Consider the following 66,958-nt stretch of genomic DNA (forward strand, 5'->3'; position numbering starts at 1 on the left):
TCTCCTCTTTGAGTTGATGTTTGATATGATGTAAGATAAATTTTTGTTTTCTTTCTTCCCTGTGCAGATATTGAGTGTCCTCAGCACCATCTGTTAAAGAGACTAACTATCCTTTATTCATTCTGTATTATTGGCCCCATTCTCAAAGATGATTGTGCAGTGAATGTCTGGGCTTATCCTTGTTCTCTTTTCTGTGCATTGGTCTATATGTTGCTTTCTATTTCAGTAAAACAGTGTTTTAATTATTGTATTTTGTAATTTATTTGATTCTATCTTTTTGGCATTTGTTAAAATTAGCTATACATAACAGTATAATGCATTGACACAGCATACATAAATGGAGTATAACTTCACATTTTTTCTTTTTGTACATGATGCAGAATTACACCAGTCATGTAATTGCATAAGCATGCAGGGTAATAATATCTGATCCATTTCATGATCCTTCAAAACCGCATACCTCTTTCCCTCCCTTACTAACCTCTCTATAAATCAAAGTGTATTTATTCTTCCCTAGTGCCTTCCATTGTGAATTAGCATCTGCACATCAGATAAAATATTAAGCCTTTGAAATTTTGATATTGGTTTATTTAGCTTAGAATGGTATTCTCAAGTTATATATGCCAGCAAGTGGCATAATTTTATTATTTCTAGGGTTGAGTAATATTCCATACACACACACACACACACACACACACACACAACACACACACAAACACACAAACATACAGCCACACAGGCTAATCTATCTGTGTGTGTCTGTATGTTTGTGTGTGTGTGTGTGTGTGTGTGTGTGTGTGTGTGTATATATATATATATATATATATATATATATATATATATCTTATATATAAATGTTATATTATTTATATTATATATAACATTTTATTTATTCATTTATATGTTGAAGGATACCTAGGTTGGTTCCGTAGCTTAGCTATTGTGAATTGACCTATTGTACATTGATATGGCACAAGCAATGTATGAGTGTACCTTTGCCTCCCACATTCTCATGAACAATATTATTGCTTGTATTCTTGATAATTGCCATTATGACTGCAGTGAAATAAAATATTGAAATAGCTTTTATTTGCATTTTTCTAATTGCTAAAGATGATGGTCTTTTTAATGTGTTTGTTGATCAATTGTATTTCTTCTTTTGTGAAGTGTCTTTTCAGTTCCTTCATCCATTTGTTGATGGGTTATGTCTCTTTTTTTTGGCAATAAGTTTGTTGAGTTCTTTATATGTCTTGGAGATTTCTGCTCTATTTGATGTGTTTGTGCTAAGGATTTATTCTCCCATTCTGTAGGCTCTCTCTTCATGTTATAGATTGATTCCTTTGCAGAGAATAAGCTTCTTAGTTTGAATCCATCCCATTTTTTGATTCCTAATTTTACTGTTTGTGTTTTAGGAGTCTTGTTCAAGAAGTCAGGTCCTAAGCTAACAGGATGAGGATGTGGACAATTTTTTTTGTTAGGGTCTCCATTCTCATGTCTAAATCTTTTATCTACTTTGAGTTGATTTTTGAGCACAGTGAGATATAGAAGTTTAATTTCATCTTTCTACATATGGATTTCCAGTTTTCCCAGCACCAACTGTTGAAGAGGCTTTCTTTTCTCCAATTTATGTTTTTTTTCACCTTTGTCTAGTATGGATTGGTCTATATGTCTTTTGGTACTTTTTTTTCTTTTTTTTACTATGTCTCTGTAGTATAGTTTAAGGTCTAGTATCGTGATGCCTACTGATTCACTCATTTTGTTGAGAATTGCTTTGGCTATTGTGGCTCTCCTATTTTTTTCAAATGAATTTCATGATTGATTTTTATAGTTTTATGAAGAATGTCATTGGGAGATTAAAAGGAATTGCATTGAATCTCTATAACTATTTTGTTAGTATCACCATTTTGACTATGATCATTCTGCCTATACAAGAGTATGTAACATCTTTACATTTTCTCAGATCTTCAATTTCTATCTTTAGTGTTCTGTGGTATTCATTGTAGAGGTATTTCACCTCTTTTTTAGTTTGATTCCCAAGTATTTTATTTTATTCTTTCTTTTTCTTTTTGAGGCCATTGTTAATGGGGTGGTTTTCCTAATTTGTTTTTACATTGGATTCATTGCTTCATTGCCGCAGTCCGGCTGCAGCAAACTAGCTGGGGGGGGGGGGGGGGGTGACGAACAACTTGTGTACATTGATACAGCAGGAATGGGAGCTTTTTACTGTAGGACAGGAGCGGTATTTATACATTCCACACAGCTTGTCTTATTAGCATAAACTAGATACAGCAGTCAACCAATAAGGAATCTCCACGCTTAATGGCTTGCTTTTGTTACTTCACAAACCACTTCCTCTGGCATTTTGCCAGGGGCCATCCAGACTTGTTTACAGACTCTAGCATTTCTCTGGCAAAATGCCAGGTGCCATCCTGACTTGTTTACAGACTCGAACACTTCATTATAAAAATTCATTTGGTTTCTGAGTGTTTATTTCATGTTATACTATTTTACTAAATTTATTAGTCAAGAAAGTTTTCAGGTGAATTTTTTTGGATTTTCTAAATATAGAAGCATGTCATTAGCAAATAGTGATAGTTTGATTTCCTATTTTTCTATTCATTATCTTTAATTCTTTCTTCTAATTGTTTTGGATAGAGCTTCAAGGATGATGTTGAATAAAATGGCAAAAAAAGGCATCTTTTTGCTTTTTTTCAATTTTAGAGGGAATTATTTAATTTTTTCTCCCTTAATAATGATGTTTCTTAGGAGCCCCCCACAGAAGGGCCAGGCACAGAGCCCACTGGCAGGGTGGGCCCAGGACTGACTGGGCAGGGGAGGGGGTGGGAGACCCCAGGACAAAGGCCCTGGCCACCCTCCCCCAGCGGAGCCAGCCTTCTGTGCAACAGAGGGTGGAAACACTTTTCTATGGTGATGAGGCACTGAGAAGCCTGGGCAATAGCGTCAGTGGCAGTGGCAGCAACTTTGTGTCCCTGGCCCACTTGTCCCTGAGGCGCCAAGATGGGCAGCAGGCAGCGTGGTGAAGAATGATGCCCTGAAGCTGAGCCTGAGGGAACAGGTGCCAGCAGAGCCAACTCTGCCCCCCCATCTGCAAACTGCACACACAACAGGTGCCCCCTGACAGCCTGCTCTCCAGCCCTACCTGAGGCTGCTGAAGCTCCCCTCTCCTGAGCTGAGTGCCTCATCATCCAGACCAATGGGCTGGTTACCACTACACCGAGGAGCACACAGTTCTTCTACCCCAAGATGTTGGCCAACGAGAAGCAGGAGTTCACCGAGGACTTTGTCAAGGCCCTGGAGGATTTGGAAAAGCAGCACCAGCTTGGCGAGTGTGCAGCCCCACTGCTGCTGCTGCTGCTGCAGCCTCCGCAGGAGGACCCTCTGTCAGGCATCAGGCGCCATACCCTCACCCCCCAGCTGACATCGGTCTTCAGGAACCTGAGCAGCTACAGGGGTGGGGCCGGGGGTGCTGCAAATGTCCCCTTCACCTCCAATTCCGTTCCCTTCTCCCTGTCACTGCCGCCCCCCCCCCCCCCCCCGCGCACTGGGGCTGCCATGCCTAGCTGTGCTCAAGGATGAGCCACAGAAGGTGCCCGACTTGCCAAGCTTCAGCGAGAGCCTGCGGATATCGCTCATCGACATGGACACATAGTAACACATCCAGGCTGAGCGCAATCGGCTGCTCAACCGCATTGCAGCCTCCAAGTGCCCCAAGGGCAAACTGGAGCATCTCTCCCTGGAGGAGAAAGTGAAGAGGTCAAGAGCCAGAACACGACCTGGCGTCCACCAGGAGCCTGCTGACTGAGCAGGTGGTGCAGCTCAAGCAGAACGTCCTCAGCCATGTCAACAGTGGCTGCCAGCTGCTGCCCCGGCATCAGGTGCCCTTGTACAGAGCCCAAGCACTGGGTGCATGCGCGGCCCCCCTCCTTGAGGGGCGGGCTCACAAGGGGAGGGAGATGGCCTGAGTGCCCTGGACTTGGGAGGGTGCAACCCTGGCGACCACCTCCCCGAGGGTGCCCAGGACTCGGAGAGGGCCCAGTCCCCAGGGATCCCCATGGGTGCCCTGGGCTTGACAAGCTGGACCCCCTGCTCCTTTAGGGGGGTGGAGTCCATGACCTCCACCCACCCCATCCCCCGCCTCTTTTCCCTGCGCTGCTGCCAGGTGTTGCACAAACCCGCAGGTTGCCCCTTCCTACACACCACTGCGGAAGGGGTCTCTATGGGGCACAGCCTCCAGGCTGCCTTTTCTTTTTCTGTTTTGCTTTTGGGAAAGAGAAGAACAGAGTGTTAGATTCTGCACCACTTATGTTTCTATTCGTGAACAAATGGTTGTGTGTCCCTGTGTGTTTCCTTGTGTTTTTTTTTAAAGAAATGGGAAAAAGAAAAAAAAAATATTAAGCCTTTTCCTTGCTCTCACTACCCACTTTTGTCCTTCCAACACCCCTCCTCCCTGCCCTTTTTGTTCTTTGTTTTTGTTTTGCTAGGAGTCCACATTCCTGTTTGTAAACCTTTGTTCCCTGTTTTCTGTTTTCAGTAAAGTCTCCTTACTCCAAAAAGAAGAAGAAGGAAGAGGAGGAGGAGGAGGAAGAGGAGGAGGAGGAGGAGGAGGAGGAGGAGGAGGAGGAGGAGGAGGAGGAGGAGGAGGAGAATATTGTCCATGTGTTTACCATAGATAGCTTTTATAGTATTAAGACATATTTCTATTATACATAGTTTTCTAGTGTTTTGACTATGTATTTAGTCAAATGTTTTTTTTCTGCATTTATTGAGATATTTTTTTTATTCTTGTCTTTACATCTATTTAATTAAAAATATGTTTATTGATTTCTATGTATTGAACCAACCCTGCATCTCTGGGACAAAGCCCACTGATCATGTTGTACTATCTTTTTAATATGATTTTGTATGCTGTTTGCCATAATTTTATTGAGAATTATGACATCTCTGTTCATCAGGAATACTGGTCTGAAATGTTCTTTCTTTGATGTGTCTTTGTCTGGTTTTTGCATCAGGTTGATATCAGTTTCATAGAATGAGGTTAGAAGGTCTTTAATATTTTCTATTTCATAAAATAATTTTAGAAGAATTGGTGTTCATTCTTTTTTCAACTTCTTGTAGAACTGGGCTGAGAATTCCTCTGATCCTGGGTTTTTCTTAGTTGTTAGGCTTGTGATAATCCCTGGCTTGTGAGAATTAATGTAATATACTCAAGACTTTATACTTTAGAGGAGAAATGCCTACTCTAACATTAGCCTGCTTTAGCAAATGTTAGTCCTCAAATAACAATATTTTTGAACATTTTTTGTTTTCCCCAGAAGAAGACTGACATCTCCAAGACTCCTTTCTTTAAACATGTATGTGAAAATGTGTGTGTGTGTGTGTGTGTGTGTGTATCCAATGTTTTGTGATCACTTGGTAAAACTGCATTAAATAACACAGCCATCACATCAATTTGGGTACTTTACTCAAGCGTTTTAGCCCACATCTTAAATTTTTGATCCATACAACAGTTTTAGCTATAATTTCTATCAGAGTCTCTACATGGAAATATGAAATAATGAGATAAAATATTTTAACACTCTAACTCTCCAATATTATAAAATTTATTTCTAATTGAATTTAATGTTATCCATACTTCACATAATTCTCCTGAAATAAATATAAAAACTTTGAAATAAACAAAACACAAGTATATCATTCAAGGGAAGTGACAAAGACTGCATGAGAGCAGGATGAAGATTATAAAATATTTCTGAATTAAAATCTAAGTTCCATGAAAAGTTGAATCAATATTTTTATGTTTGTGTATTGAGATAATTACTACACTAAGACATTTAGGTGTTTGTAGAGTAGGAGGATATAAGATACTATGGCAGTGTTAAGAAATAGGGAAATAAGAGGAGCTCTATCATGAACATCATGTTGAATTTTGCTGAAAACCCAAATGTGAAGCCTAGGGATGTTTTGTAGAAAGCAACAAAGTTAAGCAAATAGATCATCAGTTTTCTTGCTTCTGAGTACAGTCTAGAAGGTAATAGTTTACACACATATTTGTAACAAATTCAATAAAATGCTTCATTTCAAGGGAAACTAATAAACCAGGATGTGGTTGAAGGAACTATCAAGTTCAACTTGTTCAACTGTCTTTAACACATCTATAACCGAGAAGAAAAAATGACTATTTTCCATGAATAAACTCAGTAATAACAAAAAGTTTTCTCAGATAAATGGCTACACTTTGAAAAATGTTGCAATATTCATTAACTCTGGTTCTGCTTACAGAATAGTCTCACAGTTCCTGAAAGACTCATGGTTACAAAGAAATATATATCAAGGGCTTATAGTCTTCTTCTTCAAAAAAATTCATTTTTTTCCAAGATTTAGCCATCCTGACATCAATGTGTGGATTCAGATATTTGGGGCAACGCTGTACTCTGATGATCCGGTTACCTTTTTCTTTTAAAATTACAAAAATTTCTGTAGAAAATGTTTACTTTACCCAAACGCCCAAAGTGTCATTCTTTGAAAGAATTTAAATTGTCTTTGAAGAGCATTTTTTCTTGAAAGTTTTCAATGAACAAAATCATCCTTTGATATTTGGGTGAAAAATCAGTGAAAATTCCTTTGAAAGTTTGAATACTTCTCAGAAAAAGATAAAATACCTTTCTCTAAATTATTATAAACTGCTCTTATTACAGAAAAGTCAGTAATGTAATAGAAAATAATTTGGTATTTATTGATGTTGTCTTTTTTTTTTTTTTGGTTGTTTGTTTTTGGTTGTGTTCCTCGCAAAACAATGTAAGACCTCTCATTAGACCCTGGACGTGTATGGCTTGTTGTATAAGAAAATAAATTAAACAAACAATCAAACAAAAAAAAAAACTAATGTTTTATGTGAGTGTGTATACTTTTAAAATATATTTTTCAGGTTTTTCAACTAAAACCAATTCAGAGTAATGACACCTAATATAAATGGATATGCCTCCCATAGAGCTTTATTTTCCAAATGACTAGTTTGTGAGAAGTAAATATGAAGAGTGAACTGAGACATCTTCTCTTAGAAAGAAATCAAGGAATGAATGGAGAGTGAGAGATAAGATGGAAATAACCGATAAAATGAGGAAAGAAGAAAATAGAGAAGAGAGAAAGGAAAAAAAGACATTTGACTTTTTTTTTTTTTTCATTTGGGAATGAAGACAGGTTAAACAACTTCTTCCTGAGGGAGCCAGTTTTCCTTCCAATTACTCCCTTTCCATTATAGTCCATCTTCTCATTCTCTCACACTCATCATGTTGAATATATAGCAGATATACATTGTGATTATGAACTAATCTGTGCTTGAAGATAATTTCTTCAGCCACTGTACAGTCCAGCTTAGCCATGGGCAGGTAGTTTAAGAACTGTGAAAAAAAAAGAACTGTGGTTGCCAATCATGCAGGATTTTCTTTTTCCCATTCTAGGAACCAAAATGAGAACCTCTTTTCTGTTAACCTTAGCTGAGAATGTAAGCGAAGGTCCTGACTGGCCCTGATTATGTCCAACTCTACTAAATATTGTTGTGAGCGTAATGGAACTTGATCTGGACAGAAATGACTCAAAGTCCCTGTTATCTGTTTGGGGTAGGTTAGTGTTAGTAACTACCAAAGCTCAGAAATGCAAGATCTACCCGAAAAGGGTTAATTTATTAAAAAATGAAGAAAGAATATGGAGCTCTCAGTATTACCAAATGCCTACTATTTATCAGATCAATTGGACTGTGTTTCTCAGTAATATCACCCACAATTTATCTGGCCTTTAATGTGTATCAGCACACCTCTTTACTTGGACTATCTTTATTTATTTCAACCACAGATTTGTTGAGTAAGAAAAAGAAAGTACTCTCATTTTATAGGTAGCATATTGGAAGTGAGGTAGACTTAAAAAATCTCAGATAATTTTCACATGAATATGAGTGTAGTAAAATAAGTTTAGAACATCTTTTCCTTAGTATTCGAAGAATTACTACCTATGTAGCAGAGTGATGAATAACCATTTTTTATTGATGTAAAAGCATCTTTTGAATGTAAGGTACTAGTTTATTCACTAAGGACTTATGTTCACTGTTCTCTAAAAAGATAATGAAAATTGTAAAAATAGAAAAAAAAAGAAAGAAAAATAAGGTTGTTGGAAATTATTTATTCTTAGTACAAGTTTTATTATTGAGGACCAGTCCTAGGGCTGTGCATGTTTGAGGCAAGGAAAATCAGCAAACCTTCTCTGATTGTTTTAATGAACATACTTTATTTTAAGAAGAGTTTTAGATTTACAGGAAAATGAAGCACATAGTAAGTACCTTGATATGATACGCCTTCCCTTATTTAGAGTTTTCACTACTTTTTTCTTTGTATATGACTGAGAAATATTTGATATACGCAAAAAATCAAAATATTTTGCCAATAGTTTTGGTATTAAGTAATTATTAATGGCAATGAATAGTTTAATTATTTATTAAAACACTAATTTTACAGTTTTTAAAGCATTGACAAAGAATAATGTCAATTTTCTTCATGATGGTGTCTTACAGAGTATATTCACCACACCAGAAGTCCCTGTTCTTCACCTCTTTAGCATCTTGTACTCTCCCTGATTTCTTGGCAATGTTTAACATTTTTAATGTTTTGACTTTTACATAATGTCACAAATATGGCATTTCAGACAATATATTCTTTCTGGCAAATATAAATTTATGATGCCTACATTATTTTTATGTTTGATAGTAAATTTCATTTTTTTTAAGTTTTGAATGACCCTCCAGTGTATGGATGTATCAAAGTGTTTACATTAATAACAGGTAAATAGCTACTAAAGTCTCTCTTAGCTGCTTCCTGTTTTAGGCAATCATGAATGAAGAAGCTGTGGACATTTGTATGTGGGTTTTGTGTGGACTTAGTTTTTAATTCCATTGAAATAACACAGAGAAATACAATTAGTGAACCATATTAAGTGCATATTGTAATTTTAAGAAGCTACCAAACTGTCTTCCACAGTGGCTGTCCAATTTTGTGATCCCAACAGCAGTGTACGAGAGTTCTTCTTGTTCCACATCTTTGCCAGCTCTTGATATTGTGAGGTTTGAAATTTTGTAAATTTTTATAGGTTGTTTAATTTGTAATTTATTAATGACATATAATATTCAGTATTTTTTTCTATGCTTTCCAAATATATAGTTTGTTTTCTGAGGAATATATTTATTTCTTTCATTCAAATGTAAAACCATTGTATTAGGGTAATACCAAAATACAATAAAATATACATATATAATTCATATTTTGTCATGTTTGGACATACCTATTTACCAATATAACAGTGACCACAATCAAGTTTTTTACATTGAGAGTTTATGCATATGTTTCTTGGTGCCCTGTTGTAATTTCTACCTCTTGTTTTAATTTCTCCTCCTCCTACAGTGGGGGGGGGGTGGCAAACCAAACCAAAGCAAAACAAACAAAAAAAAAAAAAAAAAAAAAAAACATGGACTTGTATTGTGATACATGATACAGTAAATTGTAAATCACACAAATTAATTGTGAGAGCCTTAGTCTGCATAGATGGTGACCTTGGGACAATCAGTCATCCCTCAAACTTAGTGTACTCATCTGTAAGATTAGACTCAAGATAATGGAAAGATAAGGACAAAGTAAAAAATGAATGTCTGACACAGAGAAAGCTATTGAATTCTGTTATCCAGTGTTACCATCCAAGCTTTAGTCTCGTGATGCAGAGTACATGTGAGTGACTACAACTCCATAGTTTCTTTCTTTTTATTATATTTTATTTGTTATTTTTAAATATTAATAATGATAGGAAATATTTTGGAATATTATGCATACAGTGAGTATAACTCATTGTAGTCAGAATTCTATATTTGTGATTCTACATCATGCAGTTACTCTGGTCATCTGTTCAAATACAAAGATAAGAAAGTTATGTCCAAACACATAGTTCATTTCTGTAACCTCTGGCTATAATTGTATAGACTTCAGTGTTTTCACATTTTTTTTTCTTATTGGTGTTATTGAGGTTTAATTCTCATAAGAGTGCCCATCAAAAAATTAATTAAGTATTGACATTTACAATTTTGTGGTAAAATTACCACAATTACCTTGTTTTAAACATTTTAATAACTGATTTAATTAATTTAATCTGTTAATCAGCCACTTAAATGCCTTCCAAGTCCCTGGCAACAAACTCTCCTTCCTAACTCTATGATTTTCTAATTTTGGATATTTAATATAAATGTAATTATCTCTCACCCGTACAATCAATAACTGATTCCTACATGGATGGAATAAGAAAGAATCTGCTAATGTGCCCCTTTGGATGACATCCTAGGAAGAGACCTTTGTGGTAACCACATGGAGCTATGCACTTGAAGGAACTAACAGTCCATTTTGGGTTCAATGTGCCTTGGTCTCTGGCCAATCTAGATGGACATGTGCTTGGTCAAGTAGCAAATAGGGTGTCATATTGCAGAGGTTACTGTACAGTCTGGTAACTCCTTCCATGTTAGTCACAGACTTACTAAATGACCCAGCAATCCTACTCTAAGTGTACACCCAAGAGAAAAAAAGGTATATGAGTATTCACAGCAGCATTATTCAAATAGCCAAAAAGTACAAGTGATTCAGTCAACTAACAATACAGATTAATAAATATGGCATTTCCATCTAATGGAATGTTGTTCTGCAATAGAAAGAAATGGAATACTGATGACATGCTATTATATGAATAAACCTTGAAAATATTAGGCCAACTCAAAGAAGCCAGTCATAAAAATGACAGGGTCTCACTTAAGGCTCTGATTTTATCCTTGATGAAGGAAGAGCCACTAGGTACTTTGTCCCAAGTGCAGACAGCCACACACCTCTCCAGGCACAGTTAGAGAAAGGTTCACTGAAAAGTTCTAAGGTGAAGCCAGGTTTCTCAGCATGCTTTGCATGGTTCCTCCCCCAAGTTCCCTGATGTCACAATTCCTTTCAACACCTATTCTTCTAGTAGATCCTCCAGACAGAAGGCAGCATCTTCCAGGATAGTTCTTGTCATGCCATGTCATTGCCCTGCCCAAACTTCTCCATTCCTGCCTTTCTCTGGACCTCACCAGAGAGCCACTTTCAAGGTTGCTCAGGGCAGAGCTCAATGCTCTAAGGAAGCAGGCCCTACAGCCTCTAGGAGGTGCTCTTCTTAGAGTCATGGGCTAATGGAAGAGAGGGGACTCAGGAAAAAGTGCATCATGTAATTTATATCACAGAATTTTCCTATGGGTATGTAAAGTATATACATATTTTGAATAGAGGTTTACATGTCCCAAATGAAGGTGTCATTTCTTATTTTCAGAAATCTGTCACTTTAAAAAAACTCTAATAGAAGGCCACATTTGTCATATTTATGACCTTCATTCAGTTGTATGTTGAAAACAAAAGTTGTATGTTTTCCTCTGACCCAATATTAATATTGCTAATGGCATAATGACTTATTCAACCAAAATTTCAGGCAAGGATTTATGAACAGCCTGTCATCACCAACTAAACCCTCCCAAATGAATCCTCAAATGAACACCTCACCAGGATGGATATCCCAGCATGTGGCACCATCTAATATATGTATTGAAGTTGAGTCACCTGCCATCCTCACTGAGAACTCACCTCTCTGTTCTTTTAGACTCACTGCTCCTTCACTGGAACCCCTCAGTTGTTTGTTTTCCATTTTAAACACTGTATTGTGGTTAAAATAGACATGACATAAAGTTTTACATGTTAAGCATTTTTAAAAAAATATTATTTAGTTGTAGATGCACATAATAACTTTATTTTTCTATATGCAGTGCTGAGGATTGAACCCAGGACCTTGAATGTTCTAGGTGAGTGCTCTATCACTGAGTCACAACCTCAGCCCTCAATTTTTTTTAAACGTAATTATTTTCCTCAATATAAATACTCTCAGGTCCATAGCATATTTGAGAAATATTGCTATCCCTGAATATATGAATTTAATTCATTTCAGCAAAATTCTACCATATACATTTCCTCTATTTTAGAAGAGTAGATGGTGGCCAAGTGCTAGGAAATACTTCTTCAGGCCTTTGGTAAAACCACTATAGAATCAAGGAATCCCTGTAATGAATAGAGTATTTGAAAATAATTCAGGCCTAATTGTTATTGGTTATCTATTTTGGGCTTGTATTTATTTTATAATGTAGATATCCTCATTATATTTTTAGATTATTATTAGTGGTTATTAGAACATAATCATGGACTGGGGTTGTGGCTCAGTGGCAGAGCTCCTGCCTTGCATGTGTGAGGCACTGGGTTTGATTCTGTATCCTACATATAAATAAACGAGTAAAGCAAAGGTCAATCAACAACTTTAAAAAGTCATAAATAAAACGCTTAATCATATACCTATTAGTTTCATTCACTTGTACTATATTTATCCACATTAGTCATGTAAAAAAAGACTATTTCTTTAATTATGACAGCGTGAATATCAGGAGGAGTATTCCTCTTTAGTTGTGGAAATTTTGATTTTTACAATAACAGCCCAATTATTTAGGTAAAGTACATGTAAACATGTACTGTATATATTACTTTTTTTTGATTTAATGCTTCCTTATTTTTTCCATAAATTGCCGAATTTTAATATTGTTTTATTTTATTTTACTGTCATTTTTTAGAGCTGTAAACAATGTTGGAACCTGATTCACTAAATGCTGTCATATTTAAAAGGGCCCTTCCGGTTTTTATTCTGAAGCTATAATTTTTTATAGGACTGTATCATGGTATTTAGGCATTTCAGTACTGTTTTCAACATGAAATTATATTATTTTCGGTTTCTTGATGTAAAACATGAACTATACTAGCAACTATTCTCCTACAGTAGTTAGGGCAGAAGTAGTTCTTGATTAATATCAGTGGGGAATAGTCAGCCCATTTTATAGAAACTTTGGATGTAGACTGCCATCCACTTATTTAGAGCGAGTAATGTTTTATGCTGGAAAGTAAAAATTATTTATAGGATTGATTTAACAACCAATGTTACTTTTGAGAGAAAACAGATTAGATTTATTGAACTTGTAGAGTTTCTTTTTCAAGGCCCAACTTTTTCCTCATTTAAATTAATTGTGGGATCAAGTATCATTGAAAGTCTTCACTGGCCATCAATTGTGATAAAGCTACTGTTTATATTTAAGAAGAAAGTTATATTACTGTATTTATTTTAGACTTAAATATATAATCTTCACAAAAAACTGAAGAACATATTTATACTTGAAAAAAAGCTTTAACCACTAATTCTTAATTAGGGTATTTTTAATAAATGTTCTTTCTTGGTCTCTATCAAGGAAGCATTGTTCAAAGTGTCACCTCTGGACTGGTGCAGTTTTGGAAATTATTACTTATTTGAAATGATATAGAAATTGAACTTAAGAACTTCAAACATGTTATAGTAGTTTAGCACAGTCATTTTATGCTTATTGAATCTAACAATAACAAAATTTTGAGTTATGTCTTTGTTTCTTTATTTCAGTGTCCTAATAATTTATTTGCATTTTACAAAACTCTCCCTGGGAACAAAACAAAGACTAGAACACTCCCCATATCAGCATCATGTGTATGAAATAAAGAAGATGTAAGAAAAAACAGGGACAGGGTGAACTTAAATTATGGTTTTCAACTCCTATAAGTTTTCTGAGAATTGTAATTTTTTTCTGTATTCAAAATCTCCTATTTCCATGACATGTTTAATTGTGTTTCCTGGCTTACTCTTAATATGCTCTAGTTATAACTTTTTTTAATGGAAAAAGTAGCAGATTTTTATTATCATTATCAATGCCAAACAAGACTTTAAATCAATTAAAATCTTTCATTAAGCATAAAATTACTTTCACATTTGCTACAATCACAGTAAATAGGTTCTTTGTATAAAGGGACAGTCTTTGGAATTTAAAATCTCCCCAACTGAAAGATTACATATTTAAAACTCTGTCTGTTGCTCATATAATAGTGGATTACTCAAATTAAATGTTATACTCTCTTAAATAAGATAAAATGGAAATAATTCACTCATAAGATTTATAAACCATCTTTATTTATAAAATACTATCCTCAGAATTATAATCTCATCAAGCTTCAATTGAAGCAAAATTATAATCACTTAAATAAAAGCACTTACATAAACTAAAAATGAGAACTATATTACTTTTGAAGGCAGATAAAAAATTATTGTCAAGTTTCCTGTTGTACTTCTGAATGTTCAGTAGCAGAATCTTTTGAAGGTGGAATCCACCCTGAAGGGAACTCACTTCTACTTTCAGAATGCAGGGGAGAGAGGAAATCCAGCTCTGGCTGTAGATAATGAAGAAAACATCATGGTCCCATTGAGAATGGACGGGGTGGTGGCCTTGGTTGGAAAATATTCTTGAGATGCTCCATACATGTTTTCTGAAGGAGGTGGAAGAAAAAAGGTCCTCTTCTCATGAACTTACTCCTTGGATCCATTGGAAACAATGGATGTTTGATATGAGGGAAAGGTAAGAAAGCAAAGCCAGAGTCAGTTGCTTGGATTCCAGCAGGGAGAGATGAATCAGTTTCATTGGAATCACCAAGATCAACTTGGTATCCTTTCTACTGGCTTTCATTTCTGAAGATGAGGCCCATTCAATTAATCCAAGGGCAGCATATTGGAACTTCTGACTTCTGCTTATCAAGATGGTCTACTACCATAATTAGAATAACATCCATCTTGCCTTTGTAGAGGAAGATGTGGCTGGTGGCAGGATCATTATCCTATGGGCCTGTTCCCATGGAGGTGCCAGGGGCCCAGCACCAGAAGGTGCTCTCTGAAGATCACTTCACAAATCACAGCTTGATTCTCTTTTTAAACTGCTGATAAGATGGTCCAGAGGATTCTCTGGGCCCTTTGGCCTCTTTCTCCTCCCAATGGCACCAAAGGTGAGAGTATGAGTGGACCCTTCTTTTCCGAATGAGAAGGTCTTATTTCACATGAAGTTTGACTCAATGGTGAGGAACTATTTGGGGAATTCTGCTGGCAAAGACTGAATATGAAACATCAAGCACAGAAGGATATTTTTCCACAAGTTTAAATTTGAAATCCATTTCAGTTTATTTTTGTCTATTGAGAGCATTTTGTTTCCTTAAATCATTGAGGTATCTTTCAGCATTCTGAGCTGCCAACACATTATCATGTGCTTTTTTTCTCATAGTAAATAAAGTGTGCCTGATAAGAACAAATGGTTCTCGCCCCGCTCGGTGCCGAGCGCCTGAAGGCGGTGTCCGACCGGGGACGCGGAGGGCGGCCGGGCAGGTGGGGCGCCGCCCGAAGGGCCGGGCGGAGAGCTGGGCTGCAGGCGCCGCCGCCGCGCTGCCCGCGCCGCCCCGCAGCCCGCCGCGGGAGGAGCGGGTGACCGCCGGCCCGCGGCGTGCGTCTGGCTGAGCGGGGCGGGCGCGCCGGGACCACCCAGCGATGCTGCCGCCGCCGGTGTAGCGAGCGCCCGAGCGCGCTGCGGAGAAAGAAATGAACACGCCCACGAATGCTAGATGCCTGTGAGCTCCCTCGGCGGCACTGGAAAGGCAGAGTGGAGGCCTCCGAGTACCGGCTCCTTGCCCTTGGTCTTGGCGCTGCCCCTGCTGCTCACGGTCCACCATGGAGACGCTGTCCCAGGATTCGCTGCTGGAATATCAGATCTGCTTCAACTACTACAGCCCCCGGCGGAGGCCCAAGCTGCTGGATTGCAAACACACCTGCTGTTCGGTGTGCCTCCAGCAGATGAGGACGAGCCAGAAGGACGTGAGGTGCCCCTGGTGCCGCAGCATCACCAAGCTGCCCCCTGGCTTCTCCGTGTCGCAGCTGCCCGATGACCCCGAGGTCCTGGCCGTCATCGCCATTCCGCACACCTCCGAGCACACCCCGGTCTTCATCAAACTTCCTAGCAATGGGTGCTACATGCTGCCCTTGCCCATCTCCAAGGAGCGCACACTGCTGCCCGGAGACATGGGCTGCCGCCTGCTCCCCGGGAGCCAGCAGAAGTCCGTCACGGTGGTGACCATCCCTGCGGAACAGCAGCCGCTGCAAGGCGGGGCTCCGCAGGAGGCAGTGGCCGAGGAGCCGGACAGGCGGGGCGTGGTGAAAAGCTCCACCTGGTCGGGCGTGTGCACTGTCATCCTGGTGGCCTGTGTCTTGGTCTTCCTCCTGGGCATCGTGCTCCACAACATGTCTTGTGTTTCTAAGCGCTTCACTGTGATATCCTGTGGCTGAGGCGGGGTGCAGGGAAGGCTCTTGTGGGTGTCAACTTAGGGGTTGAGTAGGTGTTGGTGACGGGATCCCAGCGAGAAGATGGGGGGCGACACTGACCATTTGGTGCTGAGCGCTGGCCTCTGGGTTGCCACTTGATTCACCTGAAGACAGATGCCAAGGGAGGAAGGTGAGGTCTCTACAAGATGCCAGGTGAATTGTTCTGAGTGTGGATGGCAACGGCTTTGAAGATGATTGCATGCATCCTCATAATCATGAACTAAATGGGCTGTGATTTATGAGTTTTCAAGATCATGTTATGAGATAGACATACTCTACTTAGACCTTAAACCGTACATGTGCATACCATGTGATCTCTAAATGCGGTAGATGAAAATAAAGATGCTGTGTATACAAGTAGAATTAAATCTTGAATCCATGTAAAAAATTCAGTGAAGACATACACTGCAGGCTTCTTTGCTCTTTTTTTTTTTTTTAATGGAACCCAGTCTTCATCTAGTTGCTAAGATTTTTTTATATATATATACATTTTGAATGGAACCCCAAATCAAAATAAGTGAAATGGATAGTCGTTTTTGTTTTTGGAGAAAATATTTGAACAAGTGTCTCCAGTGTGTTGTGTTTTGTCATGTACCTTCATTTTTCTTCACTTGTGATTAGAGCTTGCTACATGTTTATTAAGCTGAAAGCCCGACAGGGAAGCAATAAACCAAGAAATAATGAGAAATGCCTAATCCCGCAGGAAACCTGTATGCCAGTTTTTCTCAAGCCATCTCACAAAATAAGAATTTAAAATGTAAATATTGTGTATTTGTGTGTATATGTGTGTGTGTGATTTGATTTACCTCAGGTTTTTGAGTCTTTTCAGAAGAACCCCAGGATTAAGACCTCGTGGGCATGAAGAAGTCAAGTATCTGAAACGGTGGGCACCTCGATCCTCCCAATGAGACGTCCCCTACGCGACACCCCAATACTCACCCCTCTGCTCTGTGTTTAAGTCCTGTATTTTTTAAGGCACAAATGGAGAGTAACAAAAGTTTGACTTTTCTCCTAGTTCTGGAGTATTATAAAAGCCACACTTGTTGTTAGCAATGGCAAAACTGATGGGCATTTCAAAAGGCAGTCCACAATTATTTTTTTGAAAGATGCTGTTCCTTGAGCATTAGACCTTTTTGAATTCCAGTTTCCTCTTGTTGGTGTAAGCAATAAAATCTTCTGTGTTTCAAAATATGTTTTTTATTGAGAGAAATGGCAAGGTAGACTTACAATTCACATTCCTAATGTAAGTGTTCTTAAATGTGTAATGGTTTATAGATGTTCATAAAGAAAGAACTGCTGGATTAAATAATAAATTCTCATCTCTGGGTTTAAAAAAAATTAAAAAAAAAAAGAACAAATGGTTCTCTTGAATTCTTCAAGATCTTTGGCTTGCTTTCTATAGGTCTGCAGTGGTTTAGTCATATGGCTGATCTTTTCCTCCACTTTGGAATGTTTCTCCTCTTGCTCTACCTGGTAATTTTCTTCTCTTATTAATTTCCTTTGGAGTTTCATTACATTTTCTTGATATAGTTCCATCATGACTTTAAGTTTATGCTAAAGATTCCGATTTTTGACTTTCAAATTCTGTATTTTCTGCTTGCAAAGCGTGCTGTATGTATACACATGGATGTATAACCAATGTGATCCTGCAATCTGTACACGTGGAAAAATGACAATTTATACCCTATCTGAATCAAATGTATGATATGTCAAGATCATTGTAATGTCTTGAACAACTAATAAAAAAATAAATAAATTTTTTTTAAAAGACAATGTAAAAAAAGATGCTTGTTCTGTCTTAAGATGGTTAATGTTCTATACAGTCTTCCTTTGTTTTACCTACATCAGATAATAAAGTAAAAATTTTATTTCTTTCTCTAAGCTTTTAAAAGAGGCCTTTAACTTAGCAACATAAACCAGTTTTTAAAGCTCCTTTTGGCTGATCTTCTAAATGAGCACCAATTTCTGACTCACTTTCCATTTCCAATTCCAAGTTACCACCATCTGTTAGCACTTCTCCAAGCACAGGAACCCAATCTTTCATCTGCAGCAAGTGTTCATTCAGAGACTTAATGTGATTTTCTTTATTTTTTAAAACTTGTTCTGCATGTACTTTAGAGTGTTCATATGCCGTTTATTAAGGCAATTCAGTTTTTCTTTTCATACTTCAACTTCTTATAAAAGCTATTTTTGACTTTCCTGAAGTTGGGGATTTTTATTCAAAGAATTTTTTATTGCTACCATAACTCCTTCTTTATTTATTTGACATATTCTCAAGGTTGTTTTACTTTCAGGTATTTGTGATTTGAGGAATTTTGATTTATCTACTAGGAAACTTAATTTTTTTATATATCCCACTATCAATTCATCCTGTTGAGAATGTTTAGCTTTCTCTTCTTGTAGCTCTTTTTCTAGAAAGAATATTTCATCCTCAGGTTTAGATACAGATCTATCCAGGTTTTTATATATTGCCACCAAATTTTCTGCTTTTATTGACTCTTTCTCCAAAATGGCATCCTTTAAAGATGACTTTAAGCCATATCCACAATATATAAAGAGCTCTTACAATTCAATAATAAATGATAACATAATTAAAAAAGGCCAAAGATACAAACAGAAATTTCTACAAAGATAAACAAATAGCCAATAAAACACAAAAAAATGCAGTCTCACTGGCCCTTGGCAAATGCAAATCAAGTGAGAGGCCACCGCACACCCACCAGGACATCTATGGTGGACAGTAACAGATGTCAAGTGGCATATGGAAAAACCAAGACCCTCAGACATTCGTGGTAGGAGTATGGCAATAAAGCCATCTTACTGGCAGTTCCTTGGAAGGTCAAAGGTGCTCTGTGACACAGCAGCTCTACCTCTTCACACAGATCCAAAAGAAAGAAACTGCAGTCCCTGCACATCTGCGGCAGCATCACTCCTACAGCCAAACCTCCCAAAGGGCTGGGACTGATGAGTGCACAGATCCATGAGCTGGTGAAGGCCCCATGCAGTGGGCGCTCCTCAGCCACGGGGGATTCAAGGGCATGGAGGACAAGGGTGAATCCTGTCAGTCACACCCCACACAGCCACAGATGGCTAAGGGACAGAAAGCAGCCTCCCACTGCCTGAGGTCAGGGTGATGGATGGGACGCAGCAGCAGAGGGGCTGTGGATGGCTGACAGGGATGGGGGTTGCAGTGTTCTAAAACCGACTATGGTGGCAGCCTTGCGATTTTGTGGACACACTAAGCACTGCTTGAGTTTTCCAGGGTGTAGGAGCTGCATCTCATAGAGGGCTGTTCAAAACCCCACCTGGGACTAGGCCACAGGCTCCCACTGGGACCAGGCCACACCACTGCCTATGGCCTGGCGCCTATGGCCTGGAGCTAGCCTGGCACGGGAGGCACTGGGCTCCCTCCTTAGCCCCACACAGAAGAAAACGAGGAGGCCAAGTCCGCCATCCAGACTCACCACCTAAGACTTTTTAAAAAGACTGGATGCTGCAGAGGCCCACACCTGTCATCTCAGCAGCTTGGGAGGCTGAGGCAGGAGGATCGTACCTGGAGGCCAGCCTCAGCAAAAGAAAGATGCTAAGTAAGCAGCTCAGTGAGTCTCTGTCTCTAAATGCATTGGGTGGGGGGTGGGCCTTGAAGCCAGGTGCTGCTGGGGTGGACACTTGCTGGCTCTGGCCTGGGCAGGTCCCTGAGTCAGGACAGCCCCACGGGCTCTCAGCAAGTCAAGACGTCCCACTGCCGCTGAGGTCCCACGTGCAAAGCCAGGAGAAAAATCCCTCAGCCAACACTATACCTTCTTCCCCTGTCCCTCATGAGTTCTGGGGTCAGACATGGGTCTGCGGGGCAGGGAGCGGGAAGGTCCCCTTGGGAGCAGCCTGTTGGCAGCAGGTCAGAAGTCGCCGACAATGTGCTCATGTCCCAGATACTCTTCAGCCCCCGCCCCAACCCCATCTTGCCCAGAGCCCTGGGTCCTGGCCCAGTCCAGCATTGGTCACAGCCCAGCCTGCCTCTGGGCTGCACGCTCCCTGGACACCAGGTCACAGCCCCTGCTCCTGGGCTTGGGGGGCAGGGCCATGTCCCTCAGTGCTACTCAACCATGTCCCCGGGACTAGGCACCAGAGTCCTGTTCTGGAGACCACGGGGCTCCATCCCCACAGGCAGGTTCTCGGGCCAGAAAGCTCCTTCCCGTGGAGCTTTCTCTGGGGCTCAGGGTGGACAGAGCAGCACCCTCTGAAGACACCTGCTGGCCAGGCCAGGGACCCTGGGAGGGGGCTGTGAGCAGGGCTCCCCAGCAGAGGGTGCCATGTATCCATGTGGAGCCCTCGGCCAGCCAGGCAGGACCCAGATAGGGGACCCAGTGAGGGGACCCATTGATAGGGACCCAGGGAGGAGATCCAGTATGGGGAACCAGCGAGGGGACTCCTACAGTATCAGGTGGTGGCTGAAGGGCCCCCGGCCCCCAATGCTACTCAGGGTGCCCTGAGCTCCCCCAGCAGCTGGCCAGACTGACACCAGCTGCCCCCAAGCTGCAGGAGGTACTTTCACCCTGATCTTGTTCAGTCACGTCAGGGGACTTGGGGGACCACACAATGCTGCCCATGAACCTGGGTCATTCACTCAGATCCCAAGGGCAAGGGAGCACCCAGTGGCAGGGACTCGTGGGTGGCCTAGTGCTGTGGTCCCCTAGCTCCTGAGATGGGGCTTCTCCATTGAGAGCAACTGAATTTCCCACTGTCTGTCACTCAGCAGCCAGTCTGGGCAAATGGGGGGGTCACTTCTGGCTCTAGCCGTCCTGAGACACTTGGACCACAGGGTTCTTTTCTAATTCCTGCCCCAGCATGCATTCTTGGGGACTCGTCCCCATAGCCCTCGGCTGCTGGGGTGGAAGAGGCCTTCCTGCCACCTTTGCTGAGAAGACCCAGGCCCAGCTCCTGTTGAACCAGGAAGACAGAAAACCCTGAGGGCGCCACCTGACCACTGAAGCTGCTGGCACGAGGGGAGGCGGGAGGCCTCCAGCGCAGGGGCCCAGGGAGGAATATCCCCCAGCTGTGGCACAGATAGCAGAGCCACTGTGCTAAAGATGTGTCCACACCATTCTGCACAAGACCCCCTGTCCCCACAGCCTGGAGTAGCTATACTCAAAGGCAGGCTGAGGCCAGGCAGGGGCCAGAGGCCCCACTGTGTCTCCAGGAAGGTCTTACTGTCCTTACTGGTTTTGTTCCTGGAGAGACCTGCGTTCTCCTCAGTGTTTAGAGCAGCTCAACTCACAGTAGACAAGCTACAGAACCAGCCTAGGTTCCCCACAGCAGATGGACGGATAAAGAAACTGTGGTCCCTATACACAGTGGAATATTACTCAGCCATAAAGAAGAATGAAATGATGGCATTTGAAGGTCAATGGATGGAGCTGGAGAGGACTGTGCTGCTTAAGTAAGCCAATTCCAAAAAACAAAGGCTGAGTGTCCTCTCTGACATGCAGATGCTGACTCACAATAGGGGAGAAGAGAATAGAATTTAATTGGATGAGACAAAGGGAAGGGAGGGGAGGGACTGGGGGATGCAGGAAAATAAATGGATGTCACTTTCCCATGTTCACATAAGAACACAACCAGGGACACCCCACAGTAGGGCCAGTCACAGGAATGAAAATCATACCCTGTGTAGGTGACATGGCAGGATGCATGCTGCTGTCATGGGGAGCTAAGAAGAACCAATTCAGAGACAAATCTGTGTTCCCACCTATGCCAAGGGACAAGGTGCAATGTCATTCAGTGTCCTCATTGAAGATGAAACGGGCTCTGCTGGCCTCTGGATGCCAGTGTGAGGAAACTGACACTCAGGTCACCAGAGGGGCCCCACCTCCTCAGGCCTTTGCTCCCCAAGGGAATGTCGAGCCTCAGAGGCCCATGGAGACCCTGCCCATCAGGGACATGGCAGCTGCGGACTTCAGTCCCCCTGCTGTCTCCTCCCAGGGGCAACATGCACTCCCTTCATCCCATCCTGACTTGTGACATCATGGGAGGGGACAGACCCGGGCAGCAGGGACAGCTGGCAGCACCTACCTGATAACACAGTGGCCTCGATTGGAGGCAAAAATCACGATGGGGGCGATGGAAGATTCCAGAGCTCAGTGCAGGGAGTTGAAGCCCTCGATGTCCAGCATGTGCACCTCGTCCACAAACAGCATGCTGGGGACCCTCTCAGCCACGCCCTGGTCGATGTACTTGTTCACCACCTTGTTGACCTCGCCTTGGGCAGGGTCCCAGCCAGTGGGGGAAATGTCACCTGCTCTCTTCTCCACACCTAAATTCAATCAAGACCCAACCCTGCAGCCTGGTTCTCCTACTGGCTCTCTGACCCAAGGCTGGGTACTGGACCCATTCCAGGTTTGGTGTCATCATTTGTAAACAAGAATCATGCCAGTTGTGGTGGCACACGCCTATAACCCCAGCAGCCTGGGAGGTTGAGGCAGGAGAATCACAAATTGGAGGCCAGCCTCCACAACGTGGTAATGCCCTGAGCAACTCAGTTGAGACCCTGTCTCTGAATAAAATACAGAATAGGGCTGGGGATGGGACTCAGGGTCAAGAGCCTATGAGTTGAATCCCTGAACCCTCATCTAAAAAAAAAAATAAAACAGGCATCATCGCCCCCAAATGCCACAAAACGCCTTTTGTGGAGCTGTGTGGGGCACAATGACCAGGAGCTGCCCCATCAAGCCCTGACCCTGATGCCAAGACACCTCATTTGGGAGCTCCAGGGAGATGTGTTTTCAAATGTGAATTCCCCTCTGCTGCACTCAGTCAAGGAGCTCTTTTGGGGGCCGTGCATGACAATGCTTAGGTTAATGAGCTTTCCATCAAGTGCAGTTAGAATCCTCTCCCCAGGAAACCTGAGCAAGGAGGGTCAGAGCAGGCCCAGCCTTGGCCCCAGAAACATCAGCCCTTACAGAACAGCAGGCCCACCTCAGGTCTCAGCCCTCACCTTCCAAACCAGCGCCCCCTGTCATCAGGATGGAGCTGTTCCCAAAGAACCGGGATCTGAGGCCTGTCCTCGCCCAGAGCCATGATGCATGGCTCTCAAAACCGAATTCAGAGACAGATCTGCTCTTGGCCACTCATGGAGGAGCTTAGGCTGCTGCAATGCCTCAAGGCAACAGCGGATTCATGTTGAACTTACATTTTCAGGGAGTAAAGTGGTAATGGTCCGGAGAAGGACACAAAATTAGGGAAGAGCCAGGCGCGATGGCACATGCCTGTCATTCCAGCAGCCAGAGAGGCTGAGGCAGGAGGATCACAAGTTGGAGGCCAGCCTCAGCAACCTAGCAAGGGCCTAAGCAACTCAGCCAGGCTCTGTCTCTAAATAAAAAATAAAAGTGCTGGGACGGGGCTCAGTGGTCGAGGGCCCCCGAGTTCAATCACCAGCATCAAAAAATAAATAAATAAATAAGTCCATAAAGGAGCAAGGGAGACCCACTCCCTGGTGTCAAATTCGGCACCTTTCTGGGACCTCAAGAGAAGCAGATGCTGACCTCTGTGGGGCCAGAGCACACAGTGTGGCCATGGCTTCTAAAGGGAGTGAAGACCCAGAGCCACGCAGTGGGAGGCGCTCAGAGCCAGGAGCTTGTCAGAGAAGGGCTTCAACTTGGCTCCAGGCTTTGGCTTTGCCATGTGTCCTACCTGTGATCTCTGTCTTCTTTGGCTTCATCAACTGGCCCATCATGGACAGGACATCTTGTCCCCCTGTACCTGAGAGGACTTTCTAAGGCAGCTACCAAAGCTCATCCTCCTTCCTCCTGTGGGTCCCTGATGTCACTCAACTTGGAGGCCTGAGGTGGACAGGCCCAGCACACTCCCCTGGAAGGGATGAGGGGCTTCTGAACTCAGAGGGATCCCCTTGAGGTTTCCCCTGACCTGCAAGAATCAAGCAGAGTCGTGCGCGGTGGAACATGTCTTTAAAAATCCTGGCAATTTGGGAGGCTGAGATAGGAGGACCGCAATTTTGAGGCCAGCCTGAGAAACTTAGTGAGGTCCTGAGCAACTCAGAAAGACCCTGTTTCTAAATAAAATATAAAAAGGGCTGCGGATGGGGCTCCATGTGTAAGCACCCTGGGGTTTAAGCTTCAGTACAAAACAAAACAAAAAAAACCTCCGGCCAAGAAGGAAGAAACTCCAATCTCAAGAGTCTCTGGCCTCTCCTGGGAAAAGCTCCAAGGGACTAAGAGAAAAACCAGATTCCCAGCAGAAAGCCCGTTCCTGGTGGGGAGGAGGAGGCCCCTTCAGGATGAAGAGCAAACCTGACTCTCTGTCCAGTGGGGCCCAGAGCAGCGCCAGCTGGGAGCTGGAGGATTTGGAGCTCTTGCTCTATAGAGGCCAGAGCCTCCGTGAGGCTGTCTGAAGCCCTGTGAAGGCTCCCGCCAGGAACCCCCAGCCCGGGGTGGAGAGAAGCCCCCAACAGGATGGCAGGCGGCCAGGGGCAGACAACGCCCAGAGATCAGCGGTGACAGCATCTGGACATTGGGACAAAGGGGCCGAATCTCATGTCGTGCTCATTGCTGAGCCTCTCAGAGGGCTTTCAGGAGGACAGCACGGCCCTGACAACTGGTTCCCAGGGCCTTGGGCATGTGCTGGCCCAGCAGAGCCTGTCCCTGGGGCCTGGTGTTGGCCACTTCCAGGTCATGCAATATCCCATTCTGGATGACCTCCTTCTTCTTGTGCATGTCGCCCTTGGGCAGGGCATGTCCTCATCGGCCTCCAGGGCGAACTCCGTGGCCTCTGCCTTTGCCAGCAGAGCCATGGGGCACCGGGACCACACAGAGCTCAGTGACAGCCAGGTCTCCGCTGCCCACCGAGGGCACCCAACAGCAACCTCTGCCTATGCCCCACAGCCGGGGGCCCCGCTTTGGCTCCCAGACCCGCCCGGGCCACACCTGAGACTTTCTGGAAGATTCTCTCCCCTTTCATTTCACTCCTGATAAAGGAGCATCCAGGGGACTCACTGGAGCCAGGGTCCCGGGCTTTTCTAGGTGGTGATTTATGGGTGACACGAGGCCTTAGGCTCATCCATGCACCAGAGAGGTGCAGCCACCATGAGACGCAGCAGCAGATAGAGGACGAGCCACCTGGTGCAGTCCCCAGGTTTAGGACTCAGGGAGGGACACCAGGGAGATAAAGGAAAATGGAAGATGCTGCCTGGTGCAGCGGGAAGGGACAAAGGCTGTCTGGTCCCTGTCCCCGACAGGGTTTGCATCTTGCACACTCTGCCTGCTTAAGTCATGAGGAGAGGAAGACAGAGAAATCCAAGGTGACTTAGGTAAAGGGACAGCTGCTGACCTTCCCCCACCCACCACCAATGAGCAAAGTGACACCCTAGTTACCCAGTTGTCCCCCTGGCAGACCCTCATGTGTAACACTGTCCCTGGGGAGCATACCTTCACAGCCCCGATGTTGGCCTCCATGTAGATGACGTCATTGGCCTCCACTCGCTCCTTCTGCAGACTTTAAAAAATGCTGGAGTTCAGCTAAAACCAAACCAAACCAGACAAACGGGGACTAAGACCACCCTGATGCATGTTCCAGTTCCTCCTGACCCCGAGGGAAGGCACCTTTCCGGAAGAGACCTGAGAGGCCAGGCACAGCAGTGCACACCTGTCATCCCAGGGACTCGGAGGCTGAGGCAGGAGGATCGCCAAGTTGGAGGCCAGCCTCAGCAACTTAGCAATGGGAGACTCTCTCTCAAAACAATACAAATCAAAATAAAAAGGGCAGGCTTCTGGCTCCCTGCTTAAGCACTACGGGTTCAGTTCACAGGACTAAACATTCATGGGAACGAGGTCCCTTGGAAGGTCATGACAATATTCTAGAATTAAGATGGGGAGTGTAAACAATGTCATGCATCAAAATCCTGTGTGCTACACAAACTTAAAATGGGTGGATCATGTTCACAACTGCACCCCAAGAGAGCTGCCAGAAGCTCAACAGGACCTGGCCTCTTTGGCCTCGTTGGGGCACTGTGCACACAGGAGCAGGATTGGGGAGTCCCTAGGCAAAAAATTCATAAGCCTCCTTCAAACTCAGACACTTCACAACTCCACACAACACACCTGAGGTCCTTCTGTCCCAGTATCTCATCCATGTGGAAAAACTGCCCAGAAGGACATGAGTTTTTGGGGGGCTGGGGGTACCAGGGATTGGGCTCAGGGGCCCTCAACCACCAAGCCCCATCCCCAGCCCTGTTTGGCATTTTATTTAGAGTCAGGGTCTCCCTGAGTTGCTTAGGGCCTTGCTTTGGCTGAGGCTGGCTTTGAACTTGCGATCCTCCTGCCTCAGCCTCCCAAGCTGCTGGGATCAGAGGTGGGTAGCACCTTTGTTTTGGAAGACAATTTTCCTCTTCTCTGTTAGGCTCATTTCTTTGAGAAGCTGGTCGAAGCAGAGTGATGGATGGCTCAAATTTCCACTGTGTTTCTGTGTCCTCTCTCCTACAGGGAAGAGGACAATTTTTCTCTTTTCACCTCAGGCACTTTTATTCGGTTGATTTTCCAGAAGAACTTTCTCAAGGTGTTATTCTTGAGAAGGGGCCACCTTCTCAGAACCTCATTAATCCAGGATGGACAGGATGTGATGAGGGATTAAAGAGATAAAGACAGGTTGTGGAGCCAAGCTCCTGAGATGAAGGCCCCATTAGGAAACAGAAAAATAGCCCTTGGAAGAAGTGACATTTTCATGATCTCCATAAAGCTGTGACCAAGAAACTACCTCAGAGGATCAAAGAATCATCAAGTTATAAAAGGGGGAAAGATGGAGAGATTCTATGGTGGATGGAGAGTGGTCTAGAGATGAGAAACTGAGCCCCAGAGAGCTCAGAGGACATGCAGGTGTTACCCAGCACCAGAGGACTCGCAGTCACCCTGGCCCTCAGCCAGCACTGGACACAGGATGACTGTGGAGCCTCTTTCTGAGCCTGAAGACTTGATCTGGAAAACAGGGGAAATGAGATTCTTGGCACCTGCACACACGGGCACACAGCTGTGATGAGCCACAGGTAAAACACCTCCCCAAGCCCACAGCAGGGGACCTGGCCATGCAGCAGGGGAGGTACAGAGCTAGTGTGAGTCAGTCATAACACGGTGGATGAGTAAAAACATTATGAAAAAGAAAGAAAACAAAATTATGTCCACTTCGACTTTTTGGGGAGGTGAGGGGGCAGTTTGGGGATTTGAACCCAGGGGTGACTTATACCTGAGCCACATCCCCAGCCCATTTTGTATTTTATTTAGAGACAGGCTCTCACTGAGTTGCTCAGGGCCTTGACTAAGTTGATGAGGCTGATCTCCACCTTGTGATCCTCCTGCCTCAGCCTCCTGAGGGGCTGGGATGACAGGCATGCTCCACTGTACCTGGCTGGCCAATGGTTGTCATTTGGGGGATGAGATGGCATTAACAATTTCTTGACTTAACCACACAACTCACAGAAGCAATGAAAAAAGAAAGACCTACCTTATGAAGGGACCTATGTCCTAGTCCTTACGAGGTGTCCCTTTATACTACACGGTGTTATCCTGAGTGTCCCATATGGCATCAACAGTGCAGAGGCCAAGGAAAGGGGGACACAGAGGTCACACCACCTGCCCGTGCCACAGTGCTGAGGACAGGGCTCAGGACAGCCTCAGCAACTCAGTGAGGCCCTGATCAACTCAGGGAAACCCTGTCTCCAAATAAATTCAAAACAGGGCTGGGAGGTGACTCCGTGGTTAGGATCCCCGGGTTCAATCCCTGGTGCCCCTCCTCAAAAAAAAAAAAAAAAAAAAAAAAAAAGGTCGCTGCTCTCCCGACAAATGGGGAGGCCACAGAAGACTTCTGCTGGCAGGTGGCCATCAGGATCCCTGTGAGCTGATATGGAAATATCCCAAAGGCAGAGACACACAGCCACATGATCAGACACTCAGGCCACTTCCTTCGGTTCAAGGGGGGCATTATCTTATCACCCTATCCCTTGCCTTCTCTTCTCCAGAAACCCAACCAGGACAAGGACACTCAAGACTGGAAGCTAAGGGCCAGCTCTCCTCTGCCTGTGATCCACCTGAGAGCCTATAATTGGGGCTTGTGGAAAACATCCAACAGGGAAGCCACATTCTGTGTTTGATGAACCAAATTCACAGCTCCTGAACCCCAAAACAAACTTCCCAAACAAAGCCCGAAGCAGCTGTGCACACCTTGAGTCCAAGTAGCTGCAGAGGCTGAGGCTGGAGGATCATGGGTTAGAGGCCAGCCTCCACAACACTGAGTCCCTGAGCAACTCAGGGAGACTCTGTCTCTAAATCAATGCAAAATAAGGCTGGGGACGGTGCTCAGGGGTCGACGGCCCCTGGGTTAAATCCCTGGTACAAAAAAAAAGAAATTTTCCAGACAACAGGAAGGTATCAGAAAACTCTATGAAGCTTGGAAAATTCTGGGCTTTTAAGCCTACTTTGATTTTTTTAATAGAACCATTTCTATTTTGCAAAGAGGAAATTCCTCCAAATGGAATGCCTGCCCATACTCACTGTCATGGGACAGTGACATTAAATTTCTCCAGGAGAGGAAGAAAAGCATCCCCAACTCTCAGCCACTCATATTTGTCTAGAAGTTTCTTGGTGGTGACAAGTAGACAGAGGAAGGCCCAGTGGACCATGGGCCCAGCTTTTGGCCAAGAGAGAGGCTGTGGGCGCTGTCTCTGGCCAAGACAGCACAAAGGACACAGGTTTCATCTGCTGGCTCAGGTTTCTAAGTCCCTGACAGGGACTTTATCATATCAAGGAAGTGGCACAGACGGGGACAGATGACCCTCTCTCCCTCTCTCTGCAGCTTTGCAGGAATTCAAAGATGTGGGAAAAGCAGGCTTCTGTCTGAGGGGAGACCACAGCTTGCCCTTTATTCTGTGGCAGGATCTAGAAATTTCTCCTCACCTGCTGCCACCAAAAGCCCTGCTGTGTCCCCCACCACACCACTCCAGGGGCCACTCCCATCAAATGTGCCTGGTGACCTCTACTTTTTCAAATTTTAAAGCATTTCAGTTCCCACTGAGCCATTGAAATACAAGCAACTGTGTGAAGGCCAGTTTTATCAGGTTTTTGTCTCACAAAAATGGGGGTTTAAAAAATTTTTTTTAAGTTGTAGATAGACATAATTTCTTTATTTTTTCAATTATTTTTATATGGTGCTGAGGATGCAACCCAGGGCATCACACATGCTAGGTGGGTGCCCTACCACTGAGCCCCTGACCCATCCCAGAAAAATGGTGTTTTTTAAATTTAAGTTCTTAAAATATTAATATCCAGGTATTTGAAAGGTAGTAATATCTTACTTGTCACATATTTTTCTTGGTTCCTTTTTGTACCAGGAATGGAATTCAGGGGCCCTGAACCCTGGAGCACCATCCCCAGCCCCTTTTATATTTTATTTAGAGACAAGGTCTCACTTAGTTGCTCAGGGTCTGGCTAAGTTTCTGAGGCTGGCCTCCAACTTGCTATCCTGCTGCCTCAGCCTTCTGAGCTGTTGGAATATGGTTCATATGTTTAACTTATGAGTTGAATAAAATCACTGGCACATGTTTAAATAAGGAAAAGTAATCCAGGCACCGTAGCACACATCTGTAGCCATAGTTACTCAGCATACTGAGGCAAGAGGATGGTTTGAACCCAGGAGTTCCAGGATTGCCTGGGAAACATAGTGAGATCCTGAAAAATAGGACATGAAAAGGGAAAATAAAAGAAGATATGAAGAAAAAAAAAACAATAGAGAGAAAATTTTTAAACGTAAAACCCAGTTGTATACATGTATAATCCCAGCATCTCAGGAGGCTGAGGCAGGAGGATCGAGAGTTGGAGGCCAGCTTCGGAAACTTGGCGAGACACTGTCTCTAAATAAAATATTAAAAGGGCTGGGGAAAGGGCTCAGGGGTGAAGTGCCCCTGGGTTCAATTCCTGGTACCAAAAAATAAAAATAAAAAGCCTAAGTTCAATGTGACACAAAGCTTAGCTTCTAGACACAAGTTCAGAATTAGAACTCTTCAGTTCAGCATTAGTGTCACACAGGGGCTAGGGGTGGCTCAGCAGCCATGGTCTCAAAAGGAGAGAGAGAGAGAGAGAGAGAGAGAGAGAGAGAGAGAGAGAGAGAGAGAGAGAGAGAGAGCCTGCCCCATACTTGAGTGCTTACAGGGACCTGCTGGGGAAGATCAAAGGCAGAGCCAGTCCCACAAAGAGGAACCACAGGAAGATAGAGTGCCAGCCACGGGGGTACCAGGTGGCTGTGGGGGGTGAAACAGGGTCCCATGATGTCTCCCCACTTCCAAATGCTGCACCCTCCTACTGTGTTTTCTTTCCTTCAGCATTAAATCAAAAGTTCCCCAAGTAGACTGCTTAGTCTTTTTATTTATTTATTATTTATTTGGGTACCAGGGATGGAATCCAGGGGCCTTCGACCATTGAGCCCTGTCCCCAGCCCTTTTTATATTTTATTTAGAGGCAGAGTCTTGCTGAGTTGCTCAGGGCCTCAGTAAGTTGCTGAGGCTGGCCTCCAAATTGTGTTCCTTTTACCTCATCCCCCTAAGCTGCTTGGATGGCTAGCTACTCTTGCCTGTCTTGTCAACAGCACCAAAAGAACATGAGCATTTTTAAGATGAAAGGATTCAAAGCACCGGAGAAGCAACAGCCATCTTTCACACTGATGTGATACTCACCAATAGCCCTGCGGAAGTTCTCCATCAGCACCTCTGTCTTCTTGATCTCCATGAAGTAAACTTTGCTCCCCACCAAGGAGCAGAAAGGCACCTTACTCCCCAGCTCCTGTGCAATCGCCAGAGAAAGGGCTGTCTACAGAGGCAAGAAAGGAAAGGTTTTCATTTTACAGTCTTGAAAACATAATTCAAACCCATCTATAAAAATATTTATTCAAGAGGCTGAACATGGTATTGCACACTTGTGATTCCTGAGACTCAGGAGGCTGAGGCAGAAGGATGGCAAGGTGGAGGTCAGCCTCAGCCACTTATCAATACCCTGGGCAACTCAGTGATACCCTGTCTCTAAATAAAATATATAAGTTTGGGGAATGGGGCTCAGGTGTTAAGTGCCCCTTGGTTCAATCCCTGGGACCAAAATAAATAAATAAATAAACAACACTAACAAATCAGGAAGGATTTATTACATGACCTTTATTTTATGTTAAAAGGCCAGAAAATAATGGATAATACATGAGGCCAAATCTGTAAGCGGTGGCTTGGTCTGCACAAGCTCCCCCTGACAGTGCCCTGTGGTCAATTATAAATTGATGCTCAGTAACATAACTTTGGTTGGCAGATGCTAAAGAGAACCTGGTGAAACAGACATGTCATCAAATACCAAGTTTTAGAAAGCATATGCTCTCAAGTGGGTCCAGGACTGGGAAATGCCATGGCCTCTGAGTGCCATTTCATCCTCCCTCATCTCTGAAATAAGAATGAGGTCAGACCCTAGGTGTGTAGGCCAAGCAGAGCCTCCTGAGATGCTGAGGGCCTCACTAAGTTGCTGAGGCTGGCCTCCAACATTAGATCCTCCTGCCTCAGCCTCCCAAGCTGCTGGAACAAGGCCAACTGAAGCTACTGCTTCAAAGATGGACCAGGGAAGGCTCCTCTTTTCAATGCCCATTTGGTTTCAGCTCTGAGCAGCCGACATGGGGGATGATCAGCGAATGCTGTCAGGAAAAATCCACTAGCCCATGGGACAGAGGTTGGTTCTAGTTCTGATCTTCTCCCTGTTTTCTAGGGTGGTCTTGAGCACACAATAGTGCTAATGCTGGACAGCCTCATCTGGCGAACTAAAATACTGTTTAGATTACAAGAAGCCAACAAGCTGCCCACAGGATGGTTTGATTGGGACCATGTAGTTTTATATGTGCCTTTAAACTTGGCTTTTGTGGGGGGGGGTTGAACGCAGGGGCCCTCAACCCCTGAGCCCCATCCCCAGCCCTATTGTGTATTTTATTTAGAGACAGGGTCTCCCTGAGTTTCTGAGGGCCTCGCTTCTGCTGAGGCTGGCCTCAAACTCGCTATCCTCCTGCCTCAGCAACCCAAGCCAGCCACTGGGATTAAAGGCATGTTCCACCGTGCATAGCTCTTGCCATTTTTTGAACCCTAGGAACTTTCCTGTTAAAATCCAACTATTTGGTTTCTGTTGAGAAACCAGGTCTGGACACAGTGGCCCTCTTTTAGTGAAAGGGCACCACATCCTTGGGCTTGAGCAAGTCACTTTGCTTACCTCGCTGCCCGAATGCTTAGGCACCTGAGTTGGCAAGCCCAAAGCATGTGTTCTAATAGCAAAGGGAAAATGAACACAGAGGGATGCGATTCCAACACCATGAGGCCCAGGGGAGGCCACAGGTGGCAGTGCTCATCTGTTTTATTTTGATGTTCCTGGGAATGGAACCCAGAGCCTTGTATGTGCCAGGCAGCTGTTCCACCACTGAGCCTCAGGCCCAGCTTTCCTTATTTAGAGACAGGGTCTCACTGAGCTGCTGAGACTGGCATCCACGTTGAGATCATCCTGCCTCAGCCTCCCATGTTGCTGGGTTTACAGTTGTGAGCCACTGTGCCTGACTCTTCCCTGTTCTTTCACAGCCCCCAACTCCCCATTCTCAGTTTCCAGTGTCAAAGACAGTGCCCACTAGCCACTGAACAGCATCCCTGCCTCCTTCCACCTAATACTGAAGGGGTGACCATTACCCTTCCATTCAAATAGAAACAATACTTGGTTAAGAATGGCTCCTTTTCTGTCCAGCTTTCTCCAATTAAAAGCTCATGGAAGGGGCTGGGCTGGGGCTGGGGCTCAGTGGTGGAGCACCCGCCTAGCATGTGCAGGGCCCTGGGTTTCTTCCTCCATGTGACATAATAATAAATAAATAAAACAAAGGTATTCTGTCCAACTACAACTAAAAAACTATATTATAAAAAAGAAACTCATGGAAGAAAGGCACATATACCTACCCTTTCCTATGGAGCTCTTTATATCTCACTGATCTTTCCATAGCCTGTCATCTTGAAAATCTAACTTGTATTTTTTTTAATATTTTAATATTATCAGGCCTCCCAGCTGATCAATCACTACCCACCAAGACAAATCCCAGACCTTTATGTTGTTTATTTTTTAACAGGGTTGCATTATTCATATTTATTTTTAAATTTTTTTTTTCTTCGAAACAAGTTTAATTTTGTTCCAGCCCTAAATTGGGGGAAGAACTTAAATCTTAAAAAATTCTCAAAAATCAAGCCATTATAAAGTTAAGCACCCCTCCCCTTAGCAATAAATATTGAACTGATATAGGTGACGGAACTAATATAACTGATTTAGGTGTAGATGGACACAACACAATGCTTTTATCTTTATGTGGTGCTGAGGATCAAACCCGGGTCCTGTCCATGCTCTGTGAGCCCTCTACCACTGAGCCACAATCCCAGCCTGCTAACTTGTATTTTATGGATTAAGAAACTGAGAGCTGGGTGTGGGGGTGCACTCCTGTCATCCCAGCAGCTTGGGAGGCTGAGGTGGGAGGATGGCTAGTTGGAGGCCAGGCTCAGCAACCTAGCAAGGCCCTGAGTAACTCAGCAAGACCCTGTCTCTAAAATAAATACAAAAATGGCTGGAGATGGGGCTCAGGGGTTAAGCACCTGAGTTTGATCCCTGGAAGCCCCCCAAAAAAAATAGGAGAGTCTTTTCTCTGTTTTTTGGGTACAGCCTTGCAGTGCAGGTTGTTTGGCAGCATCGCTGGCCACTAACACTGGAGTCCCCCCATCATGTTTTGAAAACCACAAGAGACGACTCTCCAGATAGTGGCAAAGATCTTCTGGAGGGCAAAACCAGCCCAGGTTGAAAATCACTTCAGAGCTAATCTCACCTAGCTGGACTTCCAGAAAGAGCACACAGAGAACAGGAACAGGCCACAGCTCAGGGGTTCAGAGCTGGCGACTGTCCACACCAACGACACCAAACAGTGAGTCTCAGAAAGCCCTGTGGACATTAAGAAAGGGAAATCAGGGGAGGACACCCTATCCAAAAGTACCTCCAAAACATCCAGAAAGGAAGGTTCCAACCCTGAAAATCAGACTTCTTAAGAGCAACACTGGAAGACAAAAAGTACCAAATAACACTGAGTAAAACAGCACTGAAGGAAACAGCTATCATGCTGGTGCTGTGGCGCAGGCCTGTCATCCCAGCAGCTCGGGAGGCTGAGGCAGGAGGATCAAGAGTTGGAGGCCAGCCTCAGCAAAAGCGAAGCCCTAAGCAACTAAGTGAGACCCTGTCTCTAAATAAAATGTAAAAAGGACTGAGGATGGGGCTCAGGAGTCGAGAGCTCCTGGGTTCAATTCTTGGGGTTCAATTCTTGGTAACGCCCCCACCAAAAATGGAAGACGACTTGGACAAGCTAATGTTCCTGTAAGTGCACACTGTATGGCATTCCAGCCTCAAAAAATTTCCCCCAGACACAGAACTTCTTCATCCACCATCAGACACCACAAAACACACCCTGGCAACTCCATATGTACAACTTCAAAATTAGAATTCAAGCTTTTTTTCACAGATGATTGTGTTTCTGCTTCTGAAAGGTCAAGTGGCCTGCCCCAGGCCTCCCAGCTGATCAATCAATACCCACCAAGATGTAGCCCAGACCTTTATGTTGTTTATTTTTGAACAGGGTCACATTAAGTCACTTAGAGCCTGGTGAAACTGCTGAGGCTGGCCTCCAACATGTGATCCTCCTGTCTTAGCCTCCAGAGTCACTGAGATGACAGGCAGGGGCCACCACCCCTTGTAAGAGCCCACTTCTTTACATACAAGAGTGCAGGCTCCTACTCTCCTGTGCCAAGAGGCCCTTCCAGAGAACAAGCCATGCCCAGACCAGGAGCTCTGGGAAGCCTGAGGATCTGGCCAATCCCCTTGCAGATCCCAACAAGCTCCACCATGTGTCCTCTTTTGTCCCCTGGAAAGCCCAAATTGGGGGGAATTATCAAACCCTCTGCCCAATTCCAGCATTTTTAATCAGTCAGCAGTTTGAAGCTCAGACTCAACTGAGCCATTTTGTGCCATCAGGAGACTTCCTGTTTCTCTGCCCAGAAAACACTAGAAGCCCCTTGAAGATCAAAATTGTGTTTCTGTTATTTGTCAATCATGCACGTAGCCAAAATAGTGGTGGGCAAATTTCGCATTCAAAAAAATACTGGCTGACTCATTTTCCCCCTCCAAAAATGTGCCACAGAAGATTTTTAAATATTTTTTTAATTGTGCATGGACATAATATCTTTGTTTCAATTTTTTAATATTTATTTTTTAGTTGTAGTTGGACACAATACTTTTATTTCACTTATTTATTTTTATATGGTGCTGAGGATCGAACCCAGGGTCCTGCACATGCGAGGCGAGCACTCTACCACTGAGCCACAGCCACAGCCCGTCACATTTTTTTACGAGGCCCTGGACCAACAGAAATGGATTTTCAGCTGGGCGCGGTGGTGCATGCCTATAATCCTACCACTCAGGAGGCTGAGGCAGGAGGATCACGAGTTGGAGGCCAGCCTCAGCAACATAGCAATACCCCCAGCAACTTTAGCAAGACCCTGGCTCTAAATAAAATACAAACATGGGAAGTGACTCAGTGTTGATTGCCCCCAAGTTCAATAACTGGTTAAAAAAAAAAAGAAGAGAAAAGAAAAGGAAAAGAGATACATTTCCCAAGCAAAGGAGACTTGAAAGAGTTCAAGGACCATCCCAGAGACCAGACCCCTCTTAGGACTTTCCCCTCCCTCTGACCAGGATGATTTTCATTCTAGAAGTATGAGTTGAGATCAGATTCCTTTCTTAAACACACATATGACCCACGTCGCTAAACAAAGACTAGTTAAGATGCATATTCCAACTGGCTTCAACGTGAGAATCATCCTCTTGGGCAGCAGAAATCAATGAGAACACAAGCACCTTTCCAGTTCCCAGGGGTCCGGCCCACAGCAAGGCTCTTCCTGCCATTTTCCTGCTTTCAATTAATTCTTCTATGATGTCACATGCCTGCAGCACAGAAGGGAGAAATGGTCACTATTACTGTGTTTCAGTGGGGAAAAAAATGCAGTCCCTGGTCCAAACAATTCACAGACTCGTCCAACCAACGCTGAGAGCCAGCACCCTCCAGGCACAGCTCTGGGTGCCCAGACAGTGGAGGTGAGAGAGGAAAGTCTGCTGGGCACAGTGGCCCACACCTGTGATCCCAGGGACTCGGGAGGCTGAGGCAGGAGGATCTCAGTTCAAAACCAGCCTCAGACAAAGTGAGGCCCTGAGCAACTCAGAGAGACCCTGTCTCTAAATAAAATACAAAATAGGTCTGGGGAGGGGCTCAGGGGTTTAGGGCTCCCCCCGCCCTCCAAAAAAGACATAGACAAGAAACCAGAGGCTTTTCTTTGGCCCTTTCTGTTACTAGGAGACTCCAAGGCCACAGTCACAAGCTCATATAAATTGCAGGTTTCTGTAGTTGCTCAGCCTCCAGGGAGACCATGGGCCATGACTCTAGGGTCCAGCAGCTTAGAGGTGGTGGAGTGCAAACCTCCAGCTGTCATTACTAAACTCGGTGGCCTATAGATAGGCCATTTTTTTCTGCAAATAATAATAATAATAATAATAATAATAATAATAATAATAATAAAAAATACCGTAACTGAAGGGACTTGGTACAGTTGCCACTTAACAAAAGTAGAACTTACTGGTAAAAGGATGGTTAGGGTTAGGGCACGATGGTGCAGGCCTGTCATCCCAGGGCACCTGGAGGCTGAGGCAGGAGGACTGTAATGTGGAGGCCAGCGTCAGCAGCTCAGCCAGATCCTGTCTCGGAATAAACACAAAAGGGGCCACAGTGTGGTTCTGTGGGCAGCGCCCCCGGGGTCAACGCCGGGCACCAAAGTGACACTGAGTCGGGGCGAATGCCGGGAAGGTCCCCACGCCCCCCAGCCCCGCCCGCCATCCCTCTCATGCATTCTCCTGGCCCAGGAGCCCCGAGGCCGCCTGCTTGACCAGGGCACTCTCGTTGAGGCCCAGCCCCTTCCCGTGGCTGTGCGAGGCGATGCGCGGCATCTTCGTGGTGCTCTCCACCTCCTCGATCTTCAAAGTGCCAGCCAGAGCCCAACCAGTGCAGGAGCCACTACCCTGCACCCGCCCAGGGGTTACCAAGGGCCATTACAAGGGCGGCTGGCAAGAGCCCGCCTCTGTCGGTGCCCCATTGGAGGATATTGGAACACCGCCACTCTCCATTGGCTCAGGCATGTGCTCATCGCAGCTGCCGGTAGAGCTCCGCCCACACACTTCCCGCTGTGTCTCTGGGTTGACTTCCCTGGCAACAGGTTCTTCCAGCTAGCTCTGAGGGTGTGATTGCAGGAGGGAGCCAAGAGTTTTGCTGCCTGGCTGAGGAGCTGAGCCCAGGGGGTGGGTGGCCCCGAGGAGCGTTATTCTGGGTGTTTATTTGGTACCAAGGATTAAAACCAGGGGCTCTAAATCACTGAGCCCCAGCTCCAGCCCATTTTGTATTTTATTTAGAGACAGGGTCTCATTAAGAATCTTAGAGACTTGCTAAGTTGCTGAGGCTGGCCTCCAACTAGCGATCTTCCTGCCTGAGCCTCCAAAGCTGCTGGTATTAGAGGTGTGCGCCACCATGCCTGGCACCTACTCAGAATCTTAATAAATGAGTGAGAATTTATCAGAAGCAAATGGCATTGCACCATTTTGCAGATGAATAAAATGCATCCAGAGAAATACAGAACTTCCAGGGATAAGTGAGTTCACAGGAGGGTGAAGACACGCCCGAGATCCAGCCCAGCTGTGGGGGCTCCTGACTCCCATGTGATTTCTTTGTCCTCTCTAGTCTGACTTTAAAATCTAATTATTTTATTCTAATCATTGACATCATTATTGAGTCAATGTTTGCCTCTATCCCTATACTGCTTTACATTATGAAGGTGGAGAACACATATTTACCATTTTAATTTTAATTTTGGAACGTGGTACACAGTCTACAAACAAGCTTCTAGATAAGACTTCTGATGAATTCAAAGAAGGTTCTAGAAGATATCCCCCTGCACACGCACACACACTGTTGAATCCATGCTCTTTAGTTTTATACTATGGATTGAACCCAGAGGCACTTCACCACTGAGCCCCATCCCCACTCTTTTTTATGTTTTATTTACAGTCAAGGTCTCACTGAGTTTCTTAGGGACTCACTAAGTTGCTGAGGCTGGCCTCCAGCTTGCAATCCTCCTGCCTCAGCCTCCCAAGTCACCGGGATGACAGGAATATGCCATTGTGCCTGGCTTCAATTATATTTTTATCCACTAATAGGTACTAAAATGCCAGATCAATGCAATGAAACACACACCAATAATCCTATGGAGAACTACCTTCCAGAACCGTGCACTGGACAAACCATCTATCCCGTCTCTCAGCTTCTCACTCCCATCAAGTTTCACCTTAAGTCCTTCCACCTCTCTTCTCTCCAGCCCAAGACTGAGGCCCTCAGTCACTTGGTTCCCAACTCTTTTGCTCCCTGCCTGCCTTGACCTCTGTCCCATCTTATCTTTGAACCCCCAAGCCTGGGATCAAGCCTGCCTTTCCTTCTGTACTGCTGCTCAGGAGGAGAAAGTCACCCAGGGTTCCCCAGGAGCCCTTGTGTCATCATAGCCTCCGACCTCAGCTGAACACTCACAGCTGTGCAAGTGATGATCTAATATTGTATTAGTTAGAATGTTAGTATAACTGCATTAATGGAGAGATTCAAAACAATGGTGGGTAAAGCAAAATAGAAGTTATTTTTCTCAGTTGGGCATATTGGCGCATGCTTGTAATCACAGGGCTCAGGAGGCTGAGGCAGGAGGATGTCCAGTTGGAGGCCAGCCTCAGTAACATAGTGAGACCTAGTCTCAAAATAAAACATTAAAAGGGCTGGAGATGGAAATCAGTAGTTAAGCACCCCTGGGTTCAAGCTCCAGTACAAAAAAAAAAAAAAAATTATGGCTATCTGCAAGGGATTTCCAAGAAAGAAAAGCAAAGCCCGGGACCCAATGGCTTGACTCAATTTTGAATTCTATGATATATTTAACGAATGAACACCAGCCAGGCAAGGTGGTGCACTCCTGTCATCCCAGCAGCTGGGGAGGCTGAGGCAAGAGGATTACAAATTAGAGGCCAGCCTCAGCAAAAGCAAGGGCCTAATCAACTCAGTGAGGCCCTGTCTCTCAGTAAAATATAAAAAAGTGCTGGGGATGGGGCTTCGTGGATAAGTGCCCCTGGGTTCAAATCCTGGTGCCAAAACAAACAATGAAACCAAATGCATCTCAAACTCTTATCAAATAAATAAATAAAGAGGAAGAAATGTTTTCTAATATGTTCCCATGAAGCCAGCGTCATCCTGGTAACAGCATCTGGTAAAGATTCTACAAGCAGAAAAAAAAAAAAAAACAAGGTCAATATCCCCATGAACATAGACACAAAATTTTTCACAAAAATCTGGTATTAGTAAACTAAATTCAGTGGCAGTTTTTCTCATTGATTGTGGTCCTAGGGAGGGAACCCAGGGATGCTCTACCATTGTGCTGTATCCCTCGCTCTCTTTGGTGTTTTTATTTTGAGTCACTGTCTTACTAAGGTGTGGAGGCTGGCCTCCAACTTGCTTGCCATCCTCCTGCCTCAGCCCTTGAGCCACCTGGATGACAGATGATCACCACTGTGTCCTGCTTGAATGAGATTCTGCCACTGCATCAGACTTCCTGCACCTCTGATTCAGTGTGACATTAGCAGATCTGTTCAGTTCTGGGGGTGACAGGGAGCTCAGCTGGAGGCCTGAAAGTCTGCTCTGAGGTTGGTGTACAACCCACTGAGGATCACACAGGGTTAATGGCAATTGCTGGCAAGGTAGGTCCCCTGTGAGAAAAGAGAAATTTCCATTTCACTCCTGAAAGCATCTTTAAAGCCCAAATTTCAATCAAAGGGGAAAGTATAATAACTTCCTCTGGGCAAATTTATAATGAATCCAGGATTAATTGCCCTTAATAAAGTTGAATTCAGGACTGGCTGTTTGTAAAGAAGTCTGAACCACCTCAGTTTCAAAATGGCATTGAAAACACAGAAATAAGCCAGCATCCTATGACCATGAAGAACAAATTCCAAAATCATACAGTTCTGCAGGCAGTTTTCCAGCAGTCATGTCCCCGGGGATGGTGCCCAGCTTGTGGGACTGAAGGGGACATGGGGAGTGTGCTGTGGAGGAAGATGCCTATATAGGCTAGTGCTCTGGGGGTGAATCCCACTCAAGTTGGGGTCATGGTACATTTACACATGTCCATGCATCCTCAGAGATGGGTATGGTGGCACATTCTCTCATCCCAAGAGCTTGGGAGGCTGAGGCAGGAGGTTCAAAAGCTGGAGGCCAGCCCCAGTAACTTAATGAGGCCCTGAGCAACTCAGCAAGACCCTGTCTCTAAATAAAATATAAAACATGGCTGGGAATGGGGCTTAGGGGTGAAGCATCCCTGGGTTAAGTCCCCAGTACACACACAAAAAGAAAAAAAAAAAACAGGAAAGAAGACCAGCAGCCCTCAGAATGTGGGTGGCCTCAGGAGGGCTGACCTGTGGGCTAGCCTTTATGCTCAGTCCCGAGGCTGGCTTTGAACTCAGGCATGTGGCTGGTGTGGAGGGACATGGGGCTGATGAGGGTCTTGGGCACATCTGGACCACAGATGGCTGTAGAGATATTCGCCTGCTCTCTCCAAATGACAAGAAGATAGAGAAATGTTGACAGAGGGCTCCAACTTCAAGTCAACCCTTCAACAAGCTGGGAACCATAAATGGTGAGCCTTAGTTTCTAAATCTGTGAACTACAGCCAAGGACAGGAGCCACACTGCCTACTGAGAGGTCTGTGGAGAGAATTACAGACTAGAAAATATGGAAATACTCATGAAGCTTTAAAAAACTGTTCAAAGTTGGTGACAGGTAGAGATTCAAAAATGTCTGTCAGGTATTTCTACAGATGATACTTGAGATGTGTGGGTGCTGTGAGTGAAAGAGGATAATATGTGTTTTACATCTGAGTCAGAGAAGCCTGTTCTGTTTTGCTGCCCACCATAATCTGTTGAGATAGGTGCAGAGTCTCACACTCATTACTCATGAAAATAAAACAAGGTTTCTGAGCATGGAAGGAACTTATCCAAATTCCCACAGCTCCTCTGTGATGGAAATGAGGGCACATTGCACTCTGCCATTTGGTACAAAATCCTCTCTAAAGAGTCAGATTGACAAAACTGGGTGGGGAGCAGACTGGGTGTGATGTCACATGCCAGGAGCCTTGGATTCAAGTGGATTATTGCCAGTTTCTGAGACTTGAGTGTCTCTTTTTCCCTTTCCTGTTTTCCTGAGGAGTATTTGTGTCTTCAGATCAACATTCTGTGCTCTCCTTTCTCTGATATTTGGCCACCCCTGTCCTTGAGCCAGGAATTTTCTCCAGGAAGAAGCCAGGTGGTTATATGATGCAAAAGATAAAATCTAGCTTTTGGGCCAAACAGATGTAGTTGGATTCCCAGCTTCACCTTTTCTTAATCTGGGACATTGCACAAGCCATGGTTTCTGAGCCTCAGTTTCCTCATATGAACTGACTCCTCTGTGTCTCTGAGATGCTTTCAAAATTTAATGAAACACAAATGAAAGAGCCCAGCCTGGGGCCCAGGACTGAGCCAATGCTCAAAGAGAGGGGGCACCTTTTTCATTCCCCCTCCACGGAAAAAGTTCCATGGGAATATAAGATCAGTGTGTCCCAGGGAGCAGGCAGGCAACACCTTACTAGCTATGGCCACCAGGGACCTGAGAAAAAAGCAAAGATTCAGTGAGACGAGTCCAGAGAAGGTGGTGTGGAAAAGTTCAGAAACATGTGGCTAATAATTCCCTGGGAGAAGAAGGAAAAGTTGCTTCTATAAAAAAATCTATGTCAAGAAAAAAAATCGAGGGAATCTTAGGGACAAACACTATTCTGTACAGAGTTGATAGGGCCTTGAAGATTATCTTATCCAGCTCCTTTGACCCATGTGGAAATTGAGGCACAAAAAAGGAGGTTACTATTGGGGTCACAGAAGGCATTCATGGAAGACTTCCAACTTCCTCTAGTGTTCTGAAAAACCAGCCTCTACCTCAGATCAAAGCCTGTCCAAGGAAGAGACATGACCTTTGTCCTTGGAAAGACCCACAGAGCACTCCTAAGCACATTCCCACCCTGCTGAGTTGTTTATCTACAAATAACAGGCGAGATCTGCTGTGACAGGTGTCCCTGACTCAGTCAGGCTAGGTGGGGATCCATAGCAGCCCCCTAGCAGCCACCAATCAGCATGAGACAGGGAAATACCTGGGATGCCAGTGGTTTATGGTGGTTGATAACAAGTTGGGAAACCATGTAGTTCAGCACATACACCCCTCTTGGCTTAAACCAATCAGATCAAATGAATACCCCTTTTGTACTGACCAATCACCCCTACCCAACTTGTTCCCTCCAGTGAATGTGCTAATCATGTTTTAGAGTTGTTATTTGATTTTCCTGCGGTGTGTGATGATTTGCTAAAAGAGGCTATGATGTATGTGAAGTCCCTGCCCTCTCCAAAAAATGTATAAAAATGCTGCAAACCCTGGGCTCAGGGCCTCTCAGCATCACCAGTTGCTGTGTGTGCACGAGGAGGACCGAGCTAGCTCACAATAAACACCTCTTTGCTGCTTACATCGATCTTGGGTCTCTGGTGGTCTTTGGGGGTCCTGAATTCAAGCATAACAGTTCATGAAACCTCCCATGCAGCCTGTTTGGGACTGAAAGAGGGCCTATCTGTGTCATGGAAAGGGAGATAGAACTGTAAGGGTCCCGCAAAACATCAGAGAAAGAGACCACTAAGTGACCACTCATGCAATTGGCAGAAGGGGGATTTATTGAACCAGCATGCTGGGTCTCCGTGCCCACTCAAGAAGGGAAAGCAGCCCAGAGCCCCGAGCAGGAGCTGAGCACTGCTTAGGTACACTTTTTGGGGAAGGGCGGAGGGCTTTGTATACATCAGAACAAATCATCATGAGGCACAGGAAAATTGAACAACAACTCCTAAACATGATTAGTTCATTCATTGGCGGGAACAGGTCAGGCTGGAGTGATAGGTCATTCCTAAGGAGGGGGTTACATTTAAACTGATTGGTCCAGGCCCTGCAATGCCTATGTGCGACCACACAGAGCCCTTATTAAACAATCCAAATAGTCAGGGGAAATATTTACTGGGCGGTTCTAAGCATTGTCTTAACAGCTACAGAAATTTCGGGTTTTGCAGGTAGCATAGAAACCTAACAATACCTCTTTACATTTTAACTCAGACCTTGCAGCTTAGAAACTTTTACAACACCTGGTCTTTTACCCTTTAACTTTTACGCTTTAACTTCAATTTCTTTTACCCTTACATTCCCCACTCCTTTTTCTGACTACTTTTAATCTTAAAAGTAATGCATCACAATTATTGAAGGGTTTCACATTTCATGAGTTGTTTTGTGTTCCCTGGAATCATTTTCAGCATGGCCTCCATTCTAGTTTCCACTCGGTATTAGACCCCGATTTATCTAACTACACTGACTACCTAACTTAAAATCTGGCTTTATTTCCCCCTCTAATTTGGGAACTCCTCACTGCTGTAAGGAAGGAGGGCGAAGAGAATCTTTCTGGCTTCTTCAGGCTGAAAAGGGACGGTGTGGGGCAAGCAGTTTGGAGTCCCCCTTTAAAAATATCGGGTCTATCGAGTGGTCCATGATAAAAGTCCAATTGAGAAGGATTAGGCTGGAGGGCCATTCGAGGGATAGGTGGTCTATAAGAGAAACAAGAATTTATTAATTTACTGGAACCATATTGATGCAGCAATAAATGTCACAGCACAGGAATATGCCAATGAGTATAATGGCCAAGACAGAGACTAACAATGTTTTTCACCAGGAAGTACCAAGAACCAGAAGCTAAGATATTGTTTCCACAACAAAGTTGCTGAGGACATGGCTTCTATCTAAGCATGTAAATCTTTAAGGATATTTGTCACCTTGCCAGAAATGTCAGGGATGTAAACACAACAACTAACATTTAGGTTTACAGATGTCCTTTTTACTAGTATGACCTATGTCTAATAGAGAAACCTTTAATTTTGCTACTTAGGGCTGGATAACCATACTAGCAAACACCAAGCCTACCTGTGTAGGTTAGTAATATCTGTGGGCCTTAAACTAAAAACTACTCTGGCGGTTCCTTTTAATAGTTATCAGGCATTTCTGTCTGAGAATTTCTTTTGTAGCCTCCAGTTTACTTATTTTTGGAAGTTACATTTAACTATTATTATCATTTAAAATGTCCAGGAACAGCTGTGCTTTGGCTTTAACTATCTTTGCTAAGTGTTTAAGATGAAGCAAGTCAAACTGACTTTTGTTCTTATCTATTGTCAACAGTCAGCTGAGTTTCCCTGGGAGTCCTCAGGGAACTTCATAGCAGATTCTCAGTTCTGCTAGTGCCATTTACCTTAGGATGGGTCCAGGCCTTGCTTGACCATGTGGCTTCCCTCAGAAGCATCAGGGATGTTTCCCCTTTTCTGATGACCCTCCTCTTCAAAGCAAATGCACCGATTGGCTTTCTGTCCTCCACTGGTCTCATTAATCTCCCTGCTCAGGAGGTTATGTGGCCTAGAGTTGCAGAGCCCTTTGGAGAAGTCCCCTATTCCCTGATTCAGACTGACTCAGAGGGCAAGAGCCAAATTTTTAATTTTAAAACTTAATCTTAAACATCCAGCAAATAAGTTAACAGCCTTCTATTAAGAGCACTGGGCTTTAATGTCTATCTCTCTATCCTGTAGGTGGTAACTCCTTATCTTATGTTGACCCAGGTTGTGTTCTTAGAGAAGTACCTCTTTAAAACATTAACAGGCAATCCTTAAACCATCTATAAGCAAACTACAAAACAAAACTAACTAGGGTAAAAACATATTTAGCTTACATAATAGCTACCTTGAATTCTGGCAGGGTTATACATCATAATTCCCTATTTGAGATCCTAGTAATCTTGGCAAAAACCTACTTTTGGACACAACTTTATCTGTACTGAAATCTGGATTATTTCTTTCATAGCCACTTTCAAATGTAGTGAGATGGGACAGAGCCTTATCTCAAGTAAGTCAGGGCTATAAATCTCAAGTACTATAGTTCTGAAGCTGATCATTTTACAAAGTTTACATAAATTGTTGTTCAAGTTTACATGAACATTAGCTAACACAACATAATATCACATTTAAAACATGAATTAAAGGCTGAAAGCTTTTAACCTGTTGTAGAAAAGTAGCAATGTACTTTTGTGTTTTGCAATAAAACCTTCACACAGATTAGGCTCTCACTAACTTAAGAATACATTTAAATTGTATCTCAGTGTAACATGGAACTGTACATATCTTATTGATAACAAGTCCAGTTGTAGAACACAAATGATATGAATAAATTCTCCAACATGTTTTTTTTTTTTCTTTTAAGCCTAAAATTACCATACAACTTTAGAACACCAGCTCAATATAATGTACTTTTGAAGCTTCTACCTTACAGACTAGTATACCTGGAAGATATGAACACATTAACAGCACCATAATTAACCTTGCAAAAAGCTGTGTGCTTATATAGAACTAAGGGGGAGATGGTAGGGCTTAGATAAGTGGCAGGCAACCTGTTTATTAGTAAGTTCTTCCAGATAGGCGCCAAGTTGGCATTACCAGCACCTGAAGAAAATCAGAGCGAATAAAAACAGAATGAAGATAAAGATTAAAGCAAAGGTCAATTTTTGGCAGAAGTTCCATGCTGGGGGACTGACAGAAAAGAGACCAAGGGCCATGAGGAAGCTCAGAAGGACATAAAGACTCATGAATCCAGGATGGCAGATTATGAGATTCTCTGAACTTGTTGTCTCCCACTGTCTGATGTCCGTTGCATTCCATCGTGCTTGGTAGTGAGCTTCAGCACCGAGTGAACTGTTCTCTTGAAGATGCTAGGGGTTCATCGGTCATCAGAGGCCTGTAGTGCCTAAGCAGAAGCTGGTTGAAAGTCTAATTAGAAACTTTCTGCAATTGGTTTTGGAAGAACATTATGCAGAGTAAGAGAGCACAAGAAAAGTACTGAAAAATAACAGTTGTTGTTTAACCATAGTTGTATAATTTTTAATTTCTTTAAGATTACTTGCTCAAAAACTTACACATATAACCAACTTACACAGATCTTCTTTATCACTTACTTAAACCCTCTTAATTACTTAATCACATAGACTCTCTTATCCGGAAACACATTTTCCCTCTATTAAATCCATATCTAAAACTTTCTAGTTTTTCTTTTCCATCTGTTAACCTCCTTCTGTTCACACTTTAAAACAATATCTGTAAATTTCTGAATTTAAGCAGATTATTTTATAGACATCATCATTTTATTAGGGTCTTTTTGAACACCTAGAAAAACTTATAAGCTTAATTTTAAAGACATCTTTACTTTTATCTGTTTACCCAATTTAAATTGAACCATTTGAATCACATGAATCAAAGATATTTGGATCCATTTTTATTTTTTTTTATGAGCGCTCCTCATCTGTCAATTGTCATATCACTGCAGGATATATGGACATACACACATACAGACATACTGACATACAACACATAACACAAGTGTAATACCCTAGTAGCTTTTTCAGGTGAAATCTCCATTGCAATGTTTCAAAACTCCACAGTTGATCACAAAAACATTAACCTAGGTCTGTAGGACCAAAATCATGAGCTCAAAAAAAAAAAAAAATACAGTATCTAAGAAAAAGCAAGAGTCCTAAAAAAAGATGACTGGCCAGTAATTAATAAATACCATATAATTTACTTTTTGGTTGGGGTCTAGTTTGAGTTCAGGTAAAAAGACACTTTAACTCTTTTTTTTACCCTTGGGCCTGAAGTCTGTCTCCTGCTGAGTGCCCCAAGCTTCTTCTATTTGCATATCAGCTTAAGTCCTGGCTGAGGTCTGGAAGGAACTGGGAAAACTGGAATTCTGAGCAGAAACCTCATGCCTAAGGCATTTTAGCTATAAATCATAATTTTCAGGTTTAAGATGCAATTCTCAAAATTTTATATCTTTATATCTCTTTACATTAGAAACACTTGCCCACACAAAACTGAAAATAGGATCTTTTTCTGATAATATAAAGGCCACCATCAGAGGAAATTTCCTCAGGATCATTAAGCTGCTTCCTTTGTTCTGAAGGTCCTAAAGTAGTATTAAGTTTTATCATGTATATCCAAAATCAAGCCTTAAAAATTTCCAAGACTGTTGCTAATTAATGTCATTTCAATAAGCCAGACCAACGTTTTAATTTAGCACCCTTTTTTTTCCCTGAATCTTACACACTGAGGGGAATAGATATCATATCATAATTTATTATCTTTGCCCAAGTTAATACACTGGAATACCTAGTGAAATTTTCTCAGGCTACCCAGTTCAAAATTGAAACTTTCTAATTTTTTTTACCCTAAGTATTTAAGTTTTCTAGCATGAACTATCTGAAATCAAACTAAACAATTGCTTAAACCCAACTTTTAACTGCAAGGTAGTGCAATGCTTTAGAAACCCATTCAGATACCAGATTGTTACAATAAAAAAGTTATCTTTTAGATACACATTTAGCCAAGATCATCCCCAAGAAACAATCTATAACATCTACACATTACTGAATTTATTGTCTCATTAGTTAAGCAAACAGAGGTGGGGTAATCCCTAAAGTGCAGGTAAGGAAGGAGGAGACTCCCCAAAGCAAAATGGCTTTGGCAGCTGCTGGGAGCCCCTTAGTTCCACCTTTTACTTATAGGATTAGTTCCTCTGGCTTGGTCTGACCCCAGGCACTAGGCATTTCTCATATCTCCTAACTTTTCAGTAGTCAGCTTCCCAAAAAGTTCATCTTCTGCTTGCAGTTGTTTCAAGTTTGAGAAAAGTTTAAGCGAGATATCAAAGTTTTTAGACCCCAGGCATTTCCCTCTGCAGTGGGCGTGCTCAAGCCAACTACGGGAAGAAAAGAAAACACTGCTTCCCTAATCTCGCTCAACAAAGGGGGGTAAAGTTTATCAAAGTTCTTTAAAACACAGCTAAGAGAGGTGTAAAAGGTGAGAACAGAAAAGCTGGCGGTTCTATTGACTTTTGGTCCCTCACAGGAGAAGCATTAGGTTAAAATTTAGCTAAAGTTACTTCCACACATCTAAGGCCGTTTGGAATTTGGGACTCTGCATTGGTCCAAAGTAAAACAATGCCATCACACTTAACAGAGACACAGACAAAATGACACACAAAGATCATCATGCAGCTCCCATTCGTTCACAACCCCAAGATCTACAATCTTGTGACTCAAGGAGAATGGAGGGAAAAGGGGGAGGAGCAGAAGGATTGAGTGATAGGATCTTGGGGGAAGGGGTCGGAGTGGAGGCAGGGACCAAGAAAGGCTTCAGGGGCAGAGGCGTGGAATGGCTTTGTCCCATACTGGGAGTTACTCAGGCAGAGACAGGGACAATACAAATGTGACACAGAGACAAGGACAAACAGTAAACGGTTAACACAAGTTTAGAGGCAAAGATTAAAGACAGACTGTGAATCCAATCTGAGAGAAAGAATTGCCGGCGAAACCAAACGGGTTGGCAGCAGAGTACAAACGAGGGCACTCTTGTCCCTCTACCAACTGGGGGCACTTTCGCCTCCCCCCCCGAATCCTCTAAGGCGTCCCTTAAGAGGAGAGGCCTGTGGATTAGGACACGTCTGTCACCACTGCCAGGGAGAATTTACACTCTCTGCTGACGGCCACGCTGCCAACCCAACCCAACCAATCTAAGCCAAAAACCAAACCTGAACCAAAAAGCTCTGAGAACTTACGCTCTCCACCGAGCCAGAAACCAAAAAGCTCTAAGCGATCGCAAAGGAAAAACAAGAAGGAGAACAAGGAGGAGGAGAAAAGGAGGAAGAAGAAGAGGAAGAGGAGCCTTACTTACCCCGTAAAGGAGTCCATTGGAGGTCTCCTTGTCCGGCGATGCGCTTTTCCCGGCCAACGCACCAAATGTAAGGGTCCCGCGAAACGTCGGAGAAAGAGACCACCAAGTGACCACTCATGCAATTGGCAGAAGGGGGATTTATTGAACCAGCATGCTGGGGCTCTGTGCCCACTCAAGAAGGGAAAGCAACCCAGAGCCCCGAGCAGGGGCTGAGCACTGCTTAAGTACACTTTTTGGGGAGGGCGGAGGGCTTTGTATACATCAGAACAAATCATCATGAGGCACGGGAAAATTGAACAACAACTCCTAAACATGATTAGTTCATTCATTGGCGGGAACAGGTCAGGCTGGAGTGATAGGTCATTCCTAAGGAGGGGGTTACATTTAAACTGATTGGTCCAGGCCCTGCAATGCCTATGCGTGACCACACAGAGCCCTTATTAAACAATCCAAATAGTCAGGGGAAATATTTACTGGGCGGTTCTAAGCATTGTCTTAACAGCTACAGAAATTTCGGGTTTTGCAGGTAGCATAGAAACCTAACAATACCTCCTTTACATTTTAACTCAGACCTTGCAGCTTAGAAACTTTTACAACACCTGGTCTTTTACCCTTTAACTTTTATGCTTTAACTTCAATTTCTTTTACCCTTACAGAACCTGTTCCTATCTTTTGGTGGTCAGAAGAGAAACAGGAAAGAAGGTGGGTCCATTGGCAGCATCCAAAGCCTGTACCCCAACATTTCTGTCCAAGGCCTGGTGGCCTTGCAATGACTCTGATCTGCCAGTTGAAGCTGGCTGGACAGCCCTACCTGTCTAGAATTCTTCCTGGCCCATCCTGCCATGAAATAAGAAATTCTGCACTCAAAGAGGGGGCTGGGGCAGGCAGGATGTCCTTGGAGGTCCTTAACAGCTCTGGAAGTCTTCACACAGGGTCTCTGGAAAAATGAGAGGTGATGTTCCTGCAGAAGAACCATTAGAAACTTCTGTGTGATGGTGACACATACCATTTCTTCTTCCATAATCATCCGTGCTATAGCCCTGGCTCAGGTCAGACAGCCTGCCATACATGCACTTTATTTTTAAATACCTCTTGCTTTATCTATATCTATATCTGTATCTATGTATCAATCTCTCTCTATATCTATCTACCTACCTATCTACCTATCTATCTATATATCTATATATCCATACATCTATATATCTATACATCATATCTATCTATATCTATATATCTGTATATCTATATATCATCTATCTATCCCTGTGAATTCCTGAACTCCCAGTCAGAAGAAAGCACTCAATTCTGTCTTTGAGTATGCTGATGGTGATGTGATTTCTCAGACAGAACCCTCTGAGCTCTGCAGCAGAAACAAGCCCCCTCCTGATGTAATTTAAAATAATAGCCTCCCAATTTTCTCATCTCTTTGCTGGATACACCTTATCCAAGGACAGGATAAGCCAATGTTTGGTTAAATAGTTCAGAGGTTAATTCTCAACAGATGTGAGAACTTTTTTCTTACATTCCTCCACTCTTAGAGGGAATCTGGTCAGCTCTTCTTGCTGGATTCACAAGGCTACCTTTGGCCCACATGTTCCCCACTCTTCAGGCCTTCACACCTACATTCAATCACTGAAAGATAACAGAACAAAGGACAGGAACCCTGACAGAAATACAGGAAAGCTAAAAGAAAACCTTAGCTATAAAAAGGAGAAGAAGACCCTTCCACGGATACCACCTCTTGGGTCTCCTTCTTCCTCTGAGACGTCTTTTCTGCTATCCTTTAATAAACTTCTACTTTCCACTCTGACCTTGCCTCAGCGTGCTTCTCTGGTGTTATACTTCAACATTGGGGAAGCAAGGACTCGTCACTGGTAAACAACAACAACACTGGTGTCCGAAGAAGTGAGGATTTCTGTCCTTTTTTGTATTCTAGGCTTCCTTTGTACTCATGCCTTTTCTTCTTAGTTTTCTCTTTCCTGAATCCTTGACTAGGCCCAGAAATAGGCCAAGAAGTTCTTGGTGGGGTGGCCCAAAGGTGGAACATAGGTGGGCTGAAGGAGGAAGAGCAATACAGAGAGCGAAAGACAAATGAACCACCTTAAAGCTTCCTGTAAAGAGGGGCAATTCTTGGGACAGATTACCTTGGTTACAGGTGGAGGGGTGAGGTTCTTGACAGGGGTCAAAGAAGCACTCTGAGAGAATTAAAATTCTTCCCTTATTGGACAGTCTCCAAATGGTTGGAATCACTCAAAATTGGTCTTCTTGATTTTGCCTGACTCAAGTTATCTATCTGTACTGACTGCCTGTCTAATTCTGGCTTCATGAACACATTTCCTTTTCAATTTTCAGTATTTTTCCCTATAATTTAACACTGCAAAAAAAAAAAAAAAAAGGAACCATTAAATCATCAAGGAAAACAATTAATGGAATGCACTTGGGCCCCTTCCCTTCAGTCTCTGGACACTCCCTCAGCATTCCTGCTTTTTTTCTGCCAGGGTCACAGAAAGCACCTGGGGTAACTGTGTTAAGATGATGAGAGTCACAGCCTCAAGAAAGAGTGCTTTGTAAAGTGATCCCAAATAAATAGTGAAGGAGAGAGCAGAGTTCAAAACTAGGATCTCCTAAGCCCTCAGGCACAGAATAGGCTCAGTATTCATTTCTATTTTTTTTTTTTTCTTTTTTTTTTTTAATCTTCATACAGATTTCCAGATTTGTATTAATTTGCAGATCCACTGAAAGACCCAAGCAACCTCATTCTACTTGGGACCTCATTTTGCTCTGAAACTTAACTTTTGACCTACTATAGTCCTAAAGTCAGGAAAATACCACAGAAAAGCTCTGTCGAAACAGTTCTAAAAAAGCCGCAGATGGTGATCACTGAAGATAGGCCAAGATATTGTAATATCTGAAATTCCAGATGCTCCCACCTAGGTGTGGTGGCCAATATCTAAACTAGAAGCCCTGTAGCTGGGCTCCTGCCCCCCTTGCCACACCCTCATGGTTTAAACCAATCATTTTACTTGCATCAAACCCTTGAACTAAGAATCCTTTCCATATTCTTAATCTGCTATAATCGTGTTTTAGAGTTGTTGTTGGATTTCCCGCCGTGTGTGGTGATTTGCTAAGAGATGCTATGATGCAGGTGGGGTGCCTGCCTTCCCCAAAGAGTGTATAAACTGCTGCAGGCCCTGGGCTGGGGCCTCTCAGCGCCCCCAGTTGCTGTGCATGGAGGACCGAGCTAGCTCGCAATAAACGCCTCTTTGCTGCTCACCTTGATCTGGGTCTCTAGGGGTCTTTTGGGGGCCGCAAATTAAACATGACAGCACCTAGGTTTTAATCCTTCCAGGTCACGATAGTTGGTGGAGAGGATTCCAGGAAGGGAATATGGATAAAAGGTCCTGATCCTGGGCTAGGGCTCAGTGACCCAGACCAGTCCGCTATCCCTGGGGCGGAGTGCAGAGAGGAGGGAAGACTCGCTAGGACTGGCAGTGGTGGGGCCAACACGTGAGCTGCAGGCAGCAGCAGTGTTCGGTGGGGGCTGAGGAGGTTAAGGGGGGGGGGGTATTTGAGGAGGTTGAGAGCGGCAGAGACCAAGGCCGCAAGGGGAGTGGGTCGGGTGGGTGGCCCGCATCTTCGGAGGCAGCCCAACACGCCCAGAGGCTAGAGCAGCACTGCCCAGCGCTGCCCAGTCCCTGCCATTTGGGGACCCAGCACAGGGCAAGGCGCCAGGTGCCGTGGGCCAGTCCCCCTGGCCATTCAATCCTTGCACTCGGGTGCAACCCTGGGGCCTGCCTCAGTTTCCCAGGGTGGCGGGGTTGGCACTGCTGGCCATGGCACTACCACTTTGCTGTGTACCAGGCATTTAACTTGTGTGTTTCCATGCTCAGGGTGCACAGAGAGGTGCAGCGCCCTGCCCAAAGTCACACTGCTGGGATGTGGTGGGATGAGCTTCCAATACCCATGCAGGCCTGCGCCCTTCCTGGCCTCTGGTCCTTCTCCCAGCGGTGCTCACAACTGGTTCCCTCAGGTCCTGGTGGGGCTGCTGAGGGTGTTCTGGGTCTTGCTCTGAAATTGGATGCAGCAGAGTGTGTGAGTTCCTTGGGACAGGCTTTTTCCATGCCTTTGTCCAATTACTGGAAGGTCTTCCTGTTAGGTGCCCACTGAATCTGGCTGCAACCAAATAAAACTGTTTCCCCATCTTCAGTGCTATCTTAGGTGCCTTGCCTTGTCCATCACTACAAAAGTATACTTCTATACACTTAAACATTGTTTATGTTTTCATGAAACGGTAAACAGATGAGATTAATTGTGTACTTCAAATAACAAAATATCACTTATTAAAATGGAATAATTTGCCTAAGTTCAGAAATTTACAAGGATTGTTTTAAAGTGTGAATAAAGAAGGAGTTAACAGATGGGAAAGAGAAATTAGAAGGTTCTAAGTATGGATTTAGTAGAAGGAAAATTTGTTTTGGGATAAGAGAGTGTATGTGATTAAGTAAATAAGAGGGTTTAAACAAGTGATAAAGAAGGTCTGTTTATGTTGGCTATATAGGATTCAGTAAGTGATAAAGAAGGTCTGTGTAAGTTGATTATATATGTAAGGTTTTTGAGCAAGTAATCTTGAAGGAATTAAGCATTATACAACTGTGGTTAAACCACAACTGCTATTTTGCAATACTGTAGTATGTTATTTCTTTAAGAGCTAAACTTGATTAACATAAAATCAACTATAGTAATTGTGGTAGTATTACTATTTTTTTGTATATTAAAAAAAAAAAAAACATTATATCAAGCTGGTGTTCTCCAAACTAAAGTTGTATGGTAATATTAGACTTATAAGAATAACATATTGGAGATTTATTTATATCATTTAATTTTCTATAACTGGACCTGTTATCAATAATATAAATATGAAGTCCTATACACTGGGTAGAATTAAAATGTAACATCATATTTTGTTAGCTAGTATTCATGTAACATCAAACAACAATATATGTAAACTTTATAAAATGATATTTAAGAAACAAAGATCAACTTCAATACTAGAACACTTTACCTAAGATTTATAAAGAGCCTTGCCTTCCCTGAGATAATGTTCTGCCTACCATCTTACTATATATCAGAATGACTCCAAAGTAGGGTTACTTGATCTTTAAGATCAAGAATTAAAGTTAAATTAAAAAGGCCAAGAAAACCAATATTTGACTCTTGCCCTCTGAGTCAGTCTGAATCTAGGGAACAGGGAACTTCTCTAAAGAGCTTTGCAACTCTGGACCACATAATCTCCTGATCAGGGAGATTAATGAGACCACTGGAGAATGAAAACCCAACCAGTGAACTTGCTGTGAATAGGAGGGTCATTTGAGACAGGAGATGCCCCTGATTCTTCCAAGGAAAGCCACATGGTCAAGCAAGATCTGGACCCATAATTGTGCAGAGAGTACTAGCAGAACTAAGAGGCTGCTTTCAAGTTCTCCCACAAGTGATCCCTATGGGAACTCAGCTGACTCTTAATGATAGAAACAAAGTCAATTTTGACCAGCTTCATCTTAAACACCTACCAAAAACAGTTAAGCTAAAACACAGTCATTCATGGGAGTAATGAAGGACAGGAACAGCTAGAAAAGAGGAGACAGCAACTAGGCCAATAGAACTCCAGGGGTGGTGTTCAGTCAAGTGTGGCCTTGGCTCCTCCCCCTCACAGGACCCCTATTAGTCCTCTTTATGTTTCTCCTAATATGACTCTGTATGTTAAATTGCCTACAGAAGTTCCTGCAAGATCAGATACACAAATTCACCAACCAGCCAGGCAATCAACTACTTCTTTAAGACTACCAGCCCCTGATGCCCAAGACAGAGACCTACGACTCATGACCAACTCTTCTAGTGAAAAACCAGCCTATACCTCAGAGCAAAGCCTGTCCAAGTAAGGGACATGACCATTGTCCTTGGAAAGACCCACAGAGCACTCCTAAGCACATTCCCAACCTGCTAAGTGGTTTATCTACAAATAACAGGAGAGATCTGCTGCACCAGGTGTCCCTGACTCAGTCAGGCTAGGTGGAAACCCATAGTAACCCCCTAGCAGCCACCAATCAGCATGAGACAGGGAAATACCTGGGATGCCAGATGACCCTCCAAGTAATTACATGTTGGGAAACCATGTAATTCAGCATGAAAACCCCTCTTGGCTTAAACCAATCAGTTCAAATGAATATTTGTAACCTATCACTTCTACCCAACTTGTTCCCGCCAGTGAATGTGCTAATCATGTTTTAAAGTTGTTATTTGATTTTCCTGCAGTGTCTGATGATTTGCTAAGAGATGCTATGATGTATGTGGGGGTCTCTGCCTTCTCCAAAGAATGTATAAAACTGCTGCAAATCCTGGGCTCGGGGCCTCTCAGCATCACCAGTTGCTGTGTGTGTGCAGAGGACCGAGCTAGCTCATAATAAATGCCTCTTTTCTGCTTACATTGATCTTGGGTCTCTGGTGGTCTTTTGGGGGTCCCGAATTCGAGCATAACACTAGCTCTAGAGACTCTTTCCCACCTAACACACTTCATAACCTCTTTTCCAGATATTACAACCTCTCTTTCACTTCCTAGAAATGAGATCTGCTCTCTGGCAGGCCCACTCTACTTGGTCTGTCTGCTCTACAGCATCCCCACCATGAAGCATCAAACCTAAACTCCCCACACATCAGATGAGGAGCCACCAGTCAGATGAACACTGGCAGGTCAACTTCACTCACATGCCTAGGCACAAAGAGCTTCACTACCTACTTACTTTGGTTGATACATTCTCGGGTTGGATAGAAGATTTCCCTACATCCAGGGAAACTGCTGACACTGTCACCTCAATCCTCATCAAGCAGACCATTCCCATGTGAAGACTTCCCACCTCCTCCCAGTCAGACAAAGGTCCAGCCCCCACTTCTCAGGAAACAAGCAGACCAGTGCCTTCCTGCAACATTCATCACCTCAGTCCCAGCACAACCACAAACTGAATTGGACCCTCTTCAACTCAGTCTTACTTCAGGAACTACATTCTCAGTTGTTGCAACCTTGCTGGATGGGACCCCATACAGTCATATTTACTACCCCAATGGTGACCAAGCTTTTAGACATTCTCCCTGGTACCATGTCTCCCACCTGAAAAAGGCACCTGTTCCAAATATCCAGTCCTGGACTTCCACCACGCCCACTAAACTCAAAATTTCTCACCAATCCTGTTCTTCTTTTACTAATCATTAAATTTCTTTCAAGTTTCTATCCCAACCACAGATGGTGCTTTAACATCCAAGCGACATGGCACAAGGATTACACCACCCACTCTCAGTTTATGGGTCAATTGCCCTTCCACTGGCTGAAATTGGGCTGTAACCCTTAACATTACTGGATTCAACAAAGCTACCTCTGATACTTCCTAGAGTCCCTACGACAGGACCAATGGCTGATACCAAGGATCTCCTCTGCCCAGGACTGATTTGATGCCATCGATCACTTGTGGTTTCAAGGAACTTTTATGGACTTTACCCCTGCCAAAATAACTGTTTATAGCCACTGGGTGTTATTTCTGGCTGCTTGGTGTTCCCAGACCTGTCCCTGAACATTCCTCCACTTTCCCCCCTAGGTCCTACGCTGCCCACCATTAAGCAGGATGTAGCCAGAGGATTTTATGATTTCCCCATATCACTTAGAAAAAAAAAATGGGAGGAATGTTAGGTTCAGGACAGGCTGAACCCAGTTGTATGTAGGACAGGCTGAACGGATGTTAGCTGCAGGATAACACATGCCCCCCCCCCCCCATTTTTATCACCTGTTTACATCAAGTCTGAGCACTCGACCCCCACCCATCTGGTGCAACAGAAACCCACATCTGACCCCTGCCCCATATGCCTGAAGGCAGAAGAGGATACCCTTAGCAACTACTGTGTAATCCAATCATTGTCCACCAACAAGGCAGCTTGCAGACCCAGAGACCCCATTAGAATTTGGCTTTAAAAACTCCCTCCTGCTGGTGCCTCCATCTCTTGTTCTCTCTTTCTCAATCTCTTGCTTCACTCTCCATTGCTCTCTCTTTCTTCACTCTCTCTTTCTCTCTCCTCCTCTTTTGCACTGCTGCAATAAAGATCTCTTGGTCACTCCGAGTGTTGTGGTCACTTTCCTTTCACTTCCACCCCTAAACTATCATTTGGCCCTGTGTGAGAGAGCAGAGGTGGGCTTAGAGTGATCTTTGTACTCCAGAAGTGGTGTCACTCACCCAAGGAAAGTGAAATACTGGAGCCCAAGCCTTGCCTCAGGCAAAGGAACGTTTAGATAACCCTTGAAGCATGGGATTCCAGTCTGGAACAGTTGGTTGTCAACCCCAGAACCAAGGCTCCTCTCTTTGGTATTGAATGTTTATCAAGCCCACTTTGCTACTGAGCAGTGAGGTTTGTACACATCAGAACCTGCCTACACACATAAGTGAAAGTGGGTGTGATACTTGCACTTACATGTAGAAGAGAAATAAAGGGAGGACAATATATGACATGCATTGCAGTCTCACTTATAACCAGAAACTTCAGCTGTAGTGAAAGACAGCATGCGCTCCAGTGCTTGCACCTGCTGCTAGTGAAGACTTTTGAGTTGGTTAAAAAAAGAAAGAAAGAAAAAGTACTAGGATCTAGTTCAAACAAGAAAATCCAAGAGGGAGATGAAGATGGAAACTAGTGTTGGGACACTTAGTGTTGGGACAACCTTATTTAAACTAATAAAAAGTAGAGGCTAGATTGAACTAGGGATGACATGCCAAGGTCAATTACAGGCTGCCTCAGTCTACCCACAGGTTGTACTATGACCCTTCCATGAATCCCTTCAGTTGCCAGTAATAACAAGTAAAATATTAGCAAGATTGTAATTTTTAGATTCATTGGGATGTTATTTGTGTGCCATCTCATACTGTTAGCATATATACTAGTCTATGTTTACTCACTATAATTTTAAATTTATGTTGAGTTAATGTGTAGTGTGAAAAAATGAGCACTAATTTTCATAAAGTTTCCTTATTCTCCTGAAGCACCCCTTACTTTGTCTTACATAATTAGAGGCAAGGGGTAGAGTTTCCTATAAAAAACTTTTAAATATTGTGTCTTAAAATAATTGTCATTTAAAGTGGGCTTGATTAAACCATTTTAAGATCAAAATTCTTGTGACCAGATGAATCTTGATGATACAGATCCATCCCACCCAAGCATTGTGTGAAGCCTAGATCCTGGCACCCAAACACTAAATTGGTGTCCCTCAATATATTTGATAACTAAAAAATTTTCCTTAAGGACTGTTCTGCCTCTTTGAGAATACTATTGAGAACATATCCATTACCTAATTTATTTTAACAAGAAAGTGATGACAAACAACTTCTTTCTGGGAAAATTATTTTTTCTGATGTGTCTGACATATAAAAAAGGCTATGATCTTGTTTAGTGACACCTTTGTCAATTATTCTAGAATCTTGGTAGACAAGGTTATGTTTGTCTGTGTTTAATGGGAATTCACATTAGAAATGTTGACATCTAAACACTAATATCATTTTAGCAGTTTGATGTGAGAACAGAGTTGGGAAGTGACAGCCGTGTGTACGATAGTAGTTCTGAGTTGAGTAGAATATACATTCATGTCATCACTTTGGCGGGGTGGGTTACTTACTAGGGGTTGAACCCAGAGCCACTCTACCACTGAGTTCCAGCCCTTTCTCCTCTTCTTGAAATGGCAGTCTGAAACTTGGGATCTTCCTGCTTCAGCCTCCCAAATTCTTGGGATTAACAAAAAAGCAGCACCATGCCCAGCTGTAATCACTTTTAAAATAACCCTTTCTACTTACTGGTGTTCATATTAGCAAATTTGGAAAATGCAAATAGATGTACATACACCAGATCTCATGGTATGACTCATTACAAATTATCTTTTCATTTGAAACACTGCTAGTTATGATAGAGAAAAATTAAAATAGCATTTAGCTCAAGCTAGCTACAATGTAACAAAAATTTCTTCAACTTGTTTAACTTTAAAAAGGATGTTTATTTTGACTTTTTAAAAATCTTGTAAAGTGTTTGTTGCTTATTAGTATTGAAAGGTGCTGTGGAAACATGTAAGTAAAGACTTCTCAGAAGAGAATATATTTTCAATTGTGTAGAGATGTATTGAATCTCTTTGACCTGAGAAGCCAGCCAAATTGAAAATAATTACTTTTTTTTTATTTTGAGCAAGTAAAATTTCCCAGAGTAAAAGAGGTCAGTACTGTTAAAAACACTGTTAAAAATCATTACTTTTTTTTTCATATTCACATGTTCCTATGTAAACTAAATAAATAACGAGTTACAAAGATATTGAAAATGTTCCAGTTTCTAAGCATGGAGGAAATGTCATCAAATGGACAAAACATGCATGCCTTTTTGGAGTTTTACATTTGAGAGACATAAGAGTTAATTGGAAGAAAAACAAATAATTTACCATACAATTCTGTGGTTTATAATTAAGGCATTTCATTGATTTTTTAAGATGCACATCTGAGATGGATGAAATCTTAAAATTGGCATGTTGTAACCACATGGAAATTTTTCTTTTGAGTTGAACATAGAATAAGAATGTTCTAAGTGTCTTAAAGGTGATGGCATCTCAGAGAGAATGAAACAGGAAATATATAAATATGTCGGCACATTGGTTAATTTTTAGCATCCAAAACTATTCAAAGGTGACTTGTAAAAAAAGTTACAGATTTCTATATCCTTCTTTTTTTTGGAGGGGGGTGAGTACCAGTGATTGAAATCAGGAGCACTCAGCCACAGAGCCACATCCCCAGCCCTATTTTATATTTTATTTAGAGACAGGGTCTCACTGAGTTGCTTAGTGCCTCACCATCCCTGAGGCTGGCTTTGAATTTGAGAGAGTCTTGTCTCAGCCTCCAGAGCTGCTGAGATTACGGGCATGTGCCACCACATTTCACTTCTAAATCTTTCTGTCTAAACTAGAATCTTTTTTTTTTTTTTTTGCAAAGGTCAAGAATGTTTTATTGTGGCTTGGGTGGGGAGGGGAGCGCTGCCCTACCCTGCACCCTGAGCAATTGTTGCGAGCCCAGAGGTGGCAAGAGGGAGGGGGCCAGGCCTGGAGGCTGAATCCAGCTAGCCAACCAGGGCCCTGCCCATTGGCTGCCGGGTGGGGCGATAACCATGGCGACGGCCATCGCTAAGGGCCAGAGCCAATCAGGGCATCACCCGGGCTGTTTCAAAAATCTCCCTGCAGCGCTTGGGGGAGGGGAGGCCAGAGCTGCGCATGGGGGAGGTGAGGTCAGAGAGGCGCGTGGGGGAGGGGAGGGGAGGTCGTGGCCCAGCAGGGAAGGTCCCCCTCCACGTTGTCTCGTGTGGGGCCTGGGCGCTCACTTGCAGCCCTTGGGCACCTTGGGGACACTGGGCTTGTCTGCCTTCTTCAACTTCTTGCTCCCAGCCGCTACCTTCTTGGCCTTGCTGCTGCTGCTGCTGCTGCTGCCCTTGTCCTCTGTGGCAGCGGCCTTCCGGGGTGCGTGCTTGTTGGCTGTGGCACCCTTGGTGGGCCAGGGGTGCTGCCTGCTTCTTGGGTTTGTGCACTGTTAGCTGGCCGTCAGCTTTTGGCAATTGAGCTTGAAGGAGCCGGTGGCGCCTGTGCCCTTGACCTGCAGTAGCAAGTCACTCTGCACCAGCGTGCACCAAGTACTTGAGGTAGGTGCAGCTGTTCTGCTGGTTGAACCCCGCCACCTTCCTGGCCTCTGCATAGATGCCCACCAGCGACAAGCTTCTGCTTGCTCAGCCTGCGCACGTCTCCACCACTAGCTGGCTGTACTTGACCGGCTGGTTCTTCTTGCCGCTGCTTTTATGCTTGGGGCCACTGAAGCCAGATTTAAAGTTAGGTAGTCAGTGTAGTTAGATAAATTGGGTCTAATATCGAGTGAAATCTAAAATGGAGGCCGTGCGGAGAATGACTCAGGGAAAACACAGGACAACTCATGGAATGTTAATGAAGTCCGAAAAGGCCCTAGGCCAAAGTCCACCTCAAAGAAATGTTAATGAACAGCCCCCAGCAAAAAGGTGCTGACTCAGAAGTCCTTCCTGACCAGATTACTTCTTTGGCCCACCTGTGTCCCACCCCTCGGGCCTTCCCACCTACATTCCATCACTGAAAGAACTATAAAAAGGGGAGACAACATCCCTTCCACGGATTCCACCTCTTGGGTCCCCTTCTTCCTCCGGGAGAAGTCTTTTCTGCTGTCCTTTAATAAACTTCTAATTTCTACTCTGACCTTGCCTCGGCGTGCTTCTTTGGTGTTATTCTTCAACATTGGGGAAGCAAGGACTCGTCACCGGTCAACAGCGGTAACACCACCACGGCCCTTGTCGCTGCCCCCCCACACACACCTCGCTGCCCTCCCCATGGCCCCCTTGGCGCCCAGGAGCTGCAGGGCCTCCTCCAGCTCCACCAACGTGGTGGCCAGCGGGTTGGTGGCAGGCAGTGCCAGGAAGAGGAAAGTGGGGGGGGGCGCTCAAGGCGCGGGTCCTGGGGCTGGGCGGCAGGGCTGGGGACAGATGGACGAGCCCCATCGGGGAGCCAGGGTGGTTGTCTGGGGCAGCTCTGGGGCTCAGGGAGGGCTCAAGCTCGGTCCGAATCTCGCGGCTGCTGTGGCGCCACTGCTCCAAAGCTGCCCGCCTTCTGGATGTGTGTGATGCGCTCTGCTAAGCTACAATGTTTTATTCAGAAGATTCCTGTACAGATCTTTCTCCTTGTGTAAAACAAATGGAAGACCAGTGTTCATCAACATGAGGACAATTTTTTGAAAAGGGTTTGAGGGAAACAAACTTCTTGGTGCTTTTCCATGAAAGCACATGGTGGGCAGTTAATGCATTTGAGGTTAAGTTGTTCACACAACACAGGCAGAATTTATGGAATATGGATTATTTTTGTTTCTTAGCCCAATTTCTGAAAGTTTGTAGGTCCACTTATAAGTTTTTTCAAGTGAGACATCCTTAAGTTGAATTTCAATGATTCATAGTTGTTATTGTTTTTATAAGAATGTATTTGAAAACATTTATTTTCTGTGTACAGTTTATGTAGGAAACTAGCTCCATGATATCTCTTGGCTAGGAAGCCTGTATAAGGACTTTTTCCATCTGATACTGAGGACAGGTTTCATGGGAAACTCAACCATATGAAGGTTACATACCTTTTTCCCCCAGGAGGACTTCAGCTATGCTTATCCAAGTGTGGTCCTATGTCCTGGAGCTTGTTTGAAATGCAGACTGGTGGCGTATCTGAACCTGTGGGAAGAACCAGACAAGATATGTGACTCTCAGACTTGAGGGTATTACCAGGATTGCTGGACTAGTACAAAGTTTCTGATTCAGTAGTCTGGGTGGGAGCCTGAGAATTTTAATTTTAACAAGTTATCACATGCTGCTGATGTTGCTGGTACAGGGACCATACTTGGAGAACCATTATATTAGAGTGTCCTCATTGTACATTTTTCTCCCCTTTCCAAATTTCTTACTCATTTAAATAGCTTTTTAAAAACAGATTTTCATATTCTTTAACTTGATTGAAGGGGGAAAAAGCATTTTTTTTTTTTTGTAATGACCACACCAAGATTGCTTTTCAGCATCTAATTTCAGAGCAAAAAATCTCTTTAAACCTTAGTTTTAAATCTTATCTATGGGTGTCTCTTTCTCTTCTTTCTGTAATATTCTTTTTAATGTTTAAAAATTCTTTTAATGTAGATAACATGTTCTTATGGTTCAAAAGTTAAAATGACACAGGCGTGCTTCGGAAAATGTGATTTCCAACTGCTTTGCCCCCCCCCTTCACCCCTCTTTTTTAGATAACTACCTTTAATTTATTTCCCATAGATGTCAATTGTTTCCTTTTATAGTAGGAGAAATGCCAGTGTACTATATTCTTTTTATATAAAATGTGGTATACTATTTAAGTAATTCTATCCTATTGTTTTTTCTTTATATGCTCTTTAGATGTTATCCTATTAGTATTTATTTAGAATGAATATAATATTTGATTATAGAAAACACTTAAAAAAACAGCTGTGTTTAAACAGTGTCTATTAAGTGCCTTGTTTACTTATCCAGCCCCCCCCCCCCCCCCCCCCCGTAGTGTTTGGGTTGTTTCTAGGTTTATCACAGACCATACTATGGTGAACCAGCTTGTATACATATCATTTTATACATGTGCAAGTACATCTGTGGGATACATTCCTAGAAGTGGGATCACCGTGCCAGTGGGCATTGCATTTATAATTTAGTTAAATGCTTCCTTTCTTAGGTGTTGCACCATTTTAAACTCCCACAAGTACAGTTGCTCCTCATTATTCATAGAGGATTGATTTGAGGACCCCTTTGTGGATGCTGAAATACAAGGATGCTTAAGTCTTTTATATAAAAAGCATAGCATTTGCATATAACCTATGCACTTTCTCCACATACTTTTAAATCATCTTTAGATTTCTTAGAAGACTAATACAATATAAATGCCATATAAATAGTTGTTACACTGTATTGTTTAGGGACTAGTGACAACAAAAAAGTTGGTATGTGTTCAGTATGACAATATTTTTAAAAAATATTTTCACCTATGATTGTTGAATTCAGTCTGAATACCACAGATACGAGAGGGCAGATCTCAGTGTATGAGAGAGTTCCTATTTTTTCTGGGGCCTTTCCAATGTACTGTGTACAACCCTTGAATTTGTTAACAGTTTGATAGATGAGAATTATCAATATAGAGTAATTTAATGTGGATTTCTATCATTTTTAATAAGGCTCTGCATATTATGCTTAAAAACGAATTGTATTTTTTTTCTTGTGAACTCTCTGTTAATTTTTTTTTCACATTTCTGTTTTGGGTTGCTTTTTTCCCATTATCAATTTCTAGAAATTTGTAAATTGGAGAGATTAGCCCTGTGTGATATCAATTCTAGTTTTCCCCAGATTTTCACTTATTTTTATTTACCTTCACATATTTTGATATACAAAAGTCTTACATTTTTTTAAAATTTTACAGTTTATATTAATCATTATGGTATCTTGATATTTTTTAAAAATATTTCTTTATTTCTATGTGGTGCTGAGGATCAAACCCAATGCCTCACAAGTGCTAGGCAAGCACTGTACCACTGAGCTAAAGCCCCAGCCCAGGTATCTGGAGTTTAAGTCACTGAAAGGCCTCCAAGATTTTTAGAATTTGCCCATGGTTTCTTTTAGTACTTTTATGGTATCACATTTACATTTAAATGTTCAAATTAGGATTTATTCTGGTGTTCAGAATGATGCATAGGTTCAACTTTATCTTTTTCTGTGTGCCTGTTATTTTCACCTGTTGCTTTTAGAGCCCTTCTTTGAATCTCTTATGGTGTTGTTAAATTTTGGAGGTATTGGGGTGTCTCTGGGGTTTGTATTCTATTAGTCTTTTTCTTCATATACCAGTATCACATTATTGATTTTATAAAAGTTTTAATATCTTTTAAAACTAGTTTCCCCTTTTTGCTTTTCATATTCCTGGGAATTCTTTCTTGCTTATTTTCCCATGTACTTTTGAACTGTTTTCTCTAGTTCCAGGAAAACAAAAATCTAAAGGAAATAAACATCAGATTAAATGTATACATTTAAAATCTATTTAACTTCTCCAAACTTTTTTTCAGGTTCTTAATAAAGGTGCTATGAAAGAATGTAAGACAGGAAAATAATTAAATATTTTTACTGTGGTGTTTTATGATTTTACATTTTAAAAATTATTTTATTATTATTATTATTATTATTATTATTATTATTATTATTATTATTATTATTTTAGTCTGCTTCCTTAATGTGTAAAAGGGATATTGTTTTAGGAGTGTTTGAGTTCATACAACCTCTGGGTAGTAAGGTGAATGCCAATAATGTGGGCTGTTTGAATAATGATGTTTGTCTTTCCCTATCTCTATGACTCTAATATTTTAATTTCTATTATTTTGTCATTTTAAAATGTGGTTCTGAGAAGGAGATTCTGTATTACATTTACTTGCAACATTCAATGAATTCTTTCCTCTTAAATAGGAAGATGAAAAGATTTGAAGTAATTTTGGTGATATAGAGGCACTTCTTTCTCTTAAAAGTTTGTTGTGATTTTTTATTATAATAATTAGAAAAATTTTTACCCATATAAAACAACATAATGACAAAAGTAAACCCTCAACTTCTGCACAAAGAAATGGCCACAATTAACTCACTTTTGGAAACTTATTGATGGATATGAAAGTATATATAAGATTTTAAATACACAGCAGTCTCTCTCTATATATGAAGCTATGTGGTCATTTTTATAGTGTTCTCTATATATCTCTATTTGTGAGTTGAACCTGATGTGCATAATCATGGGTGATCATTTTACTGGCTGCCTAGTTTTTTTTTTTTTTTTTAATTATTTTTTAGTTGTCAATAGATCTTTATATATGCAGTGTTGAGAATCAAACCCTGTTCTTCACACATGCCAGGCAAGTGCTCTACCATTGAGCTACAACCCAGCCCTGCCTGCCTAGTTTTCTATTATTTAGAGGCATCATACTTTATCTAGCTACTCCTTTCATAACCATTTAGATTGTTACTTGTTTTTCTTTCTTGTTAATAGTGGTATATTGATTATAGTATACTTATTCACTTATCTTCTTAGAGGTATAACTGCCAGGTCAAAGATTATATACATTTTAAATATTGATAAATATAGCTAAGCTGTTATCTGTAAAAACTGTCCCCTTCAATGCCCATGAGAATCCTATTTTCAAAACCCTTGCTCACACCAAGTTTTGTTAATCTTTTTAATCTTTGCTAATTCAATAGGGAAAAAAGTACATTTTTGAGATAACATGTGTTTTATTGGTACTGGGGATCAAACCCAGGGGTACTTCACTAGTAAATTAGATCCCCAGCACATTTTATTTTATTTATTTATTTATTTATTTTGAGACAGGGCCTCGCTAAGTTGCTGAGGCTATCCTTGAACTTGTGATCCTCCTGCCTCAGTCTCCTGATTTTCTGGGATTATAGGTGTGTTCCACTGTAAACTATTAAGGAAACCTTGTGTTATTCAAAGATTTCTTTCATTCAACATTTTTATTAACAAAAGAATTCTCTTCCTTAAGAACATACTAGTGATTCTTACATGTCAGATATTCTTAGGCATTTAATGTGATGAAAATATTTAAATATATTGAGTATTTTTTAGGTCTTTTGCCTTGATTTTAACTCATTGTTAATATTTGAAAACTTGAGGGTTGGGGATGTGGCTCAAGTGGTAGTACACTAGCCTGGACTGTATGAGGCACTGGGTTCAATCCTCAGCACCACATAAAAATAAAATAAAAGGATTGTGTCCACCGTGGAAAAAAAAAAAAAAACAAACTAAAAAGCAAATATTAAAAGCAATA

The 66,958-nt window shown here is 43.1% G+C and overlaps 1 protein-coding gene and 1 pseudogene across 1 annotated transcript; one reads left to right on the plus strand and one right to left on the minus strand.

Moving 5' to 3' along the window:
- Positions 1–15,408: 15,408 nt before the first annotated feature.
- Positions 15,409–17,686, plus strand: LOC139707150 (E3 ubiquitin-protein ligase RNF152-like). The gene has a single exon (XM_071617202.1). It carries the CDS (start codon positions 15,715–15,717, stop codon positions 16,324–16,326), a length of 612 nt encoding a protein of 203 aa, XP_071473303.1. The 5' UTR covers positions 15,409–15,714; the 3' UTR covers positions 16,327–17,686.
- A 4,646-nt stretch (positions 17,687–22,332) lies between these two features.
- On the minus strand, positions 22,333–60,709 carry LOC139706929 (ruvB-like 1; annotated as a pseudogene).
- Positions 60,710–66,958: the final 6,249 nt, after the last annotated feature.

Source organism: Marmota flaviventris, chromosome 9, assembly GCF_047511675.1.
Source record: "Marmota flaviventris isolate mMarFla1 chromosome 9, mMarFla1.hap1, whole genome shotgun sequence".
NCBI lineage: Eukaryota > Metazoa > Chordata > Mammalia > Rodentia > Sciuridae > Marmota > Marmota flaviventris.

Bases quoted from the DNA above. Each gene is read 5' to 3' on its own strand.
- LOC139707150 (XM_071617202.1), top strand. From the start codon at position 15,715: ATGGAGACGCTGTCCCAGGATTCGCTGCTGGAATATCAGATCTGCTTC.